This window comes from Carya illinoinensis, chromosome 7, assembly GCF_018687715.1.
Source record: "Carya illinoinensis cultivar Pawnee chromosome 7, C.illinoinensisPawnee_v1, whole genome shotgun sequence".
NCBI classification, from domain to species: Eukaryota; Viridiplantae; Streptophyta; class Magnoliopsida; order Fagales; family Juglandaceae; genus Carya; species Carya illinoinensis.
The window spans coordinates 3,692,706-3,751,048 of record NC_056758.1 but is presented as its reverse complement, the minus strand read 5'-3'; the positions used below and the strand labels follow the sequence as shown (position 1 = coordinate 3,751,048).

Genomic DNA, 58,343 nt, shown 5'->3' with positions numbered 1-58,343 from the left:
TATTTTACTATTATTCACAAAATTTACATCATCTCATTTTCCAAAGATCTCCATATTAGTAAACTGCCGGATGAACTCAACGTGATATTATATATTGTGTATGGTTTGCGCAGTCTATCTGCCCAGCGAAGGCAGATGAGTTCACTCTCAAGAAGAATATTCTATCTACCTTTGCTTGATCCGGAGGAGGCACTTCTTTCCATTTTGCTTGGATCAGGTATCAGCAACCCAGTTTAATGGGTTTCTATTGTTGAGTGTTTTGGACTCGGGAAATGTTACTGTTTCTGTGTACCTTTTGGCTTTTACGTCACATTTTGCACTGTTAAGTTTACAATTGTAGAACAGAAGAAAGGGTAGCGAGCATACGATCAACAGGAATATACACTGTTTTTGCATTTGAAATCCGATTTAGCTTCTTTTGGCACACCTAGGCATTGACTGAAAAACTGTTTTTGCATATTTTCTTGTTTGCATTATCGGTGTGTTCCCCCGTCCAAACAACCGTGAAGAGACAGAGCCTTCTGTGTAAAATTGATAGGAAGCTCATGACAAACCTAAAAAAAAAAAAAAAGTAATAATGAGCTTACCACAATTTTACCACTCATTTATTATTTTAGTGTATTTGAAATTTTTATTTTTTTCATTATTTTCATTGAAGTATTTTTTTTAACATCCTTAATTATTAAGAAAAAATTAAAAAAATATTTTACTTCATCAATATTCACTTCTTTAACTATTAAGTGAAATTAAAAATTAAAAAAATAATAAAAATGTAATAAGAGAGTAGTAGCTTATCATTATTCGCCGTTATTTTATGTGTTATATTTTTTTTTCCCCACTTAAAAGCTTCGAACAAGAGGAAAAAATGAGAGATGGTGTCTTCAACATTAAAATAATTCACTGCCCAATATTTACTGGTGCTCGGTTTTGGCAGATGGTTTATGTACTGTGCTGCCATGGCCCATTACATACACCAGCTTTTGGTTAATATTTCAGATTTTTTTGTACAAAGTAGGTCAATGGTGAGGGTTTAAATGAAAAAATGATACGTATTTACTTTCTAAATTACAGACATTTGGGTAGTAAATGTTTACAGTTGGATGACAGGACTCTGAAAAGTTTCACATGGATCAAACCTATACCCAAGACAATCCAATCAGAGTCTGCTTTTGACATTAGACCCACAGCAGCAGTGCTGACTGCGGGACTCATTTCCTGACAAAATTACATGTGAACCTCTTTGCTCACAGCCTCGGATAATCAGGATACAAACAAAAGGGCCTCTCTTTCTCTCACCTCATCCCAGAAGTTCCCCATGTACATACTTGATACGTGTATGCATGTGGGATTACATGTGATGCAAGAGAGATTTGTGGGCTGGAGAATTTGATACTGATCCTGTCATCTTACAAATGATGATGCTACAAAATGCTGTAGAAATAGGGAACTTTTGCTTAATCCTCGGTAAACTAGCACTGCATTAATTCTTCACCCTTTTATCCTTTTCTGATCATTTTCAAACCCTCTGTCAACTGTCATCCAATTAGTTTGAAAAAATGTCTTGGTATTGTAAAGTAAGATCTAGTTGAGAATCCAATTTAGGTTGGTGTACAAGAGTAACATTCTCTTTTGGCCTTTTTTTCCTGAGCAGAACAATCAAGGTACCATTATAATAACTATAAAGACAGAGCAAAAGGAGTTAAGAGGGAACATAATCCCTTTTTTTTCTTTTAAGGTAAACTCACTTTTATACTTTTGTTACGTATACTTGTCTTTAAGGAAGAAAACAAAAAAATAAAAACAAAAGAGAGAGTGGATTCCTTATTTTCATGAATCAATGTGCAGAAAGAGTCTGAAGTTCCAACACACACCTTACAGTCTAAATTAATAGAAATATTTCCATCATAAAGGAATGCCTATCGTAAGGGCATGCATCAGGATTAGATGTAACATGGTCTCTTCTGGGAATTCAAAACTAAAGTTGCTCAGGAAAAAAAAAAGGGTAGAATGTAGGGCTAGTACTAGTACAGAGGAGGTCGTGATTTCGTTCTCATGAAGAGGAATTACTGATTAGTGAATAGTCATAAATATATACTTGGATTCCCCGACATATAACAGGAGATGGGACCAGAACAGTGTCAACCAACATTTTCCAAGTCCAGTTGGTGATTGAACGGAGTGGGATTTTCACACAGATCTTCCGAGTACAACCCAAACTTTCTATGTCATTATTATTGAGTTCTGGGATAATAAAGGCCATGGGACCATGATTTTGTTCTTGCTTCTATTTACTTCTCTTTTCTTTTTTTCATGATGATGGTATTTATCGAACATGCAAAGGTGGACAACCAAGTACACAGGTGTTGTGCATGCAAGAGATGAACCCCGCCCTGGGAGATCTCTCTTGCTTCTCATTTCTACTGCTTAAGATTTACCCATCATCCAACAGATTAATCGGGCAGGCGCCTAGTATCTGTATCTGATGGTTCTTCTGCTCTTCATCCTTTTAACAAAGAGTTTTACTACATACAAACATAGTTACACACTAATCTGTGTACCAATTCTGATTTATTCATACTTAAAATTTAAATTAACATTATTTTCAATAAAATCTACTTTTTAACCAATCATATCATATTAATACACAGATTAATACACACAATTATTCTTGCAAGTATATTTTTCCTTTAACAAATGTCTCAAAAGTCCAAAAAATTGCTGTACTTTTCACGTTGGAAAGACCCAGAGAGTAGTGACTAAAAAAGAAGATTTTTAGATTTTTTTTTTTTAATTTTTTTATTAGACAAAAACAAATTCATCAAAGGTCAAGTCAATGTTTCATCATCCCCACACTCTTTTCTGTCATTGTCTAGGAGACAGCATGCCCTCATTTGAATTTAGGCCATTATCCTCCTTTATCACCTTCAACTACCACCTAGATCTACTAGCTGCAATCAGAGGAAAATTATTGTATAAACAAGTCGCATTATTGGGGCCCAGAAAGAGGCTCTACTACTATAACAGAAGTAAATTGGCTCGTCTAATCTATTTCAAAGAATCCCAACGACCACTTTTATGCAATATGCGCATATGAATCAAAGAGCTTGAGCCAGAAACATACAACCAAACACACGTCCATTTCCTCATGCGTTTATGGGTTGGTGCGGGGAAAGAAGAGAGGGGGGGAGGGGGATGACTTTCAGACTTCAGTACCAAACACAGACAGGTCTGGCTATGTCGACCATGTGGATCAAATTATTGATCTGATAATCCAAATAAAGTTTCTATTTTATAATCATGCAATTTGGATTACAATAACAATACTGAAAATTCCTCAAATTATTGGTACAACAATTACATCAACTTCGAGTGAAACTTTTGTAAATTTCTTGAGTAACCATAAGGAGAAAGATTGATAATTTATCTTCCTCATGGCTTGGAACTTAACCCCGTCATAGAAACTGCGAATATCAAACTGATATACAAGTGAAGTACCCGAGCTCTCAACAAAGCAAATAGGGAGGTAGGGGAGATAAAAGAAACTCCATAATTTCATGAACCCTATTAAATTAGGGACAGTCTCTTTTAGCCAAAAGAGAGAAGGACCCAACAATAAATACATAGATAATCATTAAAAAAAAATCCTAAATAATAAAAAGCTCAAAAAAAAAAAAAATTATTTACAACCCTTTTCTCTTGAAAACCCAACAGTGATATTTACCTGGAGGAAACTGGGTTTAAAGCTCTGGCAAAACCATTCATAGCTCCATACCCCTTCGAACTAAATCCCAAGCACCCAAGCAACCCTTGCTTGTAAGGCAAGAAAGTCTTCTTCCTCATTTCCTCAGCATGTGCTCTGTTAGCCGTGTAATGCAACTCATGCGGCGACGGGGGGATGCGCCGTTTTCCGACCCAATGGGCAGGCTTTCCGGCAGCTTTCTTTGCCGAAGTTCGTGCATTTCTCTTACTTTTCCCTGCTTCTGAAGCTACGGTGACCGGGTTGGTAAACTTGTTGTCTTTATCCTTCGAAACAAGGTCTGGAAGCGTTTGGTTTCCAGGTTTCTTTTCTTTTGTTGGAGAAAACGAGATCGTCGACCAGAACTTGTTGTTACTTCTCCCTTCGCTTTTGCTCCTGAGAAAGTCTTTTAAGAAAACCCACCTCTTTGAGCTCCTTCCAGCCGAAGAAGATCTCGAGGACGAAGCAGAGACCGAAGGAGTAGTTGTCTCTGAACAGAACCCCTCGATCTTTTCCCTCTCATTCTCTTCTACTTCCAAACAACCATTATTGTCTTCAAAGCTTGTATTTTTATCTCTATCCTCGTCCTCTGTCCACTCAAACCCTGCGTTTCTCATCGGAGACAGAGATCTGGTTCTTCTGTGGTGAGACTTATCACGTAACCCCAGATCTCTGCCTCTCTCGCCAACCTGATCCGGCTCATACTCATCCAATTCTGATTCAAGATCCATCAATGGAGCCAAAACCTGAGGATGCTCCAAGTGAGTGGAGAGCTTCATGGGGCGGATCTTCCCGTTCAAGAAAAGCTCGTCAGCCGAGCTCATGGACCCGGTACAACTCAACCCACTCGACCCGAACCTTGCAGAGAACTCAAAGTCATCCATCATCGAAGAAGACTGAGGCTGTTTCGTCGATGCCAATGCTAAGCTGAGTGCAAAGTGCACCGGGCTTGCAGGGGCGCTGTAGAAGAAGCCGGAGACGGGGCCACGGCCAGGGCTGGAGGGAGCGCTCACATAAGGAGTAGAACAAGAGCTATCAATGTCTTCAAAAATGGGGTGGGTTTCGGCATTGCCGGGATTCGGAAGCTCTGGGTTTGAGGTTGGAGTTTCGAGGTTCATGGTGTTCGTGTTTTCGCGTGTGGCCATGTGGGGGAAGGAGCAATATGTGCGAGGCCCAAAAATATGGCAGACGGGAAATATATATTAGAGTGGGAGTGTGAGATTGGAATTGCCATTGCTTTTGTGTTTTATTTCGTCAATGCCATTCTTCTTTTCCATATCCGTACGATACGTCCTTCCGTAATTACTAAAGTATCCCACTAGAGCCACAACGTTAATATCCTCTAATAATAAAATATAATAAATAATTTTTTTAATAATTTAATTCCATATTAAAAATATTGTGAGAATTATTGAGTGAATAGAAAGTTGTATTTTGTATTGATGAATGTTAATATTATTATGAATTTTGTCTTTTTCAATCGAAATATATTTATAGAAATTTATAAGTAAATAATTTAAACAAAAAAAATTACTTGATATAAAAAATGATAAAATCTAAAATAGATAATAATATTTTGTTATTATTTTTATAATATCATCGTGTAATAATATCAATGAAATTAATACATGCCTCAACAAAGCAAAGAATGATTAATCTAGAAATATATCATAATGCCAACTCATGAAATTGATATAAAATAAATAATAAAATCTATATCTTCTCGTCTATTTTTTTTTAAATAAATGATATTTCACATTAACTAACGATCTTATAAATTTAAAACTTTCACACGATCAAATCATAAGTATATTTTGAGAATTCAATGTTTTGCAAACCTTACTATTATAAACCTAGAAAAAAAAAATGGAAAGAGGGTCTTAAAAAAAATTCATGTAAATTTTTATTAATTTTTTTAATTCAAATGTGCGAGAATTGTTCGTCTTAAAATTATAAATATAATTTTTTTTTTTTAAGAAAAAAAAGGCATTTGTAATGACTTTATATGAGGTATAGGTACACCTTGGAAACAGAGAGTTGTAGCTGTCTTCATAGGAATAGAATCCCAACTTGTGGGCAGCTGCTAGGAAGCATATGTAACCCTTTCCCTCTAATTTAAACTAATCATTATAACAATAATCTGTTTTAGGTAAAGTATTCAATTCATAAATATACCAAATGCATACTAATCTGTATACATTATTATTTATAGAATGCATGAGAGGAGGGCCCACTTTTCAGTTGTTTACCCCATCCCCAAGAAAGGAATATTAGTGTTGGTGTTACCCATATTTTGCTTGGCAGCAAGCAAAGAGCTTTCCTCACTCCATTATAAATAAAATAAAATAAAAATTCTGACATCTGGTTGAGCACTCTATTCAGTATTCATATCCCCTTCACCATCTGCATTTTTCTTTAATTTTTGCACACATCCTCTTTTAAGAAATTAAAAAGCAATTAATTTTTTAAATTTCCCCATTTTGGTAATGTTATTCTTGATCTTGAAGGTTAATTTTTTTAGTTATATTTATTATTTTAATATATTTTAAATGATTTTTCTCTTTCAAAAATTTTCTTAAAAGAGAATTTTTTTTTTTCCCAAAATTATCCAGAATGCACTTGTGAAAAATTTCTTATTGAGAACATGTGGATTTTAACATTAGTTGGGATTTTGTTCTGTCCATAAAATAAAAATGAAAAATAATCCAAATATAAATAGATAAAATTCTAATTAAGAACGGTGATCTATGATATTTTTTCTTTTTCATGATAAAATCGTGGAAAATTGATACATAAAATCAATGTAAACGACGGAGAATCTAGAAAGGTTGATCAGATTCATGGAATCACCGGAGAGAAAGAATAATTTGTAATTATGTGGAGGAAGAAAGTGAGAAACAAGAGAGGAAAATCCACGTGATATGTTGTTTAGATTCGTTTTTCGATGCTATGGCCATGTGAGGAGTGTTTACATTTAAGCATTCATAACTCTTATTGCAAATAATACACAAACCGGCCTGCTTTCCCACCAGCATGCCTTCAAAGTGAATGCTAAACATTCGCATAAATGCTCCACATCAAGAGCCATGTGCCTTTGTACTCAAACTTGGTCACTGTTTTAATTCTTAATTTTTTGAAAATTAATGTCAATTGATGGTACGTCAGATTGTAAAGTTATTTTTATTATAAAATAAATCTAACGTATTATATAAAGTCATATCAATTTGTAAGTTTATTTTGATAAAATCTCTTTATAACTATAACAATACTCTTTATAAAAGGGGTCCGACTAATTAGAAATTTGTTTTTAATGGAAAAAATTGTTTAAGATATGTTTTTATTAGAACTTGAAAAAAAGCAGTACTTCCACTGAAAATATGAGGAAAGAAGAAGAAAATTCTGTCAACAGTTCTTTTTTAATTGTGGAGTTTTATTTTTTATTTTTTTATGAAAACTTGGGATTAGAAGTTTTTTTAAAAACCATGACCACTCAGAAAAAATGAACCCATTTGTCTCTTGCTTTCCATACTATCTTTTTTTTTCTTTATAAGGTTTTGTAATTATCTGCTCCTTAAGAATTAAATATTTGGAATGAATTCTTTCATCCTTGTTTATTTGAAAATTAGACATCCTTTATTGAACCCCACCAACCTTTTAAGCCCGTTAAACTTTGGCCAGATTGGTCCCTTTTTTCCGGTATTGAGAACTGGACAAAATTGTGAACTTTTTAAAACCCTTTTGCATCAAACATTGGAAGGCAATAATGCTTTTCTTTGGGATTCATATCTTTTACTTGTCATCATTACAATTTGTGGTTTCGGCTGCTGCCAGAGCTCAGCCGGTTTTAACTTAGAAAGTGTTTGAAAGAAAGATGTTAAATATCATGAGTAGTATTCTTTTTTATTGGCATCCAAGATCCGAGCTCCTACTAATTCTGAGAGTACACAAGCTTTTAGCAAAAAGTTTCTCTGAAGTACACATTGAATAATTCAAGAGAAAATTCTACCAATTCAATAGTCCCTAGGATTAAATCTCGTGGGCACTGGTGGCGAAAGGGAAGCCCTTGGCCCTATAGACACCATTACTTTCTGGAAATTGGAAAGTCAGATTTATAAGCTAAGGTAGAGTGCAGGAAGTTAAAATGTAAAACAGGATCCAGTTTTACATGCATTGGCTGATTAGGAAGCTAGGTGCATATAGCTCTTTTCACCAAAGCTGAGGGCACCTTCACCACCCAAGCACAATTTACATGTTTCCAACCAGCTGTAGTTCACCGTTACCTCCCCACTGTCCATACCATAACATCAACAGCACTCTTATAATTTTCCTGTAAATGCCACCACCACTGCTACATGATGCCTAGACTAATCAAGCATACTACAGAGCCAAAAAGCCCCATTTGCAGCACCATACATGTAGCTCAATGGAAACCCACTCCACTTTCATTGAATGTTCTCGGTTCATGTAAGAAATACCAGGATAGTTCTAACCAAGTTTAGGAAGTAAAAAACATGGGTGTCATTGAACAAAAAATTAACCAAAAAATTATTTGCAATTTGATATTGGGAGCTACCGTAAATTGGAAAATAATTACTGACCAGAGTGAATGATCTGTGATGCTTTTCATCTTTTTGAATAAAATATATACCCAAAAGAAAAGGGAAGTACAAGATTTGTTAGGTGACCAAACCACCTGGACACAATAAAATTAAAATAATAAAAAGCTATCTATGCTAATGCGATATATCAGAAACAAATTCATCAACCAAAGAAGCCAATATTTGCTTCTCAATCTCCATACCTTCTTCGCATACTTCCATGTCAAAGTCAAGCCATCTCCCATTCTGAATGCTCATGTCTTTGTCCACAAGCTCATCTACCATCAAGTCCTCCATGCTTTTCCAACCTAAAATCTCTTTATATAGTTCCTCTGCAATCCACATCTTCCTGCCTGATAGTGCCACTGAGTTGGCCAATGATTTGCTGCTGATTCCAGCAAGAATTGGCCCATACCTCAAGTCCAGGCATTCATTCACACAATCATATAGAACCTTTCGCCCAAGCTTGTAGTACTCTTCTCCATTTCTTTGTGATCCATTTCCCAGATTTTCCAACTGATCAAAAAGATTTGGAGCCACAACCCTACCGGTCTGACCCAGTGCAAAATCTTCCAACATTAACTCAGCACTGTTGAGTATATCCCTCACATAGTCTAGTTCCCAGTTGCTTGATCCCATAGAACCCATCAAACTGAATGTTCTACTTACATGCTTTCGGCTCATATCCATTGTAGACATGGAAGAGGCTGAGTCAGATAATTCAATCTCACCTCCCACTTGCAGAGATTCATTTGTAGAGTGCCAATTAGATGATTCTTGAGCTTGCTCCATTAAATACTTTGTGCTCTCTGAAAAAAAAAGCACATGTCGTGGTTATGACATTCATTTGGTCAAAGGCAACAAAACATGGTTCTCAGAGTCATGTTTGTTTTTAAGTCTCAGAGTCATTTATATACTACCAAATTAAATTATTCATCATTTTTTCATACAATCTTACACAGTGAAAGTAATTTAAATCATGCAAAACTCCACTAGCTGGTAGATATTCTTCTATTGCTTAAATTCTTTCCCCATTGAGTGACAACTTACATCCCTGAAACAATAGCTTTTCTTTTCTTTCTTTGGACATCACTTCCTTATGCACACTAGGTTCCTAACCATTTTTCTGACAGTTTTCAAGATTAGTTTTGAGAATAAGATTAATTCACATGACCGAATTATGCTCTGATCTCATATGTATCGTTATCACGGGTAGTGAAAAAAAAATAAGACCAAATTTACCAATGGTACTCTGGCTATTATCTGGGACACTTCCACTGGCAAAAGAGTGTTCAAAACTTGAAGAAGGCCTGGGGTTTAGACAATCAAGTTCTTCTCCAGTTGCACTGTTGTTGCTGCAGCTGCTACGCACTTCCATCCATTCAGATCCCTGAAACCGTTGAAGAGAACATAAGAGCTTGCAACTAATATTTCAAGCATATGTTCAATGTGCGAAAAATTATTTGAAATCATAGATGGAAAAAAATATCCAGAAAATCGAAAAAGGAAATCCCACTAAAATAGGCGACGGAAATTCAAATATTGTTAGTTATGATTATGAATCACTTGTTGGCAGGTATGGATGAAATTTAAGGGTGCCAATAGCTGATATAGGAACTTTGCAGTAAACTGTGACTTCCAGAGTAGGAACTTGTACTAGTAAGAGCAAGTGTCTGCACTTGCACATAAAATGGACACGAACTCCAAACACGTTAATAAGCCCAACATCATGATTGACCAATTAAATACAGACCCGAATTTTCTATGACATAATTAGTGGATATACTGGAGTTATGAGTTCTAGTGTAAAGGTATTTGACCAATTACCACTTCTGTACAGATCACTTTCCACTTCTGTTGGACTGTGGAGGTATTCAAGAGGGGCGGAGATACTTCAAATTCGAGAATATGTGGCTGAAGGCGGAGGGATTTATGGACAAAATCAGATCTTGGTGGTCCTCCTATCAGATTTCGAGCACCCCCAGTTTTGTTTTAACCGGAAAACTTAAAGCCTTAAAAAATGATTTGAGAACATGGAATATGGAAACCTTTGGGAACCTAAATGACCAAAGATACACTTTTTTCAGGAACTGCAGCGTTTCGAGGATAAAGAAGTGACTTGGGCCCTCACGGCTGAGGAGAAGGAAAGGAAAACGGTGGTGATAGCTGAACTGGAAAAAATCACACTTTTGGAAGAGATATCCTGGAGACAAAAATCACGAGCCCTTTGGTTGAAAGAAGGGGACAAGTGCACTAAATTCTTCTACCGTGTCGCCAACTCTCATCAACGAACCAACGCCATTGAGGTTCTACATTCCGACAGGAGGATTATCTCCAATAGGGCAGCCATCAAGGAACACATTGTTCACTTTTACGACCAGCTACTTAAAGAGTAACATTCCTGGTGGCCTAAGGTAGATGGGTTGACTTTCGACTCTATTGATGCATCAAGTGCAGCATGGTTAGAAAGGCAGTTTGAAGAGGAGGAGGTGCTTAAAGTCCTAAAAAGGATGGAAAAAGACAAGGCCCCAGGCCCCGACGGTTTCACTATGGCTTTCTTTCAAGCTAGCTGGGACATTGTCAAAGAGAACATTATGAAGGTATTTTTCGAATTTCATTCTTTCTTGAAATTTGAAAAAAGTCTCAATGCCTCCTTTATCACCCTTATTCCGAAAAGGGCAAGCTCGGTAGAGGTGTAGTACTTTCGCCCCATTAGCTTGGTGAGTGGGGTTTATAAAATTATTTCCAAAGTGTTAGCCCAGCGGATGAGCACCGTTATGGGGAAGATCATATCGAAGTCCCAAAACGCCTTTGTGAAAGGGAGACAAATTCTTGACTCCGTTCTTATTGCTAACGAATGTCTGGAAAGTCGAGTTAAAGCCAGAATTCCAAGTATCTTATGCAAGCTGGATATGGAGAAAGTTTTTGATCATGTAAATTGGGACTTTTTGATGCACATAATTGGCAGGTACGGCTTGGGGAAAGGTGGTGCCAATGGATGAAACATTGTATCACAATCATTAGATTTTCTGTTTTGGTGAATGGCACTCCCGAAGGCTTCTTCAATAGTTCCCAGGGTCTGTGGCAAGGAGACCCTTTATCACCTCTTCTTTTCATCTTAGTAATGGATGTCTTAAGCAAAATGTTGCATGGAATGGTGGAGGGTGGTCACATCTCGGGTTTCTCAATGGGTGGCTCCACCCACGGTAATCTCTCTTTCTCATCTTCTCTTTGCTGACGACACATTGATATTTGCGAGCCAGACCCTGATCAGATCCGCTCTCTAAGGGCTCTATTGCTTTGTTTCGAAGCCGTCTCTGGACTGAAGGTCAATCTTGCAAAATCTGAAATGGTTCAAGTCAGAGAGGTTGATAATCTAAGTGAATTGGCTGATTTTTTGGGCTGCAAGGTGTCATCCTTGCCTATGAAATATCTAGGTCTCCCTTTGGAGGCCTTCTATAAATCCAAAACTATGTGGGATGGGGTGGTCGAGAAAATTGAACGGAAACTTGTAGGTTGGAAACGACTCTACCTATCCAAAGGTGGCAGCGTCACTCTTATTAAGAGCACACTATTTAATCTTCCCACATATTTTCTCTCCCTTTTCCCCTTGCCTGTAGGTGTGGCGCATAGATTGGAAAAGACCTGTCATGACTTCCTATGGGGTAGTTTGGAGGACGTGAAAAAATTCCATTTGATCAAATGAGAAAAAGTATGCACACCCATGGCTAATGGCGGATTGGGGCTCCACAACTTGAGAATTCTCAACAAGGCACTACTTGGTAAATGGCTATGGAGATACCACAAGTAACGAGACGCCCTTTGGAGAGAAATTATCGACAATAAATATGGGAGCTTGCGGGGTGGTTGGTGTTCCAACGCAGTAAGAGGGGCTTATGGCGTAGGTTTGTGGAAATTTATACGCAACAGTTGGGAAGCTTTTTTTGCTAATTGCAGACTGGTGGTGGGAAGGGGCAATCAAGTTAGCTTCTGGCACGACACTTGGTGTGGCGAGATTGCTTTGAAGATCAATTTTCCTTCCCTGTACAGGATTGCATCCAATAAGGAGGCATAAGGAGGCCACAATTGCTAACAATTTCGACAGCTCTTCTACCTTCACTCATTGGTCAGTAAGATTCACTCGAGCGCCACAAGATTGGGAATTGGGAGACATTGCTGATTTTTACAGCGCGTTACAAGCGTCGAATCTACATGCTAATGGAGAATATCATCTGCTTTGGTCGCCCACAGGGAATAAGCATTTCTCAGGACATTTCTTTAACAAGGTACTCTCGGCACATCCCTCCACTACATTCCCTTGGAAGTGCATTTGGAGGACTAAGGCTCCTTTAAAAGTGGCCTTCTTCGTATGGCTAGCATCCCATGAGAGTATTCTGACTATTGAATAAACTGAGAAGATGTGGCCTCTACCTAACGGATTGGTGCTTTATGTGCAAACACAACAGTGAGATAGTGGGTCATATACTCCTTCATTGTGAAGCAGTTACGGCATTATGGGATGACATCTTCACAAGACTAGGCTGGCATGGGTAATGCCTAAAAAGGTGATTGATCTTTTGGCTTGTTGGAGAGGAATCCGGGGCAAGGGGCAGATTGCAGATATTTAGAAAATGGTGCCACTTTGTCTAATGTGGTGCACCTAGAACGAAAGGAATAGTCGCTGTTTCGAGGATAAGGAGCGATCTCTTGAAGGCTTTAGGGATTTCTTTTACCACACTTTAGTCTTATGGGCATCCTCTATTGTACTGAATGGCACTTCTTTTACTGAACTTTACGCTGCTCTTCACAGCTCTTAGCCTGTAGCAAGGCTCTTTGTATACCCCCTTGTGTACTTGGGCCTTGCCCTTTTCTTGATCTAATATATTTCCTTTTACTTATAAAAAAAAAAAAAAATCATATCGCTGAAGGACAAAGAGAACAATAAGTTTACCGGGAGAAGAAACTAGTACTCAGAACCAAAAGAACCAACAATAAGTGACCTTCAAAAGGTCACTAAAAGCAGTTCATGTCATTGACTGGTTGTTTCTAGTCAAGAGAAACTATCATCCGAAATCCAAATGCTAACAACTTAGCACCTCCAGATTTGATTTGTCCCATGATAATAGAAAACCAAAAGTGAAAATTTATGATAGCTACAACTGAATATGTAAAGGAAGGATACAGACCTGCCTCTGCCGGTTCACATTCTGCACCAGATCATCAAGTGAAGAGCTGTCTAAGTCATATAAACTATCTAATTTATGTCTAAGCAGACCAAATTGAAGACTCTTATTCTCTTCCCTTGATTTGGAGCTCATGACACTGGGATCTGAATCCTGAAAACCTGATACCAAACTAGCAGAAGTCCCTTCTCTGATCAGGTTACAGTGTGATGAGTCGACTTTATGTCTCAACTCCTGCAGCTTTTGTTCCAAAAGAACACTCAAAGCATCACCACCAATTGCATTTAGCCCAGGAGAAGATAGTTGAAAATTGCTTAGGAGAGGCTGATCACTATTGGCAAAAGAATCATTACCAATGTGGTTATTTATTCCCATTACATGACTAGAGGAGTTTGTTTCAGGTCTGGATTTTCTCAAGGGAGACGTGAATGTAAATGAAATTACATCCATTCCTTGTTTCATGCTATCTCCACCTGAACTTGTGCATCCATTGACTGCAACATTACATTTTCTAGAACTTTCATCATTATTGAGCAATGCCACATCAATGATATTTTTCCGAAGACGAACTTCCCCACTTACAGGCATTTTCTTTAGGGGAACCTTCATCCTTGTGGATAACGGGAACTCCTTTTCAGTAGGTATTGCCACTGAGCTCAGCCTTTTAGCCCCAGTTTCAGAGTTCACAACAACCTTATTTAAAGTCTTATTTGGCCCAACAGAACCATCAGAGGACCGAGTCCTTGTTAGCTGATTAGAAACTGAGGTTTTTGAACTCGAGTTATCATTATTAGATAGAGAATTTTGCTTCTGGTTATTCTGCTGAAGCACATTGCTAGTCCTGTTTGCAAAAGTTCTCTTCTGTTCACTCCTTTGCATACTTGGCAGGTTCTTGGAAAACTGGTTTGATTTCACATAATTCTTTTCCTTCTGGTTCATGAAAGTCCTTTTACTACTTGAAGTTGATCCATTTCTTTTCTCAACATTCACCTTAGCTTGTACTGTAAGGGAAACTGATTTTCCCTTATTCTTCACATTGTCAGAACCACTCTTTTTTAAATTTGTAAAAGATTTGTATTCAGATTCATTGCTGCTCCCATCATTAGAATGCCCACTCTTATACTTAACAGCACTGGGTCTCTTGAATCTTTCAGGTCTGGATGCTCTATGTCCAGCTTCCAACTTCTGTTTCAAATCCCTGATCCTCAGAGGAACTGATGAGGACCTGAGGGATGATGCTTTATTCTTGGTAGATTCCTGAGGGCTTGCGTCAATTATCTTAGCAGCTGCTTCCATTATGTACGACACATTCTTGGTTGGGATAAACCCAGGACTCTTAATAGGAGACAACAATCTATGATGCATAATTGGAATTGATTTAGCTGATTTTGGAGGCAACGTCTCTGATTGAAATCTCTCAAAAGGGCGGTTCTGGTGCTTCTGTGTTGTTGACTCTATAGTATTCCAAGAAGATTTCTCCAGCTTATTGGGCACATTCACGAAATCCATAAGGTGATAATCACTCCACAAATTAGGATTGCTCCTATCATAAAAGGATGGTCTATAAGAGCAGGAGTCCAAAGATGGGGTTGGGCAGGGCTCAGCAACAATTGAAGCTGGCAACATATCCAAACCCATGAGTCGAGCAACTACTCCAGGGGCTCTAGCCGCACCTCCTTCATCATCAGTCACTGATGAAGCACAGTTATAATCACCACTTCCTTTATTACTTGAACTTGCTTCATTATCATCAATCTCTACCTGGAATTATGACCATAGCAGACAAAACGATTACAATTTTATTTGTTGCCTTCCTTTAAAAAACAATAGGGGGAAAACAGTTGGAAGAGGGAAGTTTCCTACCCTATTAAACCATGACTTAGACACATTCTCTGCATTTTCATCTCCCCGCTTCAGTTCTTCTACATTCAGATGGAAGGAACACTTAAATAGATAAGTAAAGATCATACTCGACCAGAAAGAACGTCATGAGCATAAAAAGAGAGAATAAGCAAAAATATAGGGCACACACATCGATATGATAAGCATGATCATAGACTAAAATAATAAATTTTGTTATAGAAGGAAAATAACTTAGAGAATAGAATCATACCAGGTAATTCGGAATTGTTAGAGAACAGCTTCTTCCGAGATCTACCATTCCAATCAAACAAGTTAAGGAAGCCTCCCTTCGAGCGTCTTTTCTCAACTTCCATCCTCTTGACTATAAAAGAAAACCACTTCATCCACAAAACCCAAAGAAAATACCAAAAACGATGGGAAATCTTATCATGGCTCGATTCATATATGTGCGAAGGAGTTTAAATAGCAAAATGTAAATGAGCAGTTCGAACAAAAGGTTAAGTTATTCAAGAAATCAGCCCAAAAAAATTTCCACATTGCTCATTTAGACAGGTAACTTCCACAAGACACTTGCTTTTCTTAGTGCGTTTGTGCGTGCCTGCGTGTGTGTGTGTGTGTGTGTGTGTGTGTGTGTGTGTGTGTGAGAGAGAGAGAGAGAGAGAGAGAGAGAGAGAGTTTATCTATCCCGCAAAGATACATACTTAACATAAGTAAGCACAAGACCTTGAGCGTCTGTGTCGAGGTTTCATAGTTTCATTCAAATGGATATCCATAAAATCGAACAAAAAACACAAACTTTTGAGTGGTTCTAATCAATGCCTCACCTACAATATTTCATCAGAAAACGCCCATTTCCCAGACTTCAATCTCCAACTCCTTTTGTAGGAAGAGCTAATCATTCAAATCCCTTGCTCTCGGAATCAAGAAGCACAATGTAGATGCATAAAAGCAACTTCATTCAAATGGGTAACCCTCAAAATAAGGCTATAAGCAACAAAAACACAACACGACTGGATCTGTGAAGCTTAGCTGAACATGAACCAAACAGGAAGAAAATCTGGATGAAATATGCGCGCACTGCACATAGAGGAAGGGCGGTTTCGGATAAACAAAGAGTCAAAGAGGGTTATAAAAGAATAAAGAACCCAAAAGATTTTGGAAGGGCTAAAAATATGCTTGGTTGTGTGAGGTTAGCTAACCCAAATATTAAAAATTCAATATTTTTTTCTTTTTATCCCAAGCATTAAAATATTTACAAAGTCCACTCGAGTGCCAGCACTTTTCTTACCCTCCTCCCCACGTATCGTTCAAAGTTGGGTAGGGGCCCTTCAAGACATCAATGGTCGCCGGTCGGTGCATATGGGGAATCTGAAGGGTTCAAATTTCAAATTGGTAGTGAGTTTTTAACTCAATTTTAATCCTTGTAAATCAACCAGAAATGAATGGAATGTCTCTTTTCATTGTGCCTACAAGAAGTAGAACAGGCCTTTTTTTTTTTTTTTTCTTTTTTTTTTTCTTTTTTAAATAGCTGCTTTTATTCATGAATAATCAACCAGTACATAACATTTCAGATTGAGCCATATTCACTATAGCCACTGTTCTGTCCTCTATCCGACAGTGCAAACCTTCCAAGGATAAAGCCAGTTTGACCAGCTCATTGTAATAACTTAAGATCGCCTAGATTTTTAAACATGATATTTTTCTATCAGTAACAACAAAAAATTAGTCATACATAAAAAATAAAAAGAGGTATGTATGGTAAAAATAATATTATCTTGTATTTATTGATATAATTTTTAAAATTATTGGTAATTTATATAACATTGGTTATTTAAGGTGTATTTTGGATAGTGAGATGAGATGATTTTAGATAAAAGTTAAAAGTAAAATAAAATTTTGTTAGAATATTATTTTTTAATATTATTATTATTTTAGAATTTGAAAATGTTGAATTGTTTATTATATTATATGAGGGAATTTATAAAAATCATAATGATGAAATAAGATAAAACTATTTCTATATCCAAATTAAGCAACAAAAACAAATGTCGTGTAATAAAAATAAAATCTTTATTTCAAAAAGCACATAAATTATATGTAACTTTGTCGAAATAAGTTAACATCGTTCCAAATATACAACAATATGGTAAAATGGGGGTTTCCATCTCGAATCTATGGCTTTATTGGCTTTAGTTATGCCTTCGAAAAGCCAATTAGCTAAATAAATCTTGAGATTATAGGTATCAATATAAATCTCACATTTCAGTTCATGAATGATATACAAATGCATAAAATAATCAAATGCCTTTTCCTTCTCTTTCTTTCCCCTTCTATATTCTCAAACCTTCAATTACTTTGATTAATACTTAGATCAATTTTCTTTTCAGTTCTAAAAAATTGTGTCAAAACTAAGTTTTAAATAAACAAATCCCGTATAAGTCTTTGTAAAAAAGTGGGCTAAAACTTTAAAAGAATATTAAAAAAGACATTCCTTTTTAGTGGGACTATTTATTTATTTATTTTTTTGTTCCGCAAAAGACCAAGTAAGTTACCCGAAACTTGTACTTAGCATTATTCGTGTGTGTATTTTTATATTGAAGTCTCCTCATTTAACAGTTTCCAAACACCAGGAAAACAACTCAACACCGACGAATTGACCCCTCAGCTCAATCTGCTACGTTAGAAGGTGACAGAAACAACAATCAATATCGAAAAACTACAAGAATCATGCAATGTCTTCATGAAACCAAGGCTGCCCTGCCCCCCCTCCCCCCTCCCTCCATTATTTCTGTTTTTGAAACAATGGCATTTTGCCTATTCACACGGCTCCATTTCCGGCCCCATCAGAGCTGCTCATTGCCCACAAAAATCCAGCAATTCCTCCAGGCCAGTCGATGCAGATTGGATTTACATTCTTAAAGCTTGCCTCTATTATTGAAGAAACCATTTTTGTCACTCAAGTTTTTTCTTTATAATCGTTGAATCACAAGGAAGCTGCCAAATGGCTTCAATTAATTGTAGTAAAGGACAGATAATATTATCTTTTATGCGTTTCCAGCTCCTTCAAAACATGAACTAAAACACCAGACAACATACTTGAGGTAAAAGAGAGATATCTATATCTGTTTTGTATTTTGGAGGAATGTTTTTCTAAATCAATTTTCACAAGAGAATGATTCCATATTGTAAATCAATCAGGTCTTTTACATCAGAGGAATGGTCATTTTTCTTTCCAAAACAGGCTTTGGCTTTGGAGGGCTACACCATTTCAGATACACTTCTCATCTCACCGAGTTTTTTAAGAAAGAAAACAAGACTTCCAAAATGATGTTCAAGGAAACAAGAAAAAAGAAATGCAAGAATATGGTGAGAATTGAGTGATGTTTGAGATTTTGTGCTGTTTATTTACGAAGTGATTACTTGAATGGTGTAGTTAAAATGTCATAGTCTGCGAATCTTTGATATCTTTCTGAAAAGTGAGAGAACAAATATGCAAAGAAAAGAACAATAAATTGCATGGCGGCTGCTAAGCTTTTGCATGTGCACTTCCTCAGAATATTCCAATCAGGTCTTAATAACTTTGTAGATCTTAAGCATCCTCATCCGGATCCTCATCCCCATCTCTATAATTTAACTCAAAATCACATTTCTTCAAATTTATCCCTAAATTTTATTCATCTTCTAAAAACCTCCCACATCCCATTCTCCATCCCTATCTCTATTCTATTAAATAATATTTCTCTATTCTTTTTTTATTACTTTTTTCTCTCTCTTCCATTTACAATTTTAACTACTAACTCTTTCGTCTTATTATCTTTTTTTTTCAAATATCAATTTCTATAAAATTTTTTTACGGTTTTGACTATCAAATACAACATTTTTTAAACCGAAATTCGTATTATAAAAATAATAATTTTTTTTATTTAATTAGTGCATTTTCTAACGTGATGGCCATGTTTTATTATTTAGTATTCTTTATCCGTTTTTTTAATTGTTTTGAACCAAGTCACGTATTGAATATAAAATTTCACGTATTTTTTTCTCGGTAACAGTGGCCTCGTATTTCTTTCATGTAATAGTGGATTAAATTTGGCATAACTTATAATTGTTTCTGAAATTATGGCATCCAATTTACTTGCACAAAAGTATAACAGGAAACTATCATCAAAAGTACAATAAAAAAATTACATTACAATCAATCCAAATCTCGGGCATTACTGCGTCTCATCATGATTTCCCTCTGGAGTTGCTGGAAATATAGCTGTTGCATTTCTGGCATGACACTCACATCCATCATCATAATGCGCTGATCTGATTCCTTCTTCGCAAGCTCCACTTTCTCAGCCTCCAACCTCAGTCTTTCATCCTCTTGACGTAATTTTTTTTCCTCCTTCTCCTTGTCATACTCCATCTTTTCGGCCTTAAGGCGATAAAACTCTTTCTCCTGAGCACGTGACTCCTCTAAAAGAGTATACTTCATCTTTCTAAGTTGGAAATTTTCCTCTGCGTGCTTGCCTTGGGCCTTTCGTTTCCCTAATTCTAACAGCCGAGGGGGTTTAATTTACACATTACACAACTATCGCAACAGAATACAAACAACAACAACAAAAGCATGCAAATCACAAAACAAAAAATATGAGCATTCCCATCCCCATATTGAATAAGACAATAAATGTGGCTCAGAATGGTGTAAATATGGACAACATGCGTAATCTAGGAGTCCAACATCGAATGGCTGCAAAACCTCACCCGAATGGAAATTGCAGTTTATGGAGAGTACCACAAACTGCAACTTGGCCTATTCAAGTAACGATTACCCCGCCATATCGATGGGGCCCCAATTACACTTCTGAATTAACCCCATCATCACAGCCTAATTATATTCCCCCCTCCCCCGAATGACACGAAACACTGCAAATGACCAAACACTGCAGGTGACACTCCATGTAAATTCTCAATGCTGTAAAAATGAAAATTTCCAAATTCATAGCTAGTGTAACAAACCAAGCCCTTTTGCAGCACAAGCAACAAAGCACCACCAAGATAGCACAAAACCAAAGAACAAAGCAGGTTATATTTACATATAATTGAGGCTTAGAATGGTACAATTTCAAGCATAGTAAAGGAAACAAGATATGATGGCAACAAAGCCCGATATTGTACCAAGGAGTTTGCAAAACTTATCACTGATATTGTACCAATCATTCCAGAGGCTCTTTTCATTAATGTTGGTGATCAAGTGGAGGTAACCATTACTGGGATTGATTCATTTATTAAATTAAATTAGGTTAGCTTTCAGGTTTGAACTGCCCATTGGTATTTCTGAATGAAAAATGATATATACACTCTATCTTACCTTTGAAGTGCCCATTGTTAATTTAAAAAGTAACAATGGATCTACTCATTGATGGATAGACACATCAACATAAATGCGAAATATGGGATTTTCTTACAGACCATAAACCTAGAATAGAGGTTTAAGAATAAATGGTTCAATTACATTAACTGGTTCTGAATTGTATGCAGATAATGAGTAACGGAATATTCAAGGGCCCAGTACACAGAGTAGTGACAAACTCAGAAAGGGAGAGGATGTCTTTGGCAGTGTTCTATATTCCAGAACCAGAAAAAGAGATTGGACCGGATGATAGGCTGGTCAATGAGTCATAGCCAAGATTATACAAGAAGATGAAGAATTATGTTGATATCTACTTCCAGAGCTACCAGCTTGGGAACAGAGTAATTGATGCTGCAAAAATTTAATTTTTCTTATCATAATCTCTTGTGGTTTGGATGCAAAGAAGACGACATTGTGTTTTGCCATTTTATTTATGAACCCTTTTGGGCAATAAATGATAGAAACAATGGATGAAGAGTAATATTTGATGATGATTTTGATACTTTCCAAGGTTATATATAAAACTGATCCATGCGATTTACCATAAAGTCAAACAAAAGGGTATCCGACAGAACCTAATGCAAATTCTCCCAACAAGTAACAGTTACAAAACAAAAGAATATACAGCAGAAAACCCATTATCCGAACTCACCACAAACAATTAAAACCCTAAGCAAAAGCACCAAAATCAAAGAAACGGAAATACCCAGATGGTCATTACCTCTGATCTTGCTGTTCTCGGTCAGATTTAAGCATTAGCAGAAAGATAAGCCCGCAAACAAAAGACCCCAACTTCAAAGCAAAATCAAACAGGGAGGTTTTAGACCATGGAAAGCGAAAGCAAGCAGCGGAGAAAATCCGAAGAAAAATGGAGTAGTATCTGGGTCACCCGGAACAATACTCCTTGCTTCCTCCAACAAAAAGCAATTCGGACAAAACAGGAAAACCCAGAAGAAAAACAAAGCCAAATCAGAGAATAAAATAGCACTTACAGTCGAGGAGGGCAGAATCCAGCCATGCTGCGTTGCGAGGGAGGGGGGGAGGGGGGGAGAAGAAGACGCGGGCTGGAAGGGGCAACCGTTGGGGCGAGAGAGCGATGCGGATGTACAGTGGGTCCTCAAATATGGGGACCTCCTGTAGCACCCCTAATTTTCATCCCCATTTTGGGGAACGGGATGGAGAGGGTTTTGGAGCCAAAACAGGTAATTTTTTCCCAAATTATAAGGATGGGGTGAGATGCAGAACGGGATGTGAGTGCTCTTAGATCCATATTAATTAATGTTCCACCAATCTCTGTAGACTACTAAACACAGTCCCGCAATATGACAAACCATATGAAGTATAACTGGTTGGCAGAGGAATGCCAAAGGTCAATGCATACACAAAATATCAATGTGTCATGAGGAGTTAAAATAAATAAATAAAAGATAAAAGAAAAAGGAGATGGATTAATGGCGCTTCAAGTACTGGTACTAAACTACAGAGGGTGCCAGATGGGTGAAGATTGATCCGGCGCAGCACCAAATTGTTGCTTTGTACGAGTCAAGGCCGATCGATCGAGAGAGCCAATTCATCAACAATCTGACACAATTATTACATCTCTGAGAGAATATGCATTATTATATTTGAATATAAGTTTGGAGTCTTGGAGATGAATGAATATGCAATGATCCAACTGCCATTCTCGAAAGAAAAGCCAGGAGAGAAGAGTGGTGAGTTTTTATTTACTTCAACCTGTTATAACCAAGCCGTTGAATTACTTGCAAAACACGCTGCAAAAGGGTCCACAAAAGATTCTTTTTTGTTTTTCAGCTTCAAAAGATAATCGCAGGAATACTGAGAATTGATGGAATAGTTCTGTCTGTGTAACGTTGTAAATTAATTGTGATGTACAGATCACACATCATAGACGCGGATCTGATCCTCAGAGATTTACCTTGCACTAGTATTTTTTTTTTATTTAACAATTTGGGTTGGATTTATTTATCTTCAAAGATAATAAGTGCATGTGTATTAATAAAATTGGAAACCATCATTTTCTTCTTTTTTTTTTTTAAAAAAAAAAGTGCAACTACTCATATGCTTAATAGATCTTCACCACACCCAAAAGAACAAAGACAACAACCAATGGCTTAAGATTTCAACTTAATATATCTTTTACATGCTAGTCTTTTGCAAGTTGCAACGTATGTCAATGCCAAACATTGATTTCTCCAATATTGATGAACTCAAACACGAATCCCAAGACAAAAAGGTAGTCAATATATTATGAATTCAAATGCAGGGATAGAATCCGATAGTCTTAATCAGACCTCATCTTTTTGGGCATAAATCAGACTCCCATGCAAACAACCCAGAGTACTTTCCTTCACACTCACACAACCCTCACACTGCAAACACCCCAAGCTACAGACGCAAAAAGAAATTACTGCCGGCTTGGGTTTGGGTTTTTTCTTTTCACTTGACAAAGAGGAGGTTGGCTTTGGTTCCTCCACCAATCAACCATTGCCTCCATTAAGGTGGAATTGGAAGGATAAAAGGGACGGAATTCATGTGGTAAGACACAATTGTTTTACCCTTCCGTTAAGGGCATTAAAACGGGCAGCTAAATCAGGCCGAGCATGAAACAACCCCTGATTGAAATTTGTGGGATGTCACGAAGACATAATACCGAGTTGTGGCCCAGAGGAGATGGTAGACTTAATCGGGATTGACTCGTGGCACACCTCACTAGCTAATAATGATAAGCACGCAAGTGCTCAGGAGTTCTTGAGACAGTTATCACAAGGATTAGAACCATATTTGCAGGTTTTTTGATCAAAAGACTCTCCAAAATGTTTGAGTAAGGCTTGTCTCCGACATTCAGCCTGCAAAATTTCAAAACATATTAAGAATAAAGCAAGAGTTTATAAATAAACTCAACTCTGTAATAAGAAGGCTGATATTTTTTGGGGCGGGTTCAATGGAGAATTAGCTGCATGCTAGAATGTGAAGTTGCCAACCTTGAGTTCACAATACTGTTGCATTTTCTTAGCTTGAGCCATTGCTCTCTTAAAGCTTTCTTTTTTGCATCCTTGCCCATTTCGCAACATACATACAACCCGACTAAAATCCTTCTTCTGGTATAGAGCAATGCATGTTGCTGGGAAATTATCTCTTCCAGCCCTTCCGGATTCTTGATAATAGCTTTCAATCGATTTGGACATTGTATTGTGGATGACAAATCGCTGAACATTAAAAGGGAAAGAAAAAGAACACACATTACTTAAGAATTTGTATCAGTAAATTGGACTGAAAAACAACCATGCTGCAAGCATGATACCGACATTGTACAGTGAAACACCAGAGTTTAAAGCTAGTATACTCTCTAGAGGATCTTAATCCTAAATAATTTGACCTGTGCCTGATGTTCAACTAGTGCAACATTACTCTTACACCATCCACAGTTTTCTTTGACAAAGCCAGCTGTTGGGTTTGATGCTTTACTAATATATATCAACCGCATTTCAAGTCAGTTAGTCATCTATAGCTATCCAATATATGCAGCTCTTCAGATCAGCTTTAATTCTCCACCAAATTAACTGATAGTCCTTGGGGTGGATAAATAGAGATGATGAACTTAAAGTTGGCTTACATGATGTACAGATTAGTATAAACATTAATTCACAATTGGCTGGAGAAATGGTGAAATCCAAACACACAGTTATGGCCTGTTGTAAGAATCCCCAAAAAAATATTTGAACACCAAGCAAAAGCAAATCTCTCTAATAACTTAATAATATTCATCGATCACAGGTTAATGTGTTAACCTATATATTTAAAACGTTTTCCATAAGTGGCCAATGCCAGTAAAATACCATAATGGCCATTGTATAAAGTATGACGGCTGTAGTCATTTGCAATCACCACAGAGAGCATTTAGTTTCAGCAATAGAGATATCATTACTGTGATTAATCATACAATCACACATGACCACAGCATTATTTGAAAATCCAACAAAGAAGCATAAATGAGAAAGCAAATGAATTTATCTGGACTTACAACATCTGGTTTGTCTATTCCCATCCCAAAAGCAATAGTTGCACAAACAATATGGATCTCTCCCATGTGCCACTTCTTTTGAACAGAAACTCTCTGGCGAGCCCCCAAACCAGCATGGTAATATTCTGTCTTAAAATGACATTTCTCCTTCAAAAACTTTGAAACCTCAACACATTCACTTTTTGAAAGGCAGTATACAATTCCACACTGACTCTTGAAGCGATCCGTTAGTAGCTGTCCAAGTTGCTTCAGTGGCTCCTTGGTCTTTCCAACAACTTCATACTTCAAGTTGGGTCTATCAAAGCTTCTTTCAAGAACCAGAGCATAAGGGATTCTTAAAGCTTTTATTATGTCCTGCATGGCATCCATTTCAGACAAGGGAAACATATAAGCTTTTCATAGTAAGGTACAGATAGAGAAGTCCATCGTCATTCATATTACCTCACGAACTGAATGGGTTGCCGTGGCGGTCAATGCCATAACTGGAACATCCGGGAAATTCTGCTTAAGACATCCTAATCCGCGATAATCTGGACGAAAATCATGTCCCCATTGGCTGGGAAGAATAAGTAATGAAATTAGAACAAAAACAAATTGATAAGATTCTCTTGTTTCAGTTACATGATAGAAGGTGCATTGCTTGACATACATAATTGAGGAGAACTGGAACCTAGTTATTCCTCCCCTTTTTTGGGAAGGGGGGAGGGTGTTTGTAATCCAGTTTTTTCCCCTCGTAAAGGTAAAAATAACTTCTCCAGCGACAGCATGTCTATAGTGTGTAAAAGACCGGAGGTAATGAACCAGAAGACATTAAAATGGTGCTTGATGGATTTTTTTTTTTTTTTTTTTTTAGCATTGGATGTCCAGGAACAGCGTCCCGACTAATCCCGGGGGTACACAGCCCTTCGGCAAGGAGTTTCCCGCAAGTGCACCTCGGGTAATTCAAGGGGAAAATCCCCTAGTCCGATGGCCCCTAGAAATTGTTTGCACCCAAGGGAATTTGAAACTTAGACCTAGAGGGAGCATACCCCCAAACCCAAGGCCTTTTCCACTTGAGCCAACCCCTAGGGGTTAAAATGGTGCTTGATGGATTACAAGGTGGTTATGTCGGTAAACTTGGTTAGAGAGACTATTGAGATTGGTAATGGTGATTGAAGGACTGAAGGTAGCTTGGTTATCTCAGGAGGCAAAAGGAGGCTGTAAAATGGTAAAATGGTGTAACACATGTCAACCATCGAAGGGTACATATGTGGTTGTGATGTTAATTGCACCTCTATTTCAGAGATTGCCTACATCAGTATTGCAATTACATATGGCAATCATCAGTTCATGGCTTTCTCAAGTTAAATTTGTGCCAGTTTAAGTAAAAAATTTTAAAAATATATATATATATTATTCATGGGATTCTGTTCTTTATCTTTCCTTTTATCCCTAAAAAGGGCATCACGTGACCACTTTATATGTGATTTTATGGTTAAATATCTTTCAAATGCGTGTAAGCTGGCCCGGACACCCAAGGTTATAAAAAAAAAAAAATATATCTTTCAAACTTATGAAAGTATGGATCTGAGTTTTCCAACACATATTCGGATTTAATAGATATTATCAATATCAATAATTCCTACATTACAAACTTATCAAAAACAATAATTCCAACAGTACTTGGCATATAAAATGGCAAAGAAATTATTCTTTCATTTGTTTGGTAGATTTGAACCAAAAATCCTTCCATTCCCACAACCTTTATCACCAGAGGCCTGAGTCAAGGGCACACTCATACACTCTTGAATTCTCCTATTGTACAAGTGCTAACTACAATCAAAACCAAGCCTCCATGTGCCCACCTTTTGGATGATGCATCAATGAAGAGTAATCGAATAAAATCCTCAACCAATTATGAGGGCCAAAGGTTAAAATCGTGTAGTTCGGTGAGGCCGTGGAAAGGTATGGGACAGGTTCCTTCAGAAGGTGGAATGCATCCCCATGCTATGATTCTCATGTATTCCAGTACCACTTATAGCCATTGATATGAATCAATAAATCAGAAAACAGAAAAGAAAATTGCATACCTGACGCAGTGTGCTTCGTCAACAACAAAACCCGCTAATTTTCCCTGTAATATATGCTGGGGTCAACTACATGCAACATTTATTTTCAAAACTCTCTAGTTGTAAACAGATTTGAGAAATTCAGTCAGAAACCTGAGATTTTCACCTTCCAATGCAGACCTTTTAGAATCTCAAGAAATGATGAGTTCCCAGCAATCCTTTCAGGAGTTACATACAAGAGCTTGCATGATGGCTCATCTTTCCTAGAAATAAGAAAACCAAACGTGGATGAGAAAATCAATTGGAAGAATTTTGTAGAGAGAAATGGAAGATTGAAACATTGAAAAGACAACCTATTATCGCTTATGGTATGTAGAAAACTCCTTTTTAAAATTGGGCAGAAGATAAATATACTTCTCTTAGCAGATATGAGTTCAAAGACGAACTGAACCTTGCCTTAGTTCTTGGAGGACAGCTGTTGCTTGGGAAGCAGTTTGTTGAGAATTCAAAAAAGTTGCAGGTATTCCGAACTTGAGGTTCAGGGTGATAATTTGATCCTGGATGAGGGAAAGTAGGGGAGATACAACTACCGTAACACCTGATTGCAGAGTTGCTGGAAGCTGTACAAAACATGGAGTCATACAATGTAAAGAGTAAGTCAACAGCATCTCACATTTAACTACTCGAATAAAGGTCAGGCATTCATATTGCTTAATGTCTAAAGGTGATAGCCATGTGATAATATGTTAAATTGAGTAGTAGCAAGGTTTATTTGGCCCATGTAACTCTAAATAAAAAAACAACTCGACTTGGAAAAATAAATTTAGTAAATTATATGGCAACAGCAATGGCTCCCGGTTTTCTGTAATGCTATCCTCTCAATAGTATATCATGGACCATCAGCTATTAAAAAATATAAAGGGAACATTCAACGAAGAATTGACAACATACATTGTAACACAAATTATAGAGACAAGTTTCAAGTTTCTTGCACCAATACTACCAACAGGCTTCCCATATGCATCTTGAAGCCACATCAAAAGGGGAAGTATGATGTTAGAGATATGGCTAATATTCTACTTTAGCCTGCACGGTTTTTAAGAGGACTAGAAACCCTAACAGGATTAAGGGAATTTTCCTGTACAATTCATATCTTAAAGAGAATATACAGGTAAGGTAATTTAAGAGAACTTACAGGTAAGATAATCTATAAAAATAAGGAAGAGAACAAGACCTGGTAACATAGACTTTTACCACCTCCAGTAGGCATAAGAATAAAGCAGTCTTGCTTTGCTACAGCTGCTTTACAAGCCTGATGCTGCAATGGCCGGAATGCCCTGTTGCCAAATATCACAACATTTGCCAATTCAAAATCATCCAGAGACTGTAATTCTTCATAACTCAGAGTCTCATGTTCCTCTTTCGATGTTTGGGAGCACCGTCTTTTATAGGAAATTGATTTAACTGGACTTTGAATGATGCTGCTCCTACAATCCTTCAACAAAGACCGACTACTTCAGTGTCTGAAAGGCTGAAACTATTTTGCTTACATTATAAGCTTACAATCACAGAGAGAGAGAGGGGGGAGGGGGAGGATTTTTGTCTTGTCTGTATTCATTTTAACTGAGAATACAAACGTTGTAACAAGCTAACTACAACATGCAATCATTTACAATCACACATATGGATAAGTTTAAACAGCCATGCTTTAACACTTTCCCTTGACTACTTAGCAGCAATAGATGATAGCCAAAAATATTGCTATTAACAATAATTAACAAAACAGCTGTGATGCAACTGTACCAGTCGCACAAAAATTGAGCTCCTCACTGTGTAGTAAACAGAAGATGAGAAAAACTTTTGTCGGCTAAATATCATACCACAGATTTTGAATGGCATTTACTTGACCCCTGCATGAAGACAGGACTGCTCCAATCGGTAGAAGGGGTAGATTTGACACCCTTGTTCTTCGGAGTTCTTAAGTCTTCACCATCACTAGAAGAATCCAAATCCATAAAACTCGAATGCTTCTGAGGTTTGGGGGAATCCTCTATAACATTGATATAGCTTCTTCCACCTTCATCATTATCTGCTTCATATCTGTTGCAATCATCTTTGTCAAACATATTCTTTAAGGTTCCACAAGCTTCTGACTCAATGGCTTGTAAATCATCCCATTCTTCAGTGTCTTGCATTGATTCAGCTAATGCCGCGAGAAAATCATCACCACAGTGCTCCACAGTGATAAAATCATGGCCATCCTCACCTAAAAAATATTTTTTTGTTGAAGGAAAAAATAAATGATGATGGAGAAATGAATACCTACAGCTGAATAGACTCAATAGAGAACCAAGTGCACTGGTCACAGCTACTTTTAAGAAAGAAATTCAACCCAAATGATGTTTTATTATCAGCCTGTGCAATACAACAGCTTAACAAACCAGTATATAAATACCATTTCGGTAAGATTTAAGCCTGGTTTGAATAGAGATATGCTTCCATCTTATCCTATCCTATCTCAATATCCAAACATTACAAATACAAACACTTTTCAATTTCAAATCTTCACCTTTCTCATCTAATCATTATCTAATTATTACAACTTTCTCAAACTTCCAAACAAAATACGAAAAACAATTCAAAATTTTTAAATCTCAAAATAAAAACTATGTTAAAAAATTATATCCTAACAATATTATAATTTTATAATATTTTTATTCAATTTTCTTTCAATCATTTCTCAAAATTCCATAAAATATTTTAACTCAAACCATTTATAACTTATCTTATCTCAACTCAAATATCTCATTACCATTTATAAACTATTTCAACTTATCTCATCTCAACTCACTATCCAAAACAGCCATTATTCCTTGTAGAATCCAAAATCAAAACCCTCACAATTCACAAAACAGGCAAAAACATCCACATATCTAAGAATTAAATCAATACCCCAAACCCGTTTCATTATTTAATGAAATTACATGCACAGATTTGTGTGTGGAAAAAGACAAGACTGTTTTAGGGTTTAAGATTTTTGGCGAAGCAATGAGGTACCATAGAGCTGAACCAAACGATCCAAGCACTTCTCTGCCGCCTCTTCATCGAAGCCGAACTCGAGGGCTAAGCTTAGCAAGCGAGCTTTCTCCAATTCCAGATCGTGGTTGTCCATTTCTGTGGCTTCGATCGAATTGAACTCTAGTCTCCCGCGCTAAATTGCTTTGAAAAACCAGGTCGGAGAAGCTCGTTTATATAGAGGAAGAAAAGCCTCTGAAACGAAGTCGTTTTGTCATGTTGGTGAAATTTGGGTAAATTTGGATAATTAGATGAGAATTTTTTATTTTAAATATTATTTTTTAATATCTATTTAATTATATAAAAGTTAAGTTGTAACTCTCTTACGTGGCATTAGATATATAAATGATTAATGCTGACTCCAAACATCAATCGGTGTAATTTATTTAATTAGATATGTACATTAACGTCGATGTAAAGTCTCTACTACCAAACGTCAACCGTATCCAACTCTTTGTTAAATTGTTTCTTGGAATACACCGAAAAGGGTACAATATGCCACCACTTATATATATGTGTACTAGCTTTAAAAATAAAGCTTTCACAAATGTAGAGGCATTGTATGGAAGGTATCAGCATGGCTTATCGAGTGAGGGCGACGGATTGGTGTTGGCACTTTTTGTGTATTGTGGTGGCGACGTGGTGGTGGAGTGGTTGGGTTGTGGCTGATTTTAGGAAAGAAAATGCTATGTTTTGGTGGGTGAAAAACAGAGCCTTCTACTTGGAGTGATTTTTGGTTGATGGACAACGGTGGTAAGAGGGATGAGTTGCGTTTTGGGGGAGTATGCGGCACAAATGCGTTGGTAGGCAAGTTATGCATTATCGTGATAGACCATTAATAGAGCAGAAGCAGCGGTAGAAGAAGAAGAAGAAAAGATGTGAACACTCCCAACCGCTATGAACGTTTCGTCGACCCTGAAGGCACTAAAAAGCTTCTCTCTACAAAGATTTATCTCTAAACCCCCTCTTTCTAACCCTCATTTTCTTAGTTTCTTTTAAGTTTTAATTTTTAGGGTCTCGTACAAGAGGGACACGAAGATAATCAACACTACGTCGTTCACCGTCGAGAGAGAGGACCACACAATCGGCAACATTATTCACATGTACTGTCTTCGAATTGCTTATTCCATTATCTTAAATTAATAAACTTCCTAATTTTCTTACTTTTTATTCGTCTTTATCAATCAATTGCACAAGGACTCGAATGTTTTATTTTCCGGGTACAAGCTTCCTCACACCCTTCAGTATAAAATCATTGTTAGGGTTAGTGATTTACGCTACCCTCTTCCTTTTTTATTAAAAAAAATCTTTATGAAATTAGGCTATTGTTGGCTATTGTTGCATTTTACCCATAATAGTAGGCTATTGTTGCCAATAATTAGAATAAAAAATGGAATATTGAAATGTTATGTTTATGGAGCGGTAATCCTTCTAAAAATAATGTTTTATTATGAACTATTGTAACTTTTAAATTTCTTTTCTTTTCTTACATATAAAGATATATATATAAACTGATTCAAGATTTCATCCAAAGGCACTATTTTAAACTTTATATTGTTTTGTCAAATTAAACTGCTCTATAAACCATTAGGTGTGTAGATAACAAACCTAATAAAATGCTTGTACGACATGATTTGATTTTAAAAAAAATATTAAAATTTAAATCTTATAAATCAAATCTTGTCATGTAAGTGACGTGAATAGTACTATTATATCTTACACACTTTCGAAAGTTGGTGAGAGGACAAACCAAACTAATTTTAACTCCTAATTAATGACACATTGATTAGGGAGAATTGAATAGATTTCTTACGATTAGAGTTTAACCCATCTAGATAGAGAGGCCTTGGAGGTTCTTTTTTCTTTTAAAGAGTTAATTTTTTATATACGTCATCGATGACATGAAACTTAAAATGTTTTGGTAACAATTAAGTTAATTAATTACATTTTTTTTATAACATTGAATATCAATGGCCTTTTTAATGACGTAGTTTATCAAATGTTATCTAAAATAGAGGCGAGAGAAACATCAACATGCATGGGAAACTGAATTGGCATCCTAAGAAAAAAGGCAAAAGGATACAGACACATGGAAATGAGCGACAATGCTCATGAGGCATGTATGGAACTTCATGTGCGTTCACGTAGAACAGTCTGCGTGCATGCTTGCATGGTAGTGGAGGCGATGGAGAGATTGATCACCATATTAGAGATTCAATACACAAATTGGCCTACGATATGATTGCCATAGAATTGTTTGTTTTTTTTTTAATCAAATTTTCCTTGGTGAAATTTTTCTTGAATACAAAATTGTCGAAATCTTTTGATATCTAGAGAGAGGATTAATCTTACCAGAAATAAAAAATAAAGCAAATTAATCAAATTTACCATTGAATATATGTGATATGTACACGTACATTACAAAGGTTCCCCATATGTATTAGTTTGGATTCAATCTAGTCCAAACAAGAGGATAGCACCAGTAAGAGAAATAGCTTTTGTTAGAAATACACATACTTCTCCTCTTGTTCTTTTCTTTCTCTCTTATTTTGCATACTCGCATTTCTCATAACCGGCGTACCATCATAATGCACTTTTTCTTGAGCCAATGCATCCCTTTTTTGAGAGATATCTTCATTTTTCCTTCAGCGCTATAAAACTTATATTTTGCAACTCTTCTTCTTCTCTTCATCTCAGGGTCATTCCACCATTTCTTGGAGGTCTTTGTGGCCTTGATGACTTTGTGTTTTCTAGGTGAAAAAGGATGCTCAAATGAATAAGGACGAGATCGACCACCTACAAAGATCCGGTTTTCTGCCGAGGCCTTCACGCTAACGATCTCAAGGTTCCGCTCAACTCCATAGGAGCGGTACCCAAGCTCCTCCATCCAACCCTCCCTCTGTCTTCCTTCCTTTACCAAAAACAAAAAATAATCAAAAAGGGAGGGTGGGTTTTTTCTATTGGGGAGATAGTGGAATATATTAAGATAACATCGTGAATTGTGGTGTTGAAATTTTTTGATAAAAAACTAAAAGTCTTTTCTATATTTAGGTTTATGTTTTAGACATATCTTTGTTTTAGGGTCGAATCCCTGACTTAGTTGCTACTTTGGGTATGTGACCGTTTGAATCACTTATTGTTTACTTGTCCATGTTAATATGGTACAATATATAACTACTTTTTACCTTTTTCTAGAAACTCTTTAGCTTTATCGATGACCAACAAATTGTAGTTTTTGGAACAAACCAAACTGTCACCAAAAAAAAAAAAAAAAAAACCATTACAAAATGTTTTTTTAATGGTTAAAAATCATCTAAAAATCGTCCACCTAAAAATATTTCGTGACATGATGACATAACACTATGTCATGAAATATATATTGTGTCGATTTACATAAAAAAATTTGTGATGCTAAAAAATATTGTTCAAGCGTCACAAATTTTTTTTTTTTATGACAATTTATGAAAATAACGTTCAATTAAACATTCAAATGTGACCAAATTTTGGTGACAGTTGGTTTCCGTCACTAAAAGTATGTTCGAATATACCAAAAAGCATTTACATCAACCATTATATTCGAATGTAAATTGTTATATTCAAACATCAATTTTAACAATTGTCAATTTTTATATTCGAATGTCAATTTTTTCCATTTGAACATTAATTGTTAGTATATTAACGTTCAAACGTGAATTGATAATATTTGAATGTTAATTCTTTTGTGTTCGAATGTCAATCCTCATGCATTGAGATATTATGATATGTTGTTTAAATGCTATTGTAGTAATAATAACATTTTAATTAAATTACAATAAAATAGAAAATTAATATAATTAATAAATTTGTCCACATATGCACAAAAAATTCAAATTGTACCACAATTTCCAAATAAGTAGAATATAAAAATAGAAACATACATTCTAAAGAAAATACAAACATGCATGATAATTGTTTGAAGGAAAAGTATAGTTACAAGTACAATTGTACACTAATCTGTATATTAATATGATGTGATTGGTCAAAAAGTAGATTTTATTAAAAACAGTGTTAATTTAAATTTTAAGTATGAATAAATCAGTATTGATATACAGATTAGTGCGTGACTGTGCTTGTATGTAGCAAAACTCTTGTTTGAAATATAGAAAGCAAATAATGACATGGCATTAATAATTATTTTCCAAATTGACTAATTGAGCGTTAGACATATAATTAATTTTCAAACTATATGAACTTTATTTACTTTATATTCTATAGTGTGATATCTAATTCTTCGGAGAGCTATCTGAATATAAAACTTGATTAAAATGAGGCAATCTTAGGCTGGATGGAATTTCACGATCTTTTCATATAGCCTAGATTTAGAATATAGCATTGCTAAAAAATAAGAGAAATGATACTTGCACCGTGAATATACAAATGCCGTGCAATCAATTTTAAAAAAGTAAATAAATACATGACCTATATGAAAAGAAAATTAATTTTTTAATAGTGGATTTTATTCTTTTCAAAACAATTCAAAGATACTTGCACACTTCACGATTGTATGTAACATTACTCAAAAAATAAACATCCATAAAAAGATTAAACTTATGAATATAAGAAAGAATACTTTTCACCTATATACAAATTTTTAATAATACATAATAACTCCAACCAATATGGGAAAAAAATGTTAATATGGTTGCGGGTGTCATCTCAGTACAAATATTAATAGTAAAAAAAGTAAGCTATTTGTACAAAAAAGAGCAAGCAAAAGCATTTTATATAATGCAACTCAAATTTCATTTTGTAAGAAAAGAACATATTTGATATCTAATTTTCAAGAGAGAATAGTACATATAGTTATTTTAAGTCCCTCAAGTCATCATCAATTCTACTAATTAGAGATTTGAAACAGAAAATTGAATCTGGTTATAGAGCATCGAGATCTGAAAGATTGAAGGGACCCAATATTGTTAATTATAAGAGTAGATAATCATATATTTTCCAAAATTTTATCTTCAGGAAAATATCATTTGATGAGGCATTAATCAATAATGATTAAAGTTCTAGAAAATGTAATGTAATTAATGGATGCATGAGTTGGGGTGCATATAACATGAAACAGTTACATCTCAATTTAAAAGTTTATCCCAACATCACACAACCAATTGTTCACAACATCATAGCACAAAACAAAATTTCACAATTCCAACTACAAACACAATTTCACAATTCCAAATACAGATATTCTAATATTAGTCTGAGAGCTACTTACCTCTGTGCGGTGGTAAAAACCTCAGGATGGTCATTGATGTTCCACTTCACGCTATGCTATGCGTCATGTGGTTACTCTTGTCAGGTGGTGGTACATACTTTCTTGGGCGATGGTGTCTTGGGAAAGAAGGAAAAGAGGAGTGCGTGCATAAATGTGATATTTGGCTTACATTGGTTCCATTATGGGTTTAAGGTTGGGCTATGATGGTGACTTACAGGGCTACGGTGGTGTCTTATGGAAGAGTAATGATTTATAGTTTAAGATAAAGGGGATGGTCCGATCTTTGTCTCTCATGGTGCAGTGATGTGGACATCGGTTGAGGGGGCTTGTGACTTGCGATTGGAGATAGTGCTAGAAAACCGTGGAAATTGTGGCAATTTATGGAAAATGGAGGAAGGAGAGAGATTAGAGGGAAATGAAAACAAAAGAATGGACATAAGCGGGATGAAGAAGACACACTTAATTACCAATGGCGTGCAACAGTGTGGGTTGCGTCGGACAACATAAATACAGAGAGAGAAGGAAAATAGAGTGCATGAGAGAGAATAGATATATGAGGGAGGGAGGGAGAGAGAGATCGAGAGATGAGAGGAGAGAGGGCATATTGACAAGGTGGAGAAGCATGATTAGGGATGAAATAGGTAGCGTAGTTCTCAGTGCAAAGGGCAACTGTGCGAATGAGGGAGAGATAGAGACTTACCAGAATGCAGTAGATTGGCGACACCAAAGGTGGCAACACGAGTGATCACGAAAACAAAATTACAAAGAAGTGAGGGAGAATACTTGGGGAGCGAGAAAAGAGATAATGCAAAAAAGAGAAAAGAAATTATAACGTTGTTTATAAATAATTTTCACCTTATCTTATCACATCTCATTGACTTCTCAAACACCACTCAAACAAATACTTTCAAAATAATCATTACAACTTTTCTAAACTTTCAAATAAAATATAGAAAATCATTCAAAATTTTCAAATTCCAAAACATACTAATTGTTTTTAATAAAGAATTCTATCCATTTTTAATGTCATCATAGTAATTCATTATTTTGAATATATTCAGAATATGCCAAGCTTGCCCCATGGAACTTATCCTAGATATTGTCCCTAAGTTTGAGTTGAGCCTTAACTTACTAATTGTGTATTTGTATTTTTGATATCCGCTTTTTGTGAACTATGGTAGAAGATAGAGGTTGGGTTTTTGTTGAGGTCAACTATAGTGGAAGCATTGGTTTGTCCCATATTTTAAGGATTTCAATATTAAACAATGAGCTTACTTAATTCTAATTTTTTTTTTGTTGCTTTCCAAATATCTTTAAATTTTTTTGCAATTAGTTTCACTTATTGTAGAACTGTAATTTCAATTTATATCAGTTAATCTCGTTGCTAAAGGGTGGACAAACTTTATTTTAATTTAGATTTTTGGTAATTAACTATAAGTTAATTTTCTTCCTAGATTGGGATTCTTCTGAATCCTTTAAAATAAATTTTAAGGCAAGAGCTTCCTTTTATGATGTAAATGTTATATTGACAAACTCCAAAAATAGTTTATGTCATGGTCAATGTAGCTCTAGAATAAACTCTTTGGTTTATCATGTGATGCACTGCTATAAATTTTTACTAAAAAAACTTTCGTTTCATACAAAGTGTCTTGGTAAACAAATAGTATTTCTTTGCAAGAAAATAATTTTGTTACCTTTGTGTATTTACATAATTGTTAGTGTTATGTACTACTGTTATATAGGTTTTCTTCCTTTGTTGCTACAGGTATATACAATGAATGTTCAACATGCAAAAGACACAAGAAGTTAAAAAGAGAATGATTTTTATCAAGAAATTTGAAATTGGCGTTTGTAAAGAATGACCATTGATACAATCCAGTTAAAAAATTTGTATTTGAAGTTGAGAGTATGTGATACTGATAATATATCTCTAGTATTGACAACTATAATCTTTTACTATATATAAAGTTGTATTTTGTTGTTTTTAGTGCATTGAAACATGGGTAGTTGCTTTTATAAATGTACAAATAGAGGAAATTTACATTCAGTCAAGAAACTATCAGTTTCAAAAAGAGAAAAACAAAATTAGAATTTACAATTTAATGTAATTTGTAAACTTCCCTTCAAGTAAAATATTAACATTCGGTCAAGAATCATACCAATCTAGAAAGTGAGAGGGTCAATATCCTTTAATTTAATTCTCATTTGTTAGATTAGATGGTCTCTCTCACTCTTATTACAATTTGTTTAGAAAATATTATAGTTAAAGCAGTAGATAGTATAAAGTGTTGCAAAACTAAATCTAATATAAGTGTTTTACTGTTTCTAAATTTGTAACTGAAAGCATTAGCCATATATACATTTTAACCCATTAACTAAAGTAATGATATATGTGTTGGTGCATAATGCTTGTGATGTATGGATAAATTATAGACATCTAAATTGTCCCTTGTACGGATGACATTCGATGAAGAATCATACCAACTCCAAATCTCTAGATCAGTATACAGGAAAAAAAATGTTAGCACTTTCCTATCACATTTCAACTCCAAAAATCATGCTAACTCCAAAAATCACTTTAAAAATATGCCAATTACAATGTAGAAAAGTCAACTTACTATTTGTAATAAGTTGTCATAATTATATTCATAGAGAATATACCATACATGTTAGGATCATATCAATCTATTTACATTTAAAATTAGCATTAATTACACTTTACTCTTTCAAACTTTCACTCAATTCACAATGTGCTCCTGAAACTAATAATTGCATCAAAATGGACCCACTTATTTTCAAAACGTATCAATTCTCCCATTTCGTCTACCAGTAACATTAAATGTAACGGAAACTTCCTTCACGTGCTGCTTACGGGTATCAAAATTATTAATTTGGGGGCACATTGTGAATTACGTGAAAGTTTGATAAACAAAGTGAAAATTTATGTATATTTTAGAAATTTTTATACAATTAAAAAACACATGAATATACTATTATGTATAAATTTATATGTATTATTTTAATGAAAAAATTAAATCTAACATAATTTTATATAAATTACATTGTTTTATTTAAATATATTCTTGATTATTCTAATAATAAAAAATATCTCAGTATATTTGTGAATAGTAATAAAATGGTTTGTGAATAGTAATAAAATGATTTGAATTAGATTGTTTGTTAGATTTTGAAAAATGAGAGAGAAAGTTTAATAAAAATATTATAAAGTTAAAATATTGTTAGAATATAATTTTTTAATATAATTTTTATTTTGTGATTTGAAAAGGTTAAATTATTTTTTGTGTTTTGTTTTAAAGTTTGAAAAACATTATAACAATTTAGTAATTATTAGATAAAAATGTTAAAAATTTAAAATTAAAAAATATTTTTGTTTGAGTTTGTTTGGGAATTGATTATTTGAAAATACTCTTGTACACAAATGGGGCCTTAATGACAGTATTTTCTTTTCACCATTATAAATTCTAAATCATTACAAAATAGGGGTGGGCAGTGGGGGCCCGACCCCCACTACCTCACCTCCGTCCGCCCCGCCTCCTCATGGTTGAATGTGGTACCCCGCACAGTACATGCCTGGGCGGGGGACCCTGCCCCGCATGAAATACACTAAGTGGGGGCGGGCAGGACTCAACCCCGCACTACTTTTCCTCCGCCCCGCACTTTATTTTATATTTATAAATATATATTTATATTTTACAAATTGTATATATAAATATATATTATAATTTGTTAGACTTGTTCACAAGAGTTACAAGAGAGTAAGATTTGTTCACAACATTGTAAATGGTATGAACACCCTAAGCCACCTTATATAAAACTCCAAGACTATTCAAGAGTCATATTTGAGTAATATGAGATCTACTTGTGAACAAGTTTAACAAATTTAAAAATTAATAACATAATTTTTATGTTATTAGTTTTTAAATTATTATTATATATATAAATTTTAATTTATGATTTAATTATATAATAATTTGGGTCTAAAAAAATATTTTTAGACCAAAATTTTTTTTTAAGCCCAATGAAATATAGTATTTTTGAAGTGGGCGGGGGGCTCTGCCCCCACCTCCAGGGGGCGAGGTGCGGGATGAAATTTTCATCTCCTGTATATGCGGGGGCTGGGTGCGGATAGCACCCCTATTACAAAAGATAAAAGATATTGTAGTACCTTCTGCGCTATAAAGCTTATATATTGCAACTCTCATTCTCCTTTTCATCTTTTGAAGGTCTTTGTGGCCTTAACAACATTATATTTTTTAGGTAAAAGAGGATAGTCGAATGAACAAGAACGAGATGACCATCTATAAATATTTGGTCTTTTACTGAGACCTTCATGCTAACTGTCTCAAGGTTCTAGTTAACTCCATAGGAGCGATACCCTAGGTCTTCCATCACACACTTCCTGTCATCCTTCATTTGCTAGAAACATAAAATGATCCGACATGAAAAATTATTATTATTATTATTATTATTTTCTATTAGGGAGAGTGGAATGTATTGAGATATGATCGTGAATTATAGAAAAATTTATTGGTAAAAAATGGATTCTCTTCCATTTTTAGGTTTATGTTATAAAAGTATCTTTGTTTTACAGTTGAATATCTTATTTATCTACTACTTTGGGTATGTGACCGTTTAAAGTACTTATTGTTTACCCATCCATGTTAACATGACATAACATATAACTACTTTTTGCGTTTTTTTAGAACCTCTTTAGCCTTATTGATGGTCAAGAAAAATATCCGTACAAATTAGGATTTAAAATCAGAGGACTAAAGACTCTTCTAACATGTTTGGTATGTTGGTATTCATTTAAGAGAAGTTCTATGCAACCTCCAAATGTAGCTCAGCCTTTGCACACCGGCGTATGTGGATTTACCATTTTTTTAAATTTATATGGAATGTACATTTAGACTTCAGAATCCTAAATCTAAATTTGGATCCCCTCCCACCTCGATTCTCCTCCACAAGGCTTCATCGCACAGTCCAAAGTATTGATTCTCACCTCTCTTTTTAGAATGACGTTGTTCGGGGCCATTAACATTGATCTATTCCGAGTGATGACCTTGTGTTTTTCTCTCAATTCTGTTTTTGTTTCCCAACATCCCGTATATTGTATGTCTTTTTGTTGTGTTCTTAGATTTACATCTTTGTGTTTGTTGGATCTGTATTTTTTGTTTTAATGGTTGCTAATTTTGGATATTTTCTTATTTGAAAATGAGAAAATACGACAATGAGAGAGATTGATTGGCTAAAATCTCAAATGGTGAGAGAGGTATCGTCTATGGTAGTACAAGCCAAAATTTAGCAGACTAGAGTTTTCTTAACAACATTGTCACCACTTTGATTAATAGATTGGTAGGTAATGATACAAGTTTCTTTCTGAAAGGTTGGCTCTATAGTATTATTGAGACTTCATAAAATATATTACTTTCTAGACACTAGACAGCCCCAAAGTATTTATGACCTAGGGGCAAACAGGCAACTAACTTGCTAGATTGGAAGTACCTTACAAAGCAAGAAACTCGAGAGCCAGCCAAAACCAAAGACCTAAAGTATCATACCAATATGATTGCAAGAAGCTATACATATATATTTTATTAGAGAGGATCTTCTGAAAACAAAACTAAATATCTGGACTTTAGGCAACCCATAATTTTTTGCAATGGGAGTAATGCGATTATTCTTGGTGGAATGGCTTGGTTGTGCTTGCCTAAGTATCCTAGACCATCTTAATAGTGATATATTTCAATTTTGTTGTGGATCTGGGTTCTATAGTATTGGAAGAACTCAATGTGTGACATTTGAAAATAAAGCAATCATATCAGGATCGTATAACACTATCATTCCCTTAAAGACTCTACTATCTGTTGTCAACATCATGTCAACATTATGTCAATAATATGCTGCTTATATGACCTATTTATTAAAGTACCTAAGTCGCCTAAACCAAGATAGGAAAAACCAATTTCAAGACTTGTCATTAATACAATACATATTAGCAAACATAATCACCTAAAAAATAATTTTCAGGTAGAGAAGGTATATGAGATATGTATGCTAGACTTTTGTTGCCATGTCCCCCAACTTTCGATTGGTGTAAATTATAACTAGATTATTGAAGAATTTTATTCAACTAGGAGCTGAAAAATGTTAGCCTAGTGTTGAAGATTATATATGTTTGTTAAAATCTCTTTGAACTTTGCTTAAAACTAACTTATGTAAAATCCACTTAAGTTTGGAGTTTTCTACCGCACTACTATATACTTAACTTTCTACACTAGGCAAGGTGCACAATACCTTTGTTTCATTTCAGGCCGATTTTTTTGTTAAGATGCAATTCCTCTTAATATTAATTAGAATCTTAATAGATTTTTAGGTAATTAGAACCTTACTCAAATGGTGATCTACTTGAATCAGAAGTTGGTACTATTATTGACGAGGTTGTTATTCTAACCCAGTGTAGTACTCTAACACAATTAATGCCACAGGCCAATGATCAGGTATGAGGTTATTTTTACCTTGTTGCATTTATATATTTTCTTGCAATATTCCATTTTTAATATCTTCATAGTAATTTACCATTTTGAATATATTCAAGATATGTCAAGCTTACCCCATGAAACTTATCTTAGATATTGTCCCTGAATTTCAGTTGATCCTTAACTTACTAATTGTATATTTGTATTTTGGAGATCCCAGCCTTTTGTGAACTATGGTGGACGATAAATGTTGGGTTTTTGTTGATGTCAACTATGACGGAAGCATTGGTTTGTCCCATATCTTAAGGATTTCAATATTAAACATTGACCCTACTTAATCCTTTTTTTTTCCTTTCCAAATATCCTTAAGACTTTTTTGAAATTAATTTCATCTATTGAAGAACTATAATTTCAATTTCTGTCAGTTGATCTCGTTGTTAAAGGGTGGACAAACTTTATTTTAATTTAGATTTTTGGTAATTAACTATATATTAATTTTCTTCCTAAATTGAGATTCTTGTGAACCATTTAAAAAAAATTTTAAGGCATAAGCTTTCTTTTATGGTGTAAGTGTTATGTTGACAAACTCCCAAAATGGTTTATGCCACTAGTCAATGTAGCTCTAGAATAAACTCTTTGGTTTATCATGTGATGAACTGCTATAAATTTTTACTACGAGGACTTTCATTTCATACAAAGCATCTTGGTAAACAAATAGTATTTATTTGCAAGGAAATAACTTTGTTGCCTTTGTATATTTACATAATTGTTAGTATTATGTATTATTGTTATATAGGTTTTCTTTCTTTGTTGCTACAGGTATATACAATGAATGTTCAACATGCAAAAGACACAAGAAGTTAAAAAAAGAATGACTTTTATAAAGAAATTTGAAGCTAACTTTTGTAAACAATGACCATTGATACAGTCCAGTTGAAAAATTTGTTTTTGAAGTTGAGAATAGGTAGTACTGATAATGCATCTTTGGTATTGACAACTATAATTTTTTACTATATATAAAGTTATATTTTGCTATTTTTAGTGCATTGAAACATGGGTAGTAGCTTTTGCAAATATACAAATAGAGGAAATTTACATTCGGTCAAGAAACTGTCAATTTCAAAAAGAGAAAAGCAAAATTACTTTATAGAATTTACAAGTCAATGTAATCTGTAAATTTTCTTTTAAGTAAAATGTTAGCATTCAGTCAAGAATCATGCCAATCTAAAAAGTAAGAGGGTCAATATCCTTTAATCTAGTCCTCGTTTGTTAGATTAGATAGTCTCTCTCACTCTCATTACAGTTTGTTTAGAAAATGTAATAGTTAAAGCAGTAGATAATATGTAGTGTTGTAAAACTAAATTTAATATAAGTGTTTTACTGTTTTCAAATTTGTAACTGAAAGCATTAGCCATATATGCATTTTACCTCTTTAACTAACATAATGATGTAGGTGTTTTTTTTTTTTGTTTTGATATTATAATGATGTAGGTGTTGGTGCATAATGCTTGTGATGTATAAATAAATTCTAGGCATCTAAATTGTCCCTTGTACGGATGACATTCGACGAAGAATCATGCCAACTCCAAATCTCTAGATCAGCATACAGGAAAAAAAATGTTAGCACTTTCCTGTCACATTTCAATTCCAAAAATCATGTCAATTCCAAAAATCACTTCAAAATCATGCCAATTATAATGTTGAAAAGTCAACTTAATATTCATAATAAGTTATCATAATTATATTCATAGAGAATATACCATACATGTTAGGATCCTATCAATCTATTTACATTTAAAATTAAGATTAATTACACTTTGCCCTCTCGAACTTTAACTCAATTCACAATAGTGCTCCCGAAACTAATAATTGCATCAAAGTGGACTCGCTTACTTTCAAAACATGTCAATCCCCCCCTTTCATCTACCAGCAGCATCAATTGTTATAGAAACTTTCACCACGTGTTCCTTACGTGCATCGAAATGATTAATTTTGGGGGTACATTGTAAATTACATGAAAGTTCGATAGGAAAATTGAAAGTTCATGTTTATTTTAGAAATTTTTATAGAATTCAAAAACACACATGAATATACTATTATGTATAAATTTATCTGTATTATTTCAGTGAAAAAAATTAAATCTAACATAATTTTATATAAATTACATTGTTTTATTCAAATATATTCTTAATTCTAATAATAACAAATCGATAGAATACATGTCACTCATATTTATTTACAAATATTTCTTAAAACATTAATAAAATTTTTTGCAATTTATGTTTTCTATTATTGTTAAAAATGGATTAATTAACAAAAATCCTATTTGCAAGTATTTTTGCGTATTTTTTGTACACTCCAGTAATATGATTAGCGCGTCACTTTTCTTAATATAAAATAATTTTTTTAGCCAATCACATCAGTAGAGTGCATAAAAAATATGCAAAAATGACTATATGCAGTAGAACTCTTAGTAAAATTGTTTTAATTTTTTTTTAAAAGGTCATTGAAATACAACCATTTCTTTCACATTGATAGAAATCTATATATATTTAACCAACATGCTTTAGACCATATATTTCTCTTAATTTATTTTGTATCAAATTGATATATATATTTTTTTATGTTATACTTATTAATTATGATTAATTTCACTTTGCCCCCTTAAATTTTTACGCAATTCACAATGTGCCCCCAGACTAATAATTTTGTTGCAGTCAGGGGCATTTTTATCTTTGCAGTGACTATCATGCATGTAAGTAGCACGTGCAGGAAGTTTCCATTACATTTGATGCTGCTAGTAGACAGAATGGGGGGATTGATAAGTTTTGAAAGTAAGTGGATCCATTTTGATATAATTGTTAGTTTCAGGGGCACATTATGAATTGAGTAAAAGTTTGAAGGTTAAAGTGTAATTAACTCTTAAAACTAACATGATACATCTACATTCTGAACCAACCAAAAACTATTACAAGAGATACATGGCCCTTTTCAACATCGTTTACAAGTGAAACGGGTATACTTTCAGCTCACTGAGGTGAGGTGTGGAAGGATAAGTCCGACCCTTGAAGACAAGCCTTCCTTCCACTTCTGAATCAATTTCCAAATAGCAAAAGCATCAGCTGCCCTAGCATCCTCACAAATTTGTACTTGAATTTATTGTAGATAGTTTGTTCTCAATCAGGACTCTTGCATTTTACAAAGCCCATCATAGACATACATCTTTGATGTTGGATTCAAAGCATCTTGGATACCTTGGATGACTTTGATGTCATTGCACCCCTGTAAGTTTCTCTCCAAAGCAAGATTTCCCCTTTAAAGCTTCTGATCAATTACTTGTTTGTCCCTCTTACCAAAACTGCCACCGTGACCACTATAAATCGGAACATTCGCATCCTCCACATCATCATCATATCCTACAAACGAAACAATGCACACAACCACTTGATCTTGATCCACTGTGTCCTTGAAAATAAGATAGTCAATACCACCCATAGACTGAGAATGTAATCCCACCATACACATTTCCATATGGAAGAAGAAAATATCCCCAATCTCAACTCCAGGTGGAGCTCAAATCCTCCTCGTGTTCTTCTGGATCCCTTTGCTCATCAAGAGATTTGTAGCTTTTAAATCCGCACGTTAGATAACCCCATTGCCCAGTTGCTTGGCATCTCCAAATTGGTTGAGCCTTCTCCGAAGTGCATCAACTCTCATCAACACCAGACCCTGATTCCATTATAACAAGTCATCTGAACTAAGAGATCAAAAATTTCAAAGTCTCGCAACCTTAAACTCCAAACCTAGAAGTACCCACTTCTCCAAAACCTAAAAATACACCCATTTCAATCTTATCTAAGTATAGAGATTTGGACTTGGAATTTGTAAATTCTGTGCTAAGAAAGTGCCAAGAGGGTTACACATTGTTGAAAAAGAATCGTACTTTGAGCATCAATTAAGGAAAAAAAAAAAAAACTCAAAAGGGGAATTTTTCAAGTAGATGAAGCATGATTTTGGAAGGAAATGAAACAAAGAGATGCATATGCAAGGTTTATTGGGTAATAAATCAAACATAATTAGCGAATTGGAAGCTTATTAAGCAAAACTGTTTCAAAAGACTAGACAAATTCAAAAGTAGCAGATCGTTACCTGATGGAAATCTGGCACTGACTGGATTTTGTCGAGATAAAAGTATCTCAGTAGGGAAGGTTGTCACGAATTTTTCTAGGGTGAGGGATTGAAGGGGGGAGAGAAGAGTCTGAGGCAATGAAGAGGAAGAAGATGGAGAAGAGTATGTGGTCTGCGTTGAGTGTGAGGTCTTAGGGAGAAGAGAAGAGTCCGAGGGAGCTCGGGAGGATGAATTCGGGAAGAATGATATGACAACGCCATGTCAGGAGTGTGGTGTGCATTTAGGAGACTGGAGGTTGGATAACTTTTTTCTTCATTTAAACCTCGTAACAGAGAAAATATTATTCATAATCAATTGCCAATCACTTGTGTTGTGCCAATGGCCTTTTTGTTTTGGCGACGGATATAAAGTGTCCTTCAAGAAGTGGAAAGCAGAGGCAGGTAGTGCTAGTCTGGGGGAAACAACCTCTTAGTCAAGTCCAATCAAGCAGAATCATGTATAATTTTCTTACACATTCTGTTTGTTTCCAAGGAAAGTAATTCCCAAGCACGACGGAATTCAGTGCTTGCCACTGCTTATTTAACTTGGTTTAATGAACCATCATAAAAAACAATGTTTCACTCATTATAAACATGCAGAATATGTAAAGAAACAGCTTTAACCAGCAGTGTCTTCTTCAACCACATAAAAGTATTTACAAATTTATAGTGTAATGCTATGGGAATGAAATTCTGCACTAACTCGATTGACAATGCTCTTTAATCAGAGCTGCTTTCAACTGCTTTTTACTTCTAATTTCCTTCTTGGATTTCTTGATGTTATTATCCATATGGGAAACCTGTCATTAGTCCAACACAAACCAAATGTTTAATATGCAACAATAGAGGTGTCATATTTTATGTTTGTTTTCTTTGGTAAATCTGTTATCTATACTTACAATGTGGGATTTCCAATCAATTTTATCATGCCCCCCAGTGACAGTAGCAGGCTGAGAATGACTGCAAACATGGAGGAAGATGCGAACAAGTACAGCAGCATCCAGAGCAGCATATTCTAGCTGCACCCAAGGACCAAGGTATAGTTTTTGTTTCATTAAGAGATGTTAGACGAATTCATAGGTCAAAACATAGATAATTCCACATCTTAAAACTTCTATCACCATCGAATTGATAAGAGATGCACGCATGCTTGAACAAAGACTAAAAACCTAACAGGACAGGGAGTTCATTCTGTATGAAATCTAAGAGTTCAAATTATTTTCATTGCTTGGAATATCTGAAAAGCCTTTTCTGCACAGCTAATATGAAATATTCCATTGTGCAAACAAAAGAACTTAGCTTCGATAAGTTCTCCAATTGTGAGCAAACATTTCTGTTTATTCCGATTCCAATTGACATTACAATAGATATCCAAGAGCTCTTTATTACGCAATTAAATGGTATTCATACAATATCTCATATCAAAATAACCTGTAATTTAATACTGCACAGGATCAGATATTGGACTGCAAACATTCATACATGCCGATTGGATGGAAAAGAACTTTTTTCATTTCCCCTAACTGGAGTAGGCTTCTGTAGTTATCTTTCTTAACAGTCTTCCTCATGCAGCTTTAGTAAGTGATGGTGTGAAGAAGAAATGAGAACGATACTAAAAAGAACGAGAATGAATTTACCTGATTCTGAGTCAAAGGTCGCTGTTCCCAGTTGCTATTCCGTCTTGTCTTGTTCAAGCCAGCCCCCAATATTTTCTATATGGTAATGATCAACAAGAGATTGTGTCACAAAATTACATACTTATTGGATGTATTGCAACGGCAAATCATGAAGGGCTGGAGAGGGAGAGGAGAGTGTCCTAAGCAAACAGCAGTTTCGATAGCATGTAACATACAAGAGATTATAGTAGGAGCACAAACGAACTCATCCTTAATTTACCTTTGCAAGCCCAGACAAACCACCTTGACGTTCTTTAAACACATTCTGAATGTCCAGTAACATTTCATACTGCCTGAAACACTCCAACTCTCCATACGAATGAGCCAGCTGCTTCATATCGCATTGAAAGTTATAGCCTACAGGGTACAGAGATCACAAAGCAGCCTTGTTCAGGCAGGTGTTGATGAAATAAGCCCAAAATTCTAGCAGCAATGAAATTTTGAACCACACCATAAACGTTACAAGCATCAAGAAGTGTAGGGCCACATCAGAAAGGAATACCTAGAAAAATTTTATTCTAACAAGTAGTTCTATGAAGCTTTCCTAACAGCTGTTTACATGGTCAATCAAAATAAATGTAAAATATCACAGGGAATATGAGGATTTCTTCTGTCCCTGCAGATAGAGAATTTCTTTCAAGCATATTCACTTTTTTTAAAATGATGAGGAATCCTGGAGACTGCAAACACAACATGTCTTTTATCCGGTTAAGCCCCAAACCTGTTTAATGCATCCCATCACTAGGAATGTAAAAAAAAAACCGACAAACCGGAAAACCGACCCGGACCAAACCGGACCGGACCGGTTGTGCCGGTTTTGGAACGGTTCGGTCCGGAACCGGTTTTCATAAATGAAAAATCGGCCAAAACCGGTCTGGTTTCAGTTTCGGTTAGTTTTGGACCGGACCGAACCGGACCGGACCGGTACTATTTATATATTAATATTATATATAATATATTTTATATTATATATAATTTTTAATCACATAAAAAATAATCACATATATACTAATACTAATATTCTAATATAGATTATAGTTAATACTCATACTAATATAGTTATACTAAATCATCAAAACTAACACTAACATATAGCTATACTAATAGTCTAATATTAATACTATTATATTGTCTAATATATTATATAGCTATAACTAATACTAATATATATACTAATACTAATCGTCTAATATAGGATTATAGCAGATTTTTTTTTTACACTAAATTTCTTATTTTAGTTTTTGTTTTATAGCAGTTTTTTATATAGCGAATTTTGTTTATATAACAGATTTTTTTTATAAAACAGATTTTTTATATCAGAATTTTTTACATAACAGATTTTTTTTTTTATAAACCAGATTTTTGATAGCAGATTTTTTTTTGCAAAGCAGATTTTTGTAAATGGTAAACAGAATTTTTTAAATCAGTTTTTTCTTTTAAACAGAATTTTTATAAAAAATTTGTATTTTATTAAAACCGGAAAACCGGACCAAACCGGACCGGAAACCGGTAAAACCGGAATACCGGTTTAGGAGGAAAATCGGTGCGTAATCGGTTTTGAAAAATGCAAAACCGGTACCTACTGGTTCGGTCCTAGATTTTGTACAAAACCGGACCAAACCGGACCGGTTACACCCCTACCCATCACACAGATTACGTACATCATTAGTTTTTCGCCAATGGGACATGGTCTCTAGAAATTGTTTGCATCCAAGAGTTCGAACCTTAATCTTGGAAGATGCATACCACCAAGACAGAGACCCTTACCATTTGAGTCAATCCCTAGGGGTTAAACATATTCATACAAGGCTTTAGAAGTCATAGGTAGATAATCTCTTTAGAAGACATTCATTTGTGCGAGGCTTCACAAGTCAATGAACCCCAATGAACGCATTAGATTTATCATACCGAGTTTTAGAATTCTTGGAGACTGCAATATGCGGGTCATACAGTTATCTAAAATGTGAGGCACATCTTCGAATAACTTTATCAGATCAAAGATGAAAACCGTCTTTTCGGAAGCAATCTGCATGATCGAAACCTGAAACATGGAACAAGGTTATTTTAAAAGGGATTATCCAAATATCATAATGGCCAAGAAACAAAGTCTTTCCTGGCAATAGACAAAATACCTATCCATCAGATCATAGACAATGCTAATAGATATACCACACTAGTATATATCTCCCATCACACAAGGTTATTTTTGTAATTAAAAATTACTGCTCCACAAAGAATTAGGGTGAGAGGCAAAGTCTCTTTGTTGTTTCCATCAAATTCACTCTCTTTTAGTTATTATTTTTGTAAATTAACCATGAAAGTAAAAAAATAGCCAGCCCCAAAACAGTTTAAGTAATCACAGCAAAACAAAATTGCCCCAGGAGGTACAACATCAATATTAACAGATTTCCAACCCCATTGCTACTGCACTTTATCCATGAATTTCAAGCATTCTACCTTCTGTTAAATTATATTCACTTGGAGGAGATAATATGATTGAACTTGGTTTCTGCTTCATAACAGACCTCATGTCAATGAAGAAACATATATCCAGACTTGAACTAAAGAAAAAGCAGTCTCCCCTCACAAGTCAATCTAATTTAGGGAAATCCTACGAAATATTCCAAGATACAGAAGAGCCAAAATTATTTTCTATGGTAAGTTGGGTAGACAAAAAAATTCAAGGTCCATAATTAATATGCCAACCTGGAGGTCCGTATACTAAGCATCCAGTAGAATGACAACATCTATCTATTAATGGTCCAGCATGGAAACCAAAGAGATACTTATGCGAGAGGGAGAGAGGGAGAGTGAGAGAACTAACAAGGAAAATGGTAGAAGATAAATCCAATTACCTTATTTGGTTTGCTGCCTTTTTCATAATTGGGCTTCCATTCACAATCAACACCCACAACTTTACATCCCTCAAAATGGCATGTCGCATTTCGCAAACCATCAACTTCATCAACCCAATTTATGTCTTCGACCACCAATTTGTTAAGATGAAGATAGCGACTATGCAGATAACTTGTGTCGGGCACTATAAAGCATAAACTAGCAATGCATAAGGGTTTATTTGTTTACAGCCAACCAAACTACCCAATGCACACTTCCATATTTACAAGTAATAACTTATTATTGATAATTGAACCACAAGTAAAACAATTTCCTTACACGATATAAATGACCATAGGATTTTATGATAATATGATGTCTATTGGTTATACAAAGCAAGAAAATGATAGCCATAATGCTAAGAGAAAAACGTTGAGAATTAAGAATCACACATTTATTCAATAAAACTGACTGTCAGAGAACAATATGGTAAGAAGGATCAGAGTGCTGAACAGAGAATATAAGGCTTGTCAAGAAATCATTATATGGAGAACATGTTTAAATGAGTAATGATGAAAGGCCGAAGAAAAATAATTCCATGCTACCAAACAGGTGGAAGGGGTAGCAATAGCATAGAGCACTTTTAATAATTCAAGGAGCTTTGATTCAGAGTAATAAGAAGATGCAAAAGTGAAGGGGTTTTGTTTATTGAGAAAAAAGTTAATGGATGGAGAAGAATCCCAGCTTGAGTTTGTGAGAATAAGTGTGTTTGTGTACGTGCATGAAAAGTTGGAGATTAAATGACTATGGACAGAGGGAGAAAAACTTATGAGGGAGCATTCAGGTGCAATGAAAACAAGTTGATGCACCGATACAGGGAAGAAGATATGAAGTTGTAGCAGTGAGAAACAAGGATAAGGCCAAAGGCTGCAGCATTGACTAAGACAAAGTGTCAAGAAATAATTTTGCATGATCAAGAGAGGCTAAACTCCAGCCAATATTGATGATACAAAAGAACTTGCCACTAGCCAAGTATGATGACAGTGATTACAAAGGTAAACAGAACATGCATAGTATACCTTTGATATGCAGAAAACCTTCAAGGGAGTATCGATCACACAGCTCATCAACCTTCTCAGAGTAACCAGCTTCCACGGCCAAATTAACCTTGAAATAATAATAGATTTAGAGTGTATAATGAAAGAATATAATCACCCCCCCCCGGGCGGCGCGCAGGAGCAAAACAAAAAAAGAAATGAAGCAGTTAAAAAACATGTAACACATGTAACTAATGTTCCAAACAATAGTTCTGCAGCTACCATGCATCTCACACCTTTTGGATTGCAAAAGTTTCAAAAAGTTCCTAGCTAAAAGCAAGTAAATGATAGATACATAATTCTAGTAACTATTCATGTCAAAAGCTACTGACCAAGTATTCAAGAAGTTGTCTATCACTGTTTGTCTTTGCCTCTGCAACTTCCCAACATCCTTTTTCTGCCAGCTTCTTTAGTGAGCTGCAATGTTGGAGGCATATTCTTATTGTTCATTTTTGGGGAAGGAAAGGCATCAGACTCTGAAAATTGGGTTCCAGGGAATACAAATCATTTAAAATACCTTTCTTTGCTCTTATGATATACATCGGGAAATTCCTGCCGCAGATTGTTTTTCTTTATGATATCATTTGCATGCTTTAACATGTTCCTGTCAATGTATTCCTGAACAAGTACACATAACATTTGCTTTCCCATAAATGTTGCCCACTTGCCTGCTGCTTGAAATTGTTTGTTCTGTATCATACTGAGGAGAAAAGACTGTCTGGATTGGCGAATGGAAAATTGCTCTAACAGAGAGACTGCTACCATGTATGACTGAGACTCTATCAGTTCAAAAATGTATTGCTCAAGAAATGACTTGGCTGCATCACAACCACACTCATTCCTTTCCTTTACTTGGTACATGGCTTTCTCAATATTATTCAATTTGATATCAAAAACTTCAAGTATCTTCACAACAATCCTCTCATCATGGTTCACAAAACCCCGTGCAATATCAAGAAATAACTGAGTAGCTAGGTCCTTTGCTTCCAAGGAGTCTGCTGGATCGGTTCCCAATTTTAGGAAACGGCGTAGAGCAGATACAATTAAATGACTGAAGCCTTCACAATATAATCCAAATATGGGCAAGACATATAGACACTGAATAACAAACGTGGCTGGGCCAGGTTGGGGATCATTATGTAGCACTTGATAAACTTCTTGTTGAAGAGCTCGAAACTTCATAGTTGCCTTACATGTGCCTAGGAAATGCATTCAATGAGAAACAAACATGCAAAAGGAAGCATGAAATTTGAATACTAGCAAGGTAAACTACTGGGATCTTAGTAATTAATTCTTCATTCTTAGTATACATAAAACACAGTGTTCCAATTAGATGCACTAAATGGCCAGCTAAATAAGGTGTCAAAATGAATGTTCAGATTACTTTATTGATCGATAAACGATTAAATTACTTTGTGAAAATCAACAAGATCTGGAGGATACTACAGTAAGTTGTTCAAATTTAATCAGCAGTGAAGCTGATCTAACCATACAATGCAAAATCAGGTTTAATAGCAAACCTAAGCATCTGACTACACCTCACTAAGGTAAGTATGGAATTGAGGCAAAATAATCAAAAGTTTTCCATTAAGAACAGCTTTATGAGAAACCCAGTATCCAAGCAGGATAACGTTGGCAATGATTCAACAATAAGTAACTGACCGTCTTGTAGTAAATCACTATGCTAGCTTCAGAACCAATGGTCACAGTATGCAAGGGAGTTAATAAAGGAAAGGAATGAAAGAAAAAAATGAATTGAGATTGAATGGAATGGAATGCATTAGAAAGGAATGGGGTGTTCTTCTTCTGGTCTGCTTGGCAATTTATGGAAGGGATAGAAGGGGGAAAAAACTGTCATTTCACAATCTGTCCTCTTTCATGTGTAAAAATGAAAGTCCATATCATTTAATGAATGGAATCGAGCATTCCGCACACCTCTTTGTGGAACACATAGGAGTAACTCATTTCAACCTTTATTTTCCTGAAAATATCTCCAAAAAAAAAAAAAGGTAATAGCTCCACCATTCCTTTTCCATTTTAATTCATCCCAGTTCCAGCCACCTAAATGAGCTGTTAATGTGAGAAGCTCAATGCAAGTACTTCCAATATTAAAAAAATAAAAAAAAATAAAAAAAATAAAAAGAAGAAGAAGAAGAAGAAGAAGAAGTAAAAGGTGAAAGATTAAACATGTAATCGAGGTAGATAAACGATCAGATCAAAGTGATGATTGGAAGATACATCCTACCATGAATATAACATTCTTTCAGGAGATATAAGAATACCACTGGAGAAATGTAGGTTAGATCAGAAAAGGCATGCACACATATAGTTCCTGTTGGGTGAGTTTTGTCTTTTTCATTGGGTAGCTGAATAGGCCTTTCCTCCAAGCCCATGTCAGAAAATCAGTAATAATCCTACAAATGGAAAGAATTATTAATTTGAGGATAACATGTATATTGAAAGATATATATCGATTAGTAAATCACTTCAGTGCCATAGATCCAATACAACAGCTGCAACCCAACAACTAACTGTCCTAGAACATTTTACAGAAAGTAAACAAATCTAGTCTAATCTTAAATTGATTTAAGATTTGTGTACTGTCCACTAGGAAGAAATACAGTTCAGATACCACCAATTAAGACACAAAATCAAAATCTCAACAGAAAGTATAAGTTGCTTTAACAATAAATCGGCACTCAGATCTGTTGTGAGTGAAACAGAAATCCATATGCAGCTAGCCCCAGAGCCTGGTGCCATGGGGTTAATGCTTAGAGAGTCAGCATGTGAGTTTTCAAATCTGAAGTTAAATTAAAAGCATTTACTTTAAGGGAACTTCACTCCTTTATAAATCATGTATTTTATGACTTGCAGCACAACATACACAAGTTAGATAGATGAGCAATGCTAATCCCATAGTCAATTTATTATTTCATCTCAATTCTATATTCTTCCGTATCTACCAACTCCCCCAATTACTGAAACTAAATGAACAATGGATGTCCATGTCAAAAATAAGATAAAACTGTGTGTGAATGGCCGAATTAATCTGGCCTTGAGATTTCTCTTTATTATATAAACTATGCCACCGAATACTATACATGGAAAGTCAATTATATACAACAAACTGTGCCTAACATTCCTCCATAATTCTCTTAATACGGTGCCTAATATTATTCCTCGTTGACAGCCCCCCTCAAATTGATGCCCGTAAATCAACAAGCATCAATTTGTTACTTAAGAAGCAATGTCGATGACGAGTGAATGGCCGAATTAATCTGGCCTTGAGATTTCTCTTTATTATATAAACTATGCCACCGAATACTATACATGGAAAGTCAATTATATACAACAAACGGTGACTAACATTCCTCCATAATTCTCTTAATACGGTGCCTAATATTATTCCTCGTTGACAGTCCACGATAACCATAATTGTGTTAGGGGATTATCTGATTTCACCTTTTATAACTGTGAAAGGGTATTGACTTGCAGCCATCTAATAGGATAAATAAGTCACTCAACTTACCTTAATCTTAAGTAAAGACTTATGTCTCGCAATATCTTCACACTTACTTTCCTTATATTACCTAAACAGACAACAAGACTTCAACCCCATCTAATTCAACTGTATCCTTAACTAGTCCCTACTATTTCATTCATGAGTCATGCCCAAACGAATTGAAGGTAATTTATCTTTTACACCACTTTGTCTATATTTGGAACCCACACAAAATCCATGGCACTCCAGAGCTTACCTTTTCCTTAGATACCCCATACAGATATTTTTTTTTCTCCGCCGCATGAAAACACATTCCACACCTAGAAACTCTGCTGCTTTCTTAATTTTGCCAAAATATACAGAATTCACCCAAATTACTTGTGTCCTACATCTTCTCGGGAACCAAACAGAAGGTGAGACTCACCTTCCAATTTAGGCCAGAAAGCATAGCAACAAACAAGAGCAAAATACTTGAGCCTAACCATACAAAAAATTTAACATCACAATTAACTAAAAAAGCAAGTCAGTAAATGATTCATTAACACGTGCATTAGCAAATAGCACAGAAATGGCACGCACAAATACTTGTGAGGCCATTTTTGTACGGCTGAACCATAAAGAACCAAAAAAAGAGCTCCTCAAACATTGCAAAGAATGAGGGAAAAAAAAAACACTCTTGCATCTTTTAGAACAAATTTACTTGTTTTTTAGACGCTTTGGTTCCGGAGAAATGCAAGGAAAACATCAAAGAGACCACAAAAAAAAAGGTCCAAACAAGTCTTCACCGAAATCGCCCTCAGCTCGCGGCAATGCAATTATATAACTAGGTTTCTAAGTTCATCATACCTACAAAACTCAACTAAAAATGCCTTTTGTTTTTGCCAAGAATTTCTCATCAAACAAACAACGGAATACAACGGGGAGAAGAAAGAGAATATGAAGTTGAGAAGCGCCAACTTTCTCGTGCTTTGAATGCAAAAACAATTTCTAGAAACATAAAGACTCAGATAATACACTTGACATCGATTTGAATGCAAATTTCGTCGCAATCAAACAACAGATAAACAAAAACGGGCAGAAAGAAACTCACCGAAATGATTCAATGAATTTCTTTAAGCTTCTGCAGCTCTCACTCTCATTCTAATTCTCGCTCTGCCGCAATTTCCATTTGCGTGTGGCTTTGTATTTATAGATTAGTTAAAGTGCAAAATGCCAAAATCTCATTAAAAATAAAAACTGAAACAGTAAAAACTAATAATGGAAGTGAAGAAAAAAATTGGATGCTGCGTTAATAAATATTAAAGGAATAATATTATTAAATATAATTTTCTATTAAAATATGTATTAAATAATTAAATTTATTTTTCAATCACTTTTAAAATAAATAATTATTTACTTCAATAAGAGTCTGGCTATGGATAAGTAAGTATAGAAGAAAATTGACAATCTATGCTAAATAACTACCAAATCTTAATTCTTTTCATAAAATACCATTGATATTTCTCCATTTTTATATGAAGACATTTATATTTAAATATAAATATTTATTAGAAAATTTTATTCCCAAATTGGCACGGATAACACAAATAATAAAATATTTTTATGATATAATTTAATTTAAAAAATAAAATTTTAAATTAAATCTCACGTGAGTAAGATAGATGACATTCTATACACACCAACTTCAATTAAAATAACTTATTTTCTTATGCAAAGTGGGTTCACTAATTTTAACAAGTCATCTAGTAAAAAACCATAAGGGAAATGCGTATCCAACCGAGGAAAGCCAACAAGAAAGGTTATCGATGGTGGGTTTTTTTTAATTTAATGATTGAAAAAGTATTTTTAAAAGAATTTGTGATTTTTTTTTATTTATTTCAACTTATTTAAAATGTTTGAAAAAAAAAACACATAAAATTAAAAAAAAATATTTACACTTCTTGATAAAAACTTTGAGAGCCCTCTTGATGCCCTAGCATTCCCCAAGGGCCAAAACCATATTGTCAAGTTGATATTAAATTCTGAAAAAGGCTATGAATATATTAAAAAATAAAAAATAGGTGGGGTGTTGGGGTGTTGGGGTGTTGGGAAGATTTATTCATGAATATTAAACTTTTTAGTGCAAGTATTTTTCAAAAAATAAAATTGATAAAATTGGGTTTTGACCATTTGCATGTGGTTTTTTGAGGGGACGTCACTCGTGACGACATGAAAGTTCAGTTTTACCGTTACATGGCATTCGCGGAAAAGGACGACTTCAACTTTTTTTGTCGTTTTTATTCAAAGAGTTACTGCACTTTTTTAGTTTATTTATTTATTTATTGTTGCACTTTATTTGGCTGCTGATCTGCGTGGCGTATTCTGACACGTGTAGCCTCCTAAAGAGCTGTTTAAATGTACATGTGACTGACCATAGTGGACAAGCTGACACGTGGACTCGTTGTACTAACTATATTTATCGTGACAATAAATATTAAATACTTGACTATCTCCACAAACATCCGGATCCTCCTTTCCTCTCCTCTCTATTTTCCTTTCTTTGTTTTTGTAAATATTTTGTTTAATTTATTTTCTTATTGTCCTTTTTGATTTATTTTGTTTTTATAAATATCATACATAAATATTTATATCATAATCTTTTTGTCAACACATGGTTTGAAATTACATAAAATCATAAAAATATATATTCATTATTTTATTTGCTTGCATTTATTTATTTATTATTGGGATAGGGTGTCCGAGAATAAAATCTCAATTAATCTCAAGGGTGTACAAGCTCTTGACAATAAATTTCTCGCAAATACATCAATATGAAATTCCACCAATCGAATGGCTCTTATAAATTTGCTTCCATTAATTATGACAAGGAAATTATGAAAAGTAGCCCATTTAATGAGTATTAGTGTGATATCTTAGAGGTTAAAAGACATTCTTAATGGTTTATGTATCTTATTCTTTAAAATACATTATTAAAATTTATTTATTTTTTATTTTACATACTAATTTTTATAATATACCATACATCAGATTATCTATTTATTCTTTATATCATTTAAATGTTATATTATTTAATAATTTGTTGGAAAAAAAAAATACAAAGAGAAAGAAATTATTGTGGGAGACAAAGTATATAAAAAGAGAAAAAATAAATAAAATATTTTTCCATTTGTATATAGTTCACACTAGATCTAGCTTAACACTGCAACAAAATGTAAAATAGATTTAAAGATACATAATCCGTTGGAGGTAGTTTTGAACTACTTTTCTTCAAAGTTTACATAAAAATAGGTTTTACAAAACCTATTGGGAATGTTCTTATTATCTCTTATACTACATACTAATATTTGATTTGTTTTTTTTTGTCAT

At 34.8% G+C, this 58,343-nt stretch overlaps 4 protein-coding genes across 10 annotated transcripts; all 4 read right to left on the bottom strand.

The window, feature by feature from the left end:
• Positions 1 to 3,244: 3,244 nt before the first annotated feature.
• On the bottom strand, positions 3,245 to 4,951 carry LOC122315010. The gene has a single exon (XM_043130685.1). It carries the CDS (start codon positions 4,879 to 4,881, stop codon positions 3,718 to 3,720), a length of 1,164 nt encoding a protein of 387 aa, XP_042986619.1. The 5' UTR covers positions 4,882 to 4,951; the 3' UTR covers positions 3,245 to 3,717.
• Positions 4,952 to 8,343: 3,392 nt separating this feature from the next.
• On the bottom strand, positions 8,344 to 16,595 carry LOC122316594. 5 transcript variants are annotated; one of them, XM_043133248.1, is made up of 6 exons: positions 16,209 to 16,595; positions 15,631 to 15,741; positions 15,381 to 15,436; positions 13,521 to 15,278; positions 9,577 to 9,724; positions 8,344 to 9,143 (listed from the first exon to the last, which is right to left on the bottom strand). In XM_043133248.1, the coding sequence occupies exons 1-6, from the start codon at positions 16,216 to 16,218 to the stop codon at positions 8,470 to 8,472; spliced, it is 2,757 nt and encodes a 918-aa protein (XP_042989182.1). In that variant the 5' UTR covers positions 16,219 to 16,595; the 3' UTR covers positions 8,344 to 8,469. The 5 variants fall into 5 exon arrangements, with proteins under 5 accessions (XP_042989182.1, XP_042989185.1, XP_042989184.1 ...); XM_043133251.1 differs by having other exon boundaries at positions 16,205 to 16,594; XM_043133250.1 differs by having other exon boundaries at positions 15,381 to 15,439; positions 15,631 to 15,757; positions 16,205 to 16,593.
• Positions 16,596 to 22,888: 6,293 nt separating this feature from the next.
• Positions 22,889 to 30,097, bottom strand: LOC122314803 (ATP-dependent DNA helicase Q-like 1). The gene is made up of 10 exons (XM_043130403.1): positions 29,926 to 30,097; positions 28,749 to 29,134; positions 28,103 to 28,363; positions 27,325 to 27,488; positions 27,035 to 27,131; positions 26,890 to 26,933; positions 25,262 to 25,376; positions 24,821 to 25,174; positions 23,781 to 24,005; positions 22,889 to 23,645 (listed from the first exon to the last, which is right to left on the bottom strand). Exons 1-10 carry the CDS (start codon positions 30,038 to 30,040, stop codon positions 23,538 to 23,540), a joined length of 1,869 nt encoding a protein of 622 aa, XP_042986337.1. The 5' UTR covers positions 30,041 to 30,097; the 3' UTR covers positions 22,889 to 23,537.
• A 16,251-nt stretch (positions 30,098 to 46,348) lies between these two features.
• Positions 46,349 to 56,203, bottom strand: LOC122317414. 3 transcript variants are annotated; one of them, XM_043134503.1, is made up of 11 exons: positions 56,068 to 56,203; positions 53,721 to 53,889; positions 51,993 to 52,674; positions 51,808 to 51,892; positions 51,458 to 51,545; positions 50,399 to 50,583; positions 49,452 to 49,584; positions 47,764 to 47,900; positions 47,505 to 47,579; positions 46,767 to 46,886; positions 46,433 to 46,667 (listed from the first exon to the last, which is right to left on the bottom strand). In XM_043134503.1, the coding sequence occupies exons 2-11, from the start codon at positions 53,866 to 53,868 to the stop codon at positions 46,566 to 46,568; spliced, it is 1,755 nt and encodes a 584-aa protein (XP_042990437.1). In that variant the 5' UTR covers positions 53,869 to 53,889; positions 56,068 to 56,203; the 3' UTR covers positions 46,433 to 46,565. The 3 variants fall into 3 exon arrangements, with proteins under 3 accessions (XP_042990438.1, XP_042990439.1, XP_042990437.1); XM_043134504.1 differs by lacking the exon at positions 56,068 to 56,203 and having other exon boundaries at positions 46,349 to 46,667; positions 53,758 to 53,894; XM_043134505.1 differs by lacking the exons at positions 49,452 to 49,584; positions 50,399 to 50,583 and having other exon boundaries at positions 46,349 to 46,667.
• Positions 56,204 to 58,343: the final 2,140 nt, after the last annotated feature.

Excerpts from the sequence above, each read along its gene's own strand:
- LOC122315010 (XM_043130685.1), bottom strand. The coding sequence starts at position 4,881 with ATGGCCACACGCGAAAACACGAACACCATGAACCTCGAAACTCCAACC.
- LOC122316594 (XM_043133247.1), bottom strand. Across the intron at positions 15,279-15,380 it reads CTAAGTCATGGTTTAATAGG|GTAGAGATTGATGATAATGA; the intron begins GTAGGAAACTTC and ends TCATAATTCCAG. Across the intron at positions 9,144-9,576 it reads TAATAGCCAGAGTACCATTG|AGAGCACAAAGTATTTAATG; the intron begins GTAAATTTGGTC and ends TTTTTTTTTCAG.
- LOC122314803 (XM_043130403.1), bottom strand. The coding sequence starts at position 30,040 with ATGGACAACCACGATCTGGAATTGGAGAAAGCTCGCTTGCTAAGCTTA. Across the intron at positions 29,135-29,925 it reads TCGTTTGGTTCAGCTCTATG|GTGAGGATGGCCATGATTTT; the intron begins GTACCTCATTGC and ends AATATTTTTTAG. Across the intron at positions 25,175-25,261 it reads CAACCCATTCAGTTCGTGAG|GACATAATAAAAGCTTTAAG; the intron begins GTAATATGAATG and ends GATGCCATGCAG.
- LOC122317414 (XM_043134503.1), bottom strand. The coding sequence starts at position 53,868 with ATGGGCTTGGAGGAAAGGCCTATTCAGCTACCCAATGAAAAAGACAAA. Across the intron at positions 52,675-53,720 it reads GAAAGAATGTTATATTCATG|GCACATGTAAGGCAACTATG; the intron begins GTAGGATGTATC and ends TGCATTTCCTAG. Across the intron at positions 46,668-46,766 it reads TTGATTGGAAATCCCACATT|GTTTCCCATATGGATAATAA; the intron begins GTAAGTATAGAT and ends GACTAATGACAG.